The sequence below is a fragment of the Coregonus lavaretus genome (genome assembly GCF_964263955.1).
Source record: "Coregonus lavaretus genome assembly, chromosome: 36".
Lineage (NCBI taxonomy): Eukaryota > Metazoa > Chordata > Actinopteri > Salmoniformes > Salmonidae > Coregonus > Coregonus lavaretus.
Window position 1 is genome coordinate 23,678,515 of NC_140023.1, and position 72,089 is coordinate 23,750,603.

Genomic DNA, 72,089 nt, shown 5'->3' on the forward strand with positions numbered 1-72,089 from the left:
ATTCATCCGCCGCCATCGCCTCATGTTTCAGCATGATAATGCACGGCCCCATGTCGCAAGAATCTGTACACAATTCCTGGAGGCTGAAAATGCCCAGTTCTTCCATGGCCTCCATACTCACCAGACATGTCACCCATTGAGCATGAATGGGATGCTCTGGATTGACGTGTACGACAGCGTGTTCCAGTTCCCGCCATTAACCAACAACTTCCACAGCCATTGAAGAGGAGTGGGACAACATTCTACAGGCCACAATCAATAGCCTGATCAACTCTATGCGAAGGAGATGTGTCGCGCTGCAAATGGTGGTCACAACAGAAACTGACTGGTTTTCTGATCCACACCCCTACCCTTTTTTTAAGGTATCTCTGACCAACAGATGCATATCTGTATTCCCAGTCATATGACATCCATAGATTAAGGCTTAATGAATTTATTTCAATTGACTGATTTCCTTACATGAACTGTAACTCAGTAAAATCTTTGAAATTGTTGCATTTATTGTATATTTCTGTTCAGTATACATATTTCTCATATTTGCCTTTGATCTGTTTCTTTAAATTCTGAAATCTAACAGGATAAATCAAGGTTCTTGAGAACTCAAATGAATCTGTTAACGGTCTTAAAATAAACTATTGAATTGCTGAACTATGGAATGCTATGTAAATGCTGTTATTGTATTATTGTCAAAACAAGACAATGTCTGTATATCTCATTTGACTGTTACATTGTAAAAAGTAGGCTTTGTTAGTATTGTTAAGAGTCAGGAATGCAATAGTGTGTGATACCCGAGTTCTTCCCATTCTCCTTAACATGCCACTGTATGTATAATTACATAGATGAATGCCCATGCTAATATTCAGTGTCCTCACGCCACATGGCATGTTACACGATGTAGGAGGTCAAGGGTCATATCTTGAGGAGCTGCTCAGCAGCTGCCAAGTGGAACAGGAAGTTCTCCGTAGCAGGCGGGAAGTGATGCTGCTTTAAGGTCTCGAGGGTGATTTTAGAGTTCTCACATTCCTCGGCTAATGACGTCAAGTTAGCAAGGATCTCCCTCGTCTTTATGGAAATGTCCTGAAAACATCATAGCAAACAGACAGCTTTTTTAATGATTGTTATTATAAGTATCCAAGTATTTAGCACAATGTATTACTTTTAATTTTTTACTGTATAAACACTGTACATCTTGTTTTTTACACTGTAAATCTTGTTTTTTACACTGAAAATCTTTGAAAATACATACCGCACACCTTCTCTGATCACAGAATAATTAATGGTAAGGATGTGTGCTTTCAACTCTCACCTTGATAACCTGCCCATCTGTTCTATCAGGATCCTCTGCAGACTGGACAATGACGAGCCCAATGTCTTTGTGCAGCTTTCCCATAGCCATGGCCTCTTTGGTGTATAGAGATAGATAGATACAGTAGATAGATAGATAGATGTCATATTGTTTAAGAAATTGTGGATGCTTGCATTGGGATAATGAGGGAGGACTAGGTAGCAAGGTTTCTCTTCCTTCAGTTACATTTTTTAGATACAGAGCATTCTTCACTTTGAACAGACTGTCTTTTACAGTAATAGGAAGGAGATTCGAATTGAGACACCCACCTTTGGCACTCTGGGATACGGTAATCTCACTATCTGGGAGGTTTACATACACATCAAACAAGTCCGATCTGTTGCTCACTTCTGGATCAACAAATCCTGCGACATATCCTGCAGAGACAGTGAGCATATGGGTGAATCAAATATTCATTTCTTCACCATAAGGCTTTTCAGGGACAGTGCAGATGGGGGTACTCACTGAACTCTAGGTTGAGAATCTTAGAGGAACATATTTTCAAAACAACAGGCAAGTAAATACATTTACTGCAAGTCAATTATTGAATGAGTCTTCCTGTGTGTGTGTGTGTGTGTGTGTGTGTGTGTAGAACTGACTGTTGGGAGACAATGGGGATCCGTTCAATATCTGGGTTGTGTTCATTAGGACACGCAAAGGAAAACATTTAAAACATGTTGCAACAGAAAAGGAATGTATTCTATTGGACAGGTTAAGGAAGTCCCTCCCTGTTACAGTCCATGTTCTTCTCTTTGGTGTTTAATGAACACGACCCAAGTCTGAATCAGTTTGCTTTAATGTGGATCTAATGAACCAGACATCCTCACCAGTGCATGTCCTGAGATTCTCTAGCTCACTGTTAGTCAGGTGGACATAAGGGTACAGAATGGACCAGTCTTTCCGGTGCCATGTCAGAGCTGGGAGAGCTCTAGGAAGGAAAAATACAATCAAATCATACATTTGATATAATGATTATAATGTTCTCTCAAAAACATAAATTGTAATCCACTTCTACAATGAAGTCCATGAACAGTCAGAGGTCTGGGCCCAGTTTCCTAAAAGCATCTTAAGGAAAAGTTCATCGTTAGAACCTACGTAGGAGCATTGTTAAATCTCAGAGCTGTTTACCAAAACCACCGTTACTAAAGTTGCACTTGAAAAGGCTTGTTATTTAACGACTGCATCAGACCACTAGTAGAACAGCTAAGTGAGTCATTTGATGCTTTTTTGCCCTTCCGTGTCAAGATGTTTATCTGTCTTTCTGTAACCGCTGATTACTTCAGACCGATTGTGACTACAAATACAAAGTTGCCAATGTCTTTGCAACTGATACAAACAAGCGAAGGATATAAGATGCTTCAAATAAAAACCGAGATGACTGTACTAAGATACATTCAGTATAGGCACTATATATTTCAATGATATTGAAATACATTTCTTGTTAATTCAATTGAGTTTTATTTAGCTATTTGTACGCTACTGTCTGTTATTTTTGCCTCAATCTACATCATGAAGGTTGCCTACATGTGCGCAATGATGTGTCAAATCTTAATTTAGTGCATATAGGATAAGCATTAGAATAAGCCGCCTCAATATTTGTAGAGATAGGTGATAATATCTCATAGGAGCTGATCTGTCATCAGTATTGTGGAATAATTCTAATGTTAAGGTAAGATTTGAAAGGGAGAACGCTGATCCGAGAGCAGCGGTGTTTCTTTCGATCCCATCACTTAGCGAACTCTCTATCTCTGCGCGGTGGTTGTGTTTTGGGAAACGCATGTTACATCTTCAGCCGCATTTTCTTCGGTGCATTTTCTCTATTGCCATAGTCACCTTGTGAACTCCAACAGTGCTTCAACCCGAGGGTGATGGACCACAACCCTCTTCTTTAGCATAAGGGCTGTGTACAGGATGATGGTCTCCATCCCAAACTGGGACACCACATCTGAAACCGTAATCACAAGATAGTCTACCTAATCCTGTTAATCAAATGGGATCAGCTTCTTCATGGACATGCTTCTTTGCATGCCAATAAGGAAACTGGATAGTGTCAAGCACCTTGTATGAACAATCATGTCCTTATACTGTAATAAGTGTTGTATATTTGTACATGTGTAACCTTTCACTGAGCCTGCTAAATACGCCTTCCTGACATCGTAGTCCTTGATGAGAAAGGAGCCATTCTCATCACTCTGGCAGATGCCTTTGGTGAGGACTGCAATGTAACCCTCCATCATTTTCACTGGGCTCCCATGTTTAATGTACATCCTGAATGATAAAATACACATGAAGAAATGAATGAAGAAATACATTTTGGGGAAGTATTAAATAAGCAGACATTTAGCCATGGGGATGCATTAGTGTAGTATGCTGTACCTGCATAGTACTCGACTGAATGCTGCATACTTCTCAGGGTTGAAGTCCTTTGCTGTGACAACTATTGAAAAATGTGTGACCTAAAAGGAGAGAAATACGAGCAATATAATTTACCTTATCATTAGACCTACAAGTTACAATTATTTCAATGAATGGAGAATTTCAAAAGTACCTTCTTTAGGGCGGTGGGTTCCTGCACCTCTACAGTGGATATGTAGTACCAGGTACGGCAGAACTGGCCGAACACAAAAGTGTGCAAACCTTGGCTGTCCTGTCTGAGACAGCACTTACTGAGCAGGACCTCCCGAAACTCAGCACTGACTGAGGGATAGCACCACACCCACAAGGTGTCCGCATTCATGTCTTTCTCTGTGTGGGGAAGAACATGAGAATCCTGTGTCGTATTGCTTTCACAACTCATTATTATCAATATTACCAGATCTTTAACGAAATTGAACTGTTCTCATGCTTACAGGGAGTAAAATCAAAAGATGGTCAAATACTTCATCACATTGATATCACAGATAGAACAATGAGACATATTTCCCTGGATGTACAGTTGAAGTCGGAAGTTTACATACACCTTAGCCAAATACATTTTAACTCAGTTTTTCACAATTCCTGACATTTAATCCTAGTAAAAATTATCTGTCTTAGGTCAGTTAGGATCACCACTTTATATTAAGAATGTTAAATGTCAGAATAATAGTAAAGCGAATGATTTATTTCAGCTTGTATTTCTTTCATCACATTCCCAGTGGGTCAGAAGTGTACATACACTCAATTAGTATTTGGTAGCATTGCCTTTAAATTGTTTAACATGGGTCAAACGTTTTGGGTAGCCTTCCACAAGCTTCCCATAATAAGTTGGGTGAATTTTGGCCCATTCCTCCTGACAGAGCTGGTGTAACTGAGTCAGGTTTGTAGGCCTCCTTGCTCACACACGCTTTTTCAGTTCTGCCCACAAATGTTCTATAGGATTGAGGTGAGGGCTTTGTGATGGCCACTCCAATAGCTTGACTTTGTTGTCCTTAAGCCATTTTGCCACAACTTTGGAAGTATGCTTGGGGTCATTGTCCATTCCTCATGATGCCATCTATTCTGTGAAGTGCACCAGTCCCTCCTGCAGCAAAGCACCCCCACAGCATGATGCTGCCACCCCCGTGCTTCACAAAAAGTACGATCTTTGTCCCCATGTGCAGTTGCAAACCGTAGTCTGGCTTTTTTATGGCGGTTTTGGAGCAGTGGCTTCTTCCTTGCTGAGTGGCCTTTCAGGTTATGTCGATATAGGACTAATTTTACTGTGGATATAGATACTTTTGTACCTGTTTCCTCCATTGTTTCCTCCATCCTCTGGGATTGATTTGCACTTTTCGCACCAAAGTACGTTCATCTCTAGGAGACAGAACACGTCTCCTTCCTGAGCGGTATGACAGCTGCGTGGTCCCATGGTGTTTATACTTGCGTATTATTGTTTGTACAAATGAACATGGTACCTTCAGGCGTTTGGAAATTGCTCCCAAGGATGAACCAGACTTGTGGAGGTCTACAATTAGTTTTCTGAGGTCTTGGCTGATTTCTTTTGATTTCCCCATGATGTCAAGCAAAGAGGCACAGAGTTTGAAGGTAGGCCTTGAAATATATCCACAGGTACACCTCCAATTGACTCAAATGATGTAAATTAACCTATCAGAAGCTTCTAAAGCCATGACATCATTTTCTGGAATTTTCCAAGCTGTTTAAAAGCACAGTCAACTTAGTGTATGTAAACTTCTGACCCACTGGAATTGGGATACCGTGAATTATAAGTGAAATAATCTGTCCGTAAACAATTGTTGGAAAAATTGCTTATGTTATGCACAAAGTAGCTGTCATGCACAAAGTAGATGTCCTAACCGACTTGCCAAAACTATAGTTTGTTAACAAGAAATGTGTGGAGTGGTTGAAAAACGAGTTTTAAATGACTCCAACCTAAGTGTATGTAAACTTCCGACTTCAACTGTATAAATGTGAAGCATCTGGTTGGCGTTTCCTATCACTACCAAATATGGTGATGAGAGGAAGCCCAGTGGCCGGCATTGGGAGAAGATGGAGTGAGATGGATTTTGGCTAACATTTAGCAAATTTTTCCATCGGTGAAACATTTGATCTTAATACAGCTTTCTGTTTCCTAAATTAGAATCTGTTACGAACAGGGTGGACTACGTTTTGTAGACTTTACCCTTTGCCAAAGTTTCTAAAAATGTAGTTCTTTAGAAGGAATGCAAGGGCGAATTTAGTTATTGCGTTCCCTAACGGAAATATGCAAATACATGCTAGAACGCGCCAATAGAATCTCGCTAGCTCGGGCTTGGCTCTGCCCACCTTGTTTTGCCCTCTATGATTAATTTGCTCCCATTGGAAAAAACAGGCTGTGGACTATCTTGGGTTAGTTATAAAAAATCTTTGTTGATATCATGTGATGCCGGTTAAAGCCAAACAGGAGCAAACTTGGCATGCTCAACCAAAAAAGCAGGGTAAAAATAATTAGAAAAAGGGAACGGTATTTATTTTCTTACCGATTAATCCAACGCTTAACATGAGCTGAGTTTCTGGTGCCGCCATATCCCATCACAATTCTGTCGTACTGTCGGGAGTTGACAATTAGGGACTCATGAACAGCTAGCTGTTCCTGACTGTTTGGAGATGGGAGGAGCAAGAAAGATGAGCAAAAGCTATGATAAAACATGTTCATTAACTCTAGCAAGTTAGCGGTTATACCGATATCAACAAATTAGCCACAATGAATGATTAGCTACAAGTAGTTCTACTGATAACATTTGATTTGAGAAGTCATGCACAGTTTGCTGATAATGTTAGTCTTAGGCAACTAGCTAGCTACAGTATAGGACACGCTAACTTGATGAAAGTACAGTTACCGTGTGTCTGGCCCAGATCTGCGATTATTATCGTCTGGATTTAGCGAATCTATAAAATGTATAAATGATTAGCTAACATTGATGCTTTCAAAACACACAAGCATTGTGAACCTAGCGCCATTAAGGTCATGTGATCATACGGCAAATATTCAAAATAAAAGTCCCATGAAAAACTGTTACAGGACGTTTTACTGATTTTAAAATCACAAAACGTATAGTTTAAAGTTACTAAACATTTGAAAATACAAACAATATATTATTAAGATAAATTAACAAAGATCGATTTACTGTATTATTATTATTATTTTTAACTATAGCCTAATGATGATGCTTTCCATTATAGTCCCCTGTAAAAAAAAAAAAACACAATACCAACACTGTTGCTGGAAGTATTAGTGGTTTTTAACTACTGTCAACACGTAACAGAACAGGATTTAAACATGTTTTGAAGATAGCATTTTCACATTGGCCCGGTCCAGGGATAACTTTGGACGGGCCACAGTGTTTGCCCTGTACAAGGCCATAGAGGAAGCGGTGAACCACATGACAGTGTCTGCCTTCCAGCAGAGACCCCAGACTGTGTTTTTATGTGAGGAGGACGCGACCCTGGAACTGAGGGTTAAAAGTGTCACCTACTTCCAAGGTGAGCCCATGCTTACCAAATGGTCCATGCTATCTGGGATCCTTGGGACGTCCCTACCCCCCCATTGAAGTTGGTTAACATAAGGGTTAGGGTAGGGGTTAGGTTAGGGATGTCCCAAGAATGCTGGATAGCACTGAACCTTACCAAATGACTTAATCCCCACTGTTTATTTCATGATTGTGCCTTATGAACAAATGCTTCATCGATTCAGTGTTTCATGTTATTTTTGGCCTAGGATTTATTTATTTTATTTAACAAAAACTAAAATGTGAGTAAAATGAAAATCTAACTCACTTGAGCTATTGTTATTTCCCCTTTAGGACACATCTGGAAACCTGCAATGACAAAGATGCAGGACCTTCCTGGATAGGAGCAGGATGGAGGACAGTGCCATCGAGTGGAATGAAAATTTAACTATTATTACAGATATAATTTAAATGAACAATATTGAACTTTCAATCATTCATTCGTTTTCAACTCATGTATATTTAACATTGTAAAAGCATTGTGTTTAATACACATTTCGATGTCCCCTTATTCAAATAATTACATGTACTGATAGCATGTTTTATTTAAATGTAATTTACCCACCTTGGCAACATTCACAAGGCCGCAGGGCCAGACGGATTCCCAGGACGTGTACTCCGAGCATGTGCTGACCAACTGGCAAGTGTCTTCCACTGACATTTTCAACATGTCCCTGACTGAGTCTGTAATACCAACATGTTTCAAGCAGACCACCATAGTCTCTGTGCCCAAGGACACTAAGATAACCTGCCTAAATTACTACCGACCCGTAGCACTCACGTTTGTAGCCATGAAGTGCTTTGAAAGGCTGGTCATGGCTCACATCAACACTTTTATCCCAGAAACCCTAGACCCACTCCAATTTGCATACCGCCCCAACAGATCCACAGATGATGCAATCTCTATTGCACTCCACACTGCCCTTTCCCACCTGGACAAGAGGAACACCTACGTGAGAATGCTATTCATTGACTACAGCTCAGTGTTCAACACCATAGTGCCCTCAAAGCTCATCACTAAGCTAAGGATCCTGGGACTAAACACCTCCCTCTGCAACTGGATCCTGGACTTCCTGACGGGCCGCCAAGTCTAGGTCCAAAAGGCTTCTCAACAGCTTCTACCCCCAAGCCATAAGACTTCTGAACATCTAATCATGGCTACCCGGACTATTTGCACTGCCCCCCCCACCCCCACCCCATCCCCCTCTTTTATGCTGCTGCTACTCTGTTTATTATTTATGCATAGTCACTTTAACTCTACCCACATGTACATATTACCTCAATTACCTCGACTAGCCGGTGCTCCCGCACATTGACTCTGCACCGGTACCCCCCTGTATATAGCCTCCCTACTGTTATTTTACTGCTGCCGTTTAGTTATTTGCTTTTATTTTTTTACTTAACACTTTTTCTATTTTAATTGTTTTTAATTGTTTTAATGCATTGTTGGTTAAGGGCTTGTAAGTAAGCATTTCACTGTAATGTCTACACCTGTTGTATTCGGCGCATGTGGCAAATAAAATGTGATTTGATTTGATTTACAAATAACCACTAGCACTCAACAATAAGCCTTAATACCTCCTAAAATAGCATGAAAAGAGGTGGGTAGGAACAATGAAACAGAATAAGGCATCTTGATACAGCCTACATATACTACCATTTGTGAGTGTTCAAGTAAACTAAGGACTTTTATTTTGAAGGTTTTTGCGCGATTTGGACCCGTTAATGACGCTTATTGGCGCTGATTTTTTCATCGGTACCCAAGGACGACCCACGTGACCTTAGTGAAACGGTTGTCCTTAGCGTCTATATGCCGCGTTCAAAACAACTGGGAAATCGGAAATATCCGACTTCAGTTTGTCCAAGACAACTGGGAACTTGGAAAAAACAGTTTTGAACGATCATCCAACTCGGAATTCCAACTCGGGAACTCGGACCTCTTTCTAGACCTGAAGATCACTGACGTCATGATTTGACCTCGTATTTTTCCGAGCTCCCAGTTGTCTTCAACGCACCAATAGCCACAAAGTCATAAACAATATCAAACACAGAAACCGATGAAAAGCTCTTCGTGTACATACGGGAACTTATGTCGTCACTGATGTGGGCCGCTCACGAGCAAGGTTGCCATGTTCGTTTTATCCTGAATTTAGACTACATTTAAAACGATGTTGCGGGTGAAAATGTATATAAAATATAAATATATATATTTTTTTTCTTCCCATTGTGACCTGTTGCTGCTGACTATCAGGCAGTGAGGCAGGCTGTTGCTGAGTGAGTGGTGGAGAGGGCCGGTGGCGTGTGTGTGTGTGTTGAGAGAGACCGCTGCATGCGATAGTCCACTATTGGCTGGAGACAGAGCAGCAAACGCGCACGCCTTGACAACTTTATACCAGTTGTAGGTAGGCTATTTAACTTGTCATTATGCGGGAGTGGAACTTTTAAATAGATGTTATGGAACTCCCTCGCGTGCTTCTGTTATTGGGAAAAGTCTTCAATGAAACTGACATTAAATGTGGAGAATGATACATTTGCATCTGTTGGCCATCAAGTAGCCTATTGATTTAAATGTCATTGTAGGCTACCATTTGATACAATAAATATGTTGAAATGACTATCACTGGAGTCATTGCAAATCAATTTGTGCCACTTGTGTAGCCTACTAGGAACTGGCAAACGGATTTAATAAATAGCCTATAACTTCAGTGTATTGTTGTTGTAGCCTTGTTTTATTATGCAATTATTAAATGGGCCTGTTTAGTTAATTAAATTGGAAGTTATCAAAGCTATCGCAATTGCCGATCAGTTGTTAGAACGCATTTGATTGATGGTAAATCAGTCAGTCAGATTAGGCTACAGGTTAAAAATAAATAAAAAATAAACAGTGGCTGTTGTTGACAAGCATATTAAGTTCATATAAATATGATTAGTATTTAATTCAGTGATTGAAATGATGACCCAATCATCAGTAGCCTATTCCAGCAGCCTATAGGGAAACACACGCACGTCTTACCTCGAAATGGCCAAACTATTCATGTTGAACAGATTAGTCTGTTAATTTGAATTAAGCAAGCTGCTAAATCGTTCAGTTTAGATCTAGCCTACCTTTTGCCTAGACTACTGTAGACTATCTGAAATAAGATGTAGGCCTATCAGGGGCTATAGGCTACCTGCATCTATCTAAGCAAACCATGGCAAAGTTGAATTATAACCATTAACCCGGATTTTAGTCTGTAGCCATTTATAACTTTTTGTAGTGTTAATAAATAATAAAGGCACAATTGCCAGAAAATAGCCTAACATTCGTTTTTTAAAGTTCATCCAAGTGTTTCTTGCTCAAAGATTTCGAGATCCTCTGTCCAACTTTCATCACTCACACTCTCCTGTTTAATTTATCTATAGTTATGTACATGGGCAAAAGGGATTTATATACAATTATAAACAGGTTCCAGCCATGAATGCTGATTGGCTGACAGACATGGTATATCACACCACATACCATGGGTATGACAAAAAAGTACTTTTATGTTGGTAATCAGTTTATAATAGCAATATGGCACCCTGGGTTTTGTGGTATATGGCCAATATACCACAGCTATATCCAGGCACTCCATGTTGGTCATGCTTAAGAACAGCCCTTAGATGTGGTATATTTGCCATATACCATACCCCCTCATGCGTTATTGCTTAATCATAGCAGTCAAACGAGTTAAATCGACATCCATTTATGGAAAATTATCTGGCAAGTTTAATAAGTGCAAATTATATATATGTTATCTTGCAACATATTCAAATTAGTTTATTACATGTCATGGTTTGCAATTATTATTATTTTGATGAAAACCGAATTTAGCGTTACAAGTTATGTCGATATTCCGTGTTAATTGGCTCGATAATATTATGGAAAAACAGTTTCTTCTATAAATGTGTCAACTCATCTCTTGCTGTTGGGAAAAAAAAGTAGTAGTTTTCAGGGCTTTTGTGCGGGTTTTGAGTAGTCGTTGGTACATACATTTTTGCTACACCTGGCAACCCTGCTCACGAGGTTAACTCCTTTCCCAGGAGCTTGTTGGAGTGGGTGAATGCGTCGCGCCGATGGACCGGTGAAATTAGTAAAATTCACCTAAACCAACCTTCTCTTCATTCCGCGAGTAAGCTATAAAAATGCCGGCATATTTCCAACGTCCGGAGAATGCTCTCAAACGAGCAAATGGTGAGTCGTAGAGGGTAATTTGCTAGCTAGGTATTCATTGTTGGTTTGCCATGGTTAACGTAGCTAACTACGCATGGCGGGGAAGCCATGTTTCAAGTATACACTCGTTCAGGCCACCCGTGTCACCAGGCCTTAGTTAGGGTTCCACCACCCAATGACGTGAAATGTGTCATGGCCCTGCCAATTCAGCAAGATTAGCCACTTGAAATCGAAAATCACACTAACTATCAGATTGTCTCACTGACATCAAAAAGTACCTGCCATCTTTGCTCACACTGACACTGATTACAGTAGCATTTAAACGTCAGCACATCCTAGCCCTGAAGAGGGGCTAACGTATTAACAATACCCCGTCATCATCAAGCTAAGATAGTAAGTGGCTAACTAGTGGCACAGTGAGCAACTTGTCCAACTCGCTTTGATGTCCGTTACTAATCAGTTTAGCCACATGTAACGTTAACTATCAACTGAAAGGTAACAAGTTCTGCTGGTTAATGTTTTTAGAATTGTCTTGGATATATAACTAGCAAACTAGATTGCATCACCAAAACAAGGCCCTACTAAGATTGTCTATCAATTGCAGTAGCTAAATGTGGTAGTTAGCTAGTTAGGCACCGTTAATTAGGATGAATGAGTCAGTTGTCACAGCTAACATTCTCTGTACTCACTCATCTTGCAGTTATATTGTCGCTTAGTAGTACCAATAGTCGTAATTCGTCAAGATATGTCTGGTTTGAGGAGGAGCTACCCCATTCATAGACGCTAACTGCTCTTTAGTGCCTCTGATGATAGTTTGTTCTGGTCGGGGATCTTTTGTTAAGAGCGCCTTCGCTCGTTTTGAACGTTAAAACGCATCGCATACGGTACAGTTTTGGAAACATAAAGAAAGTGTCTTTAATATGAGCGAGAAACAATACATAAAAAAAAAAAAAAAAAGGTTATTCTTCGATTAGTTTTAACGGTGGTTGGCATCCATGTTGCATTACCGCCACCTACTAGACTGGAGTATAACTCCCTTATACTTTGCTTTAAAAAAATAAAAAATAATACAAATTATAATACTCTACCATCTAAACATAAAAAACAATAATAATAACCATACTCCACTATTTAAAACTATTTAGTCCTACTTCAGGCCAACAGCCTGAAAGGATGGGACACCGCCACTTAACACACCCTGGAACTCTTCTGATGTCAAGTCTTGCACACCCAAATACCTCTCTGCAGCTGCCACCACAACCTCTATTTTCTGCGACTTACGTTCCATCCCTGCAGTACAGTTGATAACCATTGCTATAAATGCCAAAAATCCAATCTTACTGAAACATATATCACTTGTTGGCCTATCCCTCTGTACTGGTACAGATCTACTACTCACACCACTCCTCTCAGGATCCCTCCCCCTTGACCCATCTTCCTCTACTTTCTTCACTGCCTCAGCATATGACAACTTCTGCACTATAACCCTGGAAACCTCAACCTGCCTCTCTAGCACGGGACATTTCTGATCCCCAGCCCCATGGGCACCCCTACAATTAACACATACCACGACTTTCCCCAATGCTACACATTCCTTAGTCTCATGCCCTTCTGCACACTTCTCACACCTAGGAACCGCCCTCCTACACACTGCTGCCACATGCCCATAAACTTGACACCTGTAACAATGTAATGTATTTGGCACAAATGCTTGTACAGGATAACTTGTATATCCTAACATCACTTTGTCGTGCAAATACATATAACTCAAAAGAACAGACAATGACTCTTCTGTTTCTCCACTCACGCCACCCTGTTTGCGTCGCACCAAATGACGAGCATCACAAACCCCGGGAATCTTCCCCTTCAGTTGGTCAGCTTTCACATTTACCGCTATCCCAGTAATCACTCCTGTCAATGGCGCCCTTTTCTTAAGATCAAAACAATTCACATCTCTTGCCCCTATTCATTAAACACGGAGCGCCTGCTCCCTCTGACGAGCAGAAACACAAATAATTATCACTAGACCACTTCTGGTTACCCTAACCGATTCCACAGCACCCAACTCTGTTTACACCCACCCTGAAACCGCAAATGGATCAGCCATAAGGCAAGGGTCCATTTTTTCCAAAACCTTCACTCCTATTGTCACAGACTTATCTTTATCCTGAACTTCGGTGCAAGCCTCGGGCTCCAAGAAGTTCACCACACCTACCACCTCCGCCCTCATTCACTTCCATTTCTCCTCCTGTCTTCAGCTCACTCTGCTTATACTTTTTACCATTCTTCTTTAACAAACTATCTCCCTTTTTCCCACAATTTTTAACCGACTCAATCTCACCCTCTTCCCCCCTCTCTCTCTTAGACCTCCTCTGCCTCTCTTTTTCCCTCCATTCCTCCTCCATATTCCAAGTAAAACTCTCCTTATGATAATACTGCACTTCTCCTGACATCTTGTTCTTGCCTTGTCAAGGAACGCCATTTAATCGGCTGTCACAATCTCCGTACAATCAGCACGAACCCCTCGGGATGTAGCGCTCAACAGCGCATCCCACTTGTAAATCAGCTGCTTCGTCTTGATGTTCTTCTTTATCATTATCTTTTCCATTTCAAACAAGCGCGCTCTCTTTCTCCTGGATTCCGACGCGCTCCTTCAACCTCAAAACAAAAGGTTAAATGACTACACACCTTTTTGTAGGGTTACTTCTTGCGCTTCCCAGAGCAGAGCTGTTGTCAAGGAAGTGAGTTTTTGTGTTTATACAGGAGCTCCCGCCCACACCTACCGTCAACCAATCATGTCAATGCGGAGCTATACAGAGCCCTCCACATTATTAAATCATTTGGGAGGCGCACGGCATCGCCTTACTGAGCTCGATTTGGCCTCCGGAGGCTCTGCAATTGCATCACACCCTCCGTACAGCATTGTCGGATCAAGCATAAATCAGCTGTTAGTGTTCCCACACGGCCATATCTCCATGTTACAGCGCTTGTTTACGGAAGACAGATGGAAGATATACAGTAGGGAGAACAAGTATTTGATACACTACCGATTTTGCAGGTTTTCCTACTTACAAAGCATTTAGAGGTCTGTAATTTTTATCATAGGTACACTTCAACTGTGAGAGACGGAATCTAAAACAAAAATCCAGAAAATCACATTGTATGATTTTTAAGTAAATAATTAGCATTTTATTGCATGACATAAGTATTTGATACATCAGAAAAGCAGAACTTAATATTTGGTACAGAAACCTTTGTTTGCAATTACAGAGATCATACGTTTCCTGTAGGTCTTGACCAGGTTTGCACACACTGCAGCAGGGATTTTGGGCCACTCCTCCATACAGACCTTCTCCAGATCCTTCAGGTTTCGGGGCTGTCGCTGGGCAATACGGACTTTCAGCTCCCTCCAAAGATTTTCGATTGGGTTCAGGTCTGGAGACTGGCTAGGCCACTCCAGGACCTTGAGATGCTTCTTACGGAGCCACTCCTTAGTTGCCCTGGCTGTGTGTTTCGGGTCGTTGTCATGCTGGAAGACCCAGCCACGACCCATCTTCAATGCTCCTACTGAGGGAAGGAGGTTGTTGGCCAAGATCTCGCGATACATGGCCCCATCCATCCTCCCCTCAATACGGTGCAGTCGTCCTGTCCCCTTTGCAGAAAAGCATCCCCAAAGAATGATGTTTCCACCTCCATGCTTCATGGTTGGGATGGTGTTCTTGGGGTTGTACTCATCCTTCTTCTTCCTCCAAACACAGCAAGTGGAGTTTAGACCAAAAAGCTCTATTTTTGTCTCATCAGACCACATGACCTTCTCCCATTCCTCCTCTGGATCATCCAGATCGTCATTGGCAAACTACAGACGGGCCTGGACATGCGCTGGCTTGAGCAGGGGGACCTTGTGTGTGCTGCAGGATTTTAATCCATGACGGCGTAGTGTGTTACTAATGGTTTTCTTTGAGACTGTGGTCCCAGCTCTCTTCAGGTCATTGACCAGGTCCTGCCGTGTAGTTCTGGGCTGATCCCTCACCTTCCTCATGATCATTGATGCCCCACGAGGTGAGATCTTGCATGGAGCCCCAGACCGAGGGTGATTGACCGTCATCTTGAACTTCTTCCATTTTCTAATAATTGCGCCAACAGTTATTGCCTTCTCACCAAGCTGCTTGCCTATTGTCCTGTAGCCCATCCCAGCCTTGTGCAGGTCTACAATTTTATCCCTGATGTCCTTACACAGCTCTCTGGTCTTGGCCATTGTGGAGAGGTTGGAGTCTGTTTGATTGAGTGTGTGGACAGGTGTCTTTTATACAGGTAACAAGTTCAAACAGGTGCAGTTAATACAGGTAATGAGTGGAGAACAGGAGGGCTTCTTAAAGAAAAACTAACAGGTCTGTGAGAGCTGGAATTCTTACTGGTTGGTAGGTGATCAAATACTTATGTCATGCAATAAAATGCAAATTAATTACTTAAAAATCATACAATGTGATTTTCTGGATTTTTGTTTTAGATTCCGTCTCTCACAGTTGAAGTGTACCTATGATAAAAATTACAGACCTCTACATGCTTTGTAAGTAGGAAAACCTGCAAAATCGGCAGTGTATCAAATACTTGTTCGCCCCACTGTAGGTGGTCACCAGTGCCAATTCGCTATCTAGTGCGGTCCTAACACGTGTGTATGCGTAACTGGGGAAGAAGTGTAGTTCGTCAACTGGAGGCACATAGCGTTTAGATCTGTACAAAACTGGTACAGTAAGTGTAAAACATTTATTCTCGCTGATATGAAAGATAAGGGGCATATCTGCATATGTTTCAAAAGCTGTTTTGCAATCAATGATTATTGACGTTTCTAAACTTTAAAACACAGCGTCGAAATTGTAGTTTGCATGCAGCCAACCGTGGGGGAAGCTAACTGCTGAAAACCCTATGTATAATAAGACAGGTTTTCAAGGGCTAGGGAGTAGCTATCTAAATGGTTAGGTTGATAGCTCTACTTTCAACTATCAGATCTTTTTCATCCATTTGGTGTCCCATGAATATAAATGTTATATTATAGCAAGTAGCAACTGATTCACCATCAAAACTATTATGCTGTTTGCATCCATTTTCATGTAATTTGCTGTGTTTGTACAGAGTTCTTGGAGGTTGGCAAAAAGCAGCCAGCTTTGGATGTTTTGTACGATGTCATCAAGAGCAAAAAGCATCGAACATGGCAGAAGATCCACGAGCCCATCATGGTCAAGTACCTGGAGCTCTGTGTCGACCTGCGCAAGAGCCACCTGGCAAAGGAGGGTCTCTACCAGTACAAGAACATCTGCCAGCAGGTCAGAAGAAGCACACTCTTTGATAACCCTAAATGTTGGATACTATTGATACTATTGAGTCACTCACCTGCTGTAGTTAAAAGTCCAATGCAGCCGTTTTTATCTCAATGTCAAATAATTTCTGGGTAACAATTAAGTACCTTACTGTGATTGTTTTCAATTAAAATGATCAAAAAGAAACAAATAGCTTCTTAGCAAAGAGCAATTTCTCAAGCAATAATTTTGATAGGACTGTCAGGCAGTGGTCTGAGTGCGGAGGGGAAAAGTGAAAACTACCAGTTATTGGCAGAGAGATTTGTAGCTCTTTTTTATTGGTCTGCTAACTAATTTACCTCCTGGTGATGCCACCTGCCAGGCCAAAACTCCACCCCACCAAAACAGGCAGACATTTCAGGCGGTCTTTTCAAACAGCCCTTACACTAAAAAGGAATTATAATTTTCACAGTATTATTCCAACCTCATTTTATATATACAGTACAAGTCAAAAGTTTGGACACACCTACTCATTCAAGGTTTTTTCTTTATTTGTACTCTTTTCTACATTGTAGAATAATAGTGAAGACATCAAAACTATGAAATAACACATATGGAATCATGTAGTAACCAAAAAAGTGTTAAACAAATCAAAATAAATGTGAGATTCTGCAGAATGCTGTGGTAGCCATGCTGGTTAAGTGTGCCTTGAATTCTAAATAAATCACAGACAGTCACAAGCAAAGCACCCACACATAAACACCATAACACCTCCTCCTGTGTGTATATTAAATATACACTGGGCCTTTAAGCATGAGCCTCTATTTCGTGTTGTAGGTGAACATCAAATCCCTGGAGGATGTGGTTCGAGCCTACCTGAAGTTGGCCGAGGAGAAGACTGAGACCGCCAAGGGGGAGTCGCAGCAGATGGTTCTGGACATTGAGGACCTTGATAACATCCAGACTCCTGAGAGGTATTTATTTCACCTTGAATTAAACTAGGAAGTTAAATGGGGCCATTAAACATTTATTGTGATGGGCTGATACTATAATTCAGAGATATTGGACTATCCGCACACTTATTGTTACTACCTTTAATAGTGGTAACCATGCTAACAGTCGTGCTTCACCTCTGCTGTAAACCATTCAAGTGGTGGTGTGCACAGTGATGGGAAAGGGGGATACCTAGTCAGTTGCACAACTGAATGCATTCAACTGAAATGTGTCTTCCGCGTTTAACCCAACCCCTCTGAATCAGAGAGGTGCGGAGGGCTGCCTTAATTGACATCCACATCTTCGGCGCCCGGGGAACAGTCGGTTAACTGCCTTGCTCAGGGGCAGAACCTACAGCTCGGGGATTCGATCCAGCAACTTTTCGGTTACTGGCCCAACGCTCCTACCCGCAAGGCTACCTTCCACCCCGCAATGTTGACGGTGTAGTTCTGTGAGCTCAAGTATTGATGTATGACTTTCTGTGTGATCCTAGTGTACTTCTAAGTGCTGTGAGTGGTGAAGACACCCAGGATCGTACAGACCGTCTGCTGCTCACTCCTTGGGTGAAATTTCTGTGGGAATCCTACCGCCAATGCCTGGACCTGCTGCGTAACAACTCCAAGGTGGAGCGCCTCTACCATGACATTGCCCAACAAGGTGAGAGAAAGAATCCCGCCTAATTACACCAAAAATAACAAATAACGGTTGAGCATGCTTTGTAATGTTTCTAAAGCAAGAAATGTATTACTAGTAAGAAATAATGTGGTATATTGCTCAATTTAATTTTTGTGACCGGAGACTTTTAACCAATCATTTAGATACAATAGTAAAACAGACAAACAGTTCTACAACTGAACATCACAAATCAACAGTGCCTGCCCTGCCACAAATGAGTGATAAGTCTTATTTATTATTATTATTAGTTCAAGGCTCTAACGCTGACATTTTTTTACAATGAGTACATTGGTCTATTTAGGAGCACACAAATACATTTAGGAGCACAATGCAATTATTTGGATGTTTTAATGATAAGGAATTACTAAAAGTTCATGAATAAGCGTTTTTGGAGTGTTCCATGCTCAGTCAAGCACAATGTACCCCCAAATATTTGAGTAATTTAGGTGAGACAGAAATGTTCAGATGCTCCTTTAAACTTGTACAATTGGGCTTTGGATGGATTCTTTCCCCCTCCCAAATGCTGTGTGACCACCCGCCAACGTGGCTAGTGAAATGGACATTCTTACCCGCCAATGCCAAAATCTACCCACATGTTAATTTCCCACCCTGAAGATGTACATGAGGGTCGGAAAATATTAGTATCTCCAGAAAGATTGTATTTGAAAATAACATAATCATTTCGTATCCGTGCCTGGTCTGAGTTTAGGTTTGACATTATCTAACAATCTTGTTATTAGAAATATATATTAGTCTGAGATGGGTAAGTGTAGTATGCTGTGACTTAGTTTTTTTCCTAACGTTAGGTTTACTCACACTGTCACCATATCACAGTATGAAGTGTAATTATGGTTCATAATTCAAGCTAAAGTCAACAGTTGTCTGTGTTGTAAACGTTGATGTAAATGTAAAATAATATATATCGCTCCGCATCCTAACCATATCCTGATGTGCTCCACAGCTTTCAAGTTCTGCCTTCAGTACACCCGTAAGGCAGAGTTCCGGAAGCTGTGCGACAATCTACGCATGCATCTGGGTCAGATCCAGCGCCACCACAACCAGAGCACGGCCATCAACCTGAACAACCCTGAGAGCCAGTCTATGCACCTGGAGACACGGCTGGTGCAGCTGGACAGTGCCATCGCCATGGAGCTCTGGCAGGTATGATGTCATAGATGCAGGGATGGAAATGAAGCTTGCCTGCTCGCCTGGGGCGAGTGTTTTTCAGAATGGCTGCAGCTGACTAGCCAAGAGAGCGAGGGAAATGCATTTTAAGGTGTTTTATGAACCGCTGTGATTTGCACATGTATTAAAATGCTCTATATCAACAACTCCACCTTAAAAGTCTAATTACTGCTCTGGGGTGGGCTGGCTAGCTGTGGGCTACTTAGCTGGCCATTGGCGAGTGTTCATGTTGACGTAGCTAGCTACAGTGTAGTTGATTGATTGACATGCGAGTAGACCGCTAGCCTCGATCCTCTGCCTTAGAGGCGGCGGGTAAACGGATACGCACAAGCTTAGTTTGGTTGCCAAGGGAAAATTGTTTCGTTTGACAGCTGTGTGTGAAGTGTTGTCGTCGGTAGCTAGCAACAAAGAAAAAAAAATGTATTTTTTGCAAAGTAACGCCCCCAACACCAAATAAAAACTGACACAAACAAATAGTTGTTACAACCTAATTTAAACTTTGTAAAATGTTCTGGGAACGAGAGGTTTGCCAATATGTTTTTATGCCTGACTCTGACTTGATCTCAATATGTTTCCCATTTCAAAGCAAATACATACAGTGCTATGAAAAAGTATTTTCCCCCTTTCTACTTTTGCATATTTGTGATACTGAATGTTATCAGATCTTCAACCAAAACCTAATATTAGATAAAGGGAACATAAGTGAACAAATAACACAACAATTACATATTTATTTCATAAACAAAGTTATGCAACACCCAATTCCCCTGTGTGAAAAAGTAATTGCCCCCTTACACTCAATAACTGGTTGTGCCACCTTTAGCTGCAATGACTCCAACCAAATGCTTCCTGTAGTTGTTGATCAGTCTCTCACGTCGCTGTGGAGGAATTTTGGCCCACTCTTCCATGCAGAACTGCTTTAACTCAGTGACGTGTGGGTTTTCAAGCATGAACTGCACGTTTCAAGTCCTGCCACAACATCTCAATTGGGATTAGGTCTGGACTTTGACTAGGCCATTCCAAAACTTCCAATTTGTTGCTTTTTAGCAATTTTCATGTAGACTTGATTTGGATCATTGTCTTGCTGCATGACCCAGCTGCACTTCAGCTTCAGCTCACAGACGGATGGTCTGACATTCTCCTGTAGAATTCTCTGATACAGAGCAGAGTTCATGGTTCCTTCTATTAAGGCAAGTCGTCCAGGTCCTGAGGCAGGAAGCATTTGGTTGGAGTCATTGCAGCTAAAGGTGGCACAACCAGTTATTGAGTGTAAGGGGGCAATTACTTTTTCACACAGGGGAATTGGGTGTTGCATAACTTTGTTTATGAAATAAATATGTAATTGTGTTATTTGTTCACTTATGTTCCCTTTATCTAATATTAGGTTTTGGTTGAAGATCTGATAACATTCAGTATCACAAATATGCAAAAATAGAGAAAATTAGAAAGGGGGCAAATACTTTTTCATAGCACTGTATGTCTATATCTGCTGGGCGCTCACCTCACATATATACGACTATATAAACTGGGCTAGTAACATCTTAGCCGGGCTAGTAGCAATTCCAGTCTACTAGCCCGTCTGGCCAGTGCCCAAAAGCCTTGAGTTCCATCACTGCATATATGATTAGCTTGCAATATTGTAACTGTTGCATCTAGAAGAAGAATACTTTATTGTCCATATTTTCTTTTTTCAACAAGCAATTTTTTGATCTACATTTTATTATGAACATTGATTTTATGTGTTCTGAATGGTGACATTAGAATTGTGATTTTTACAGGAAGCTTTCAAAGCTGTGGAAGACATCCATGGCCTCTTTGCCCTTTCCAAGAAGCCCCCCAAGCCTCAACTTATGGCCAACTACTACAACAAGGTGTCCACTGTGTTTTGGAAGTCTGGGAACGCCCTGTTCCACGCCTGCACCCTCCACCGCCTCTACCACCTCTCCAGGGAGATGCGCAAGAACCTCACCCAGGAGGAGATGCAGAGGTATGCTAGCCCAGTTCTTACCAGTCTCTGCTGGAATGTGTGGCACGTAGAAATATATAATTACTAGAACGGCCATTCTCAAGCCAATGTTTGATAGGCAGATCCGAGGTTACAGGTCAGGCAGGTGCTCACGGCTCTCTTTTCTCTCTCTTCCTCAGGATGTCCACAAGGGTCCTCCTGGCCACCCTGTCCATTCCCATCACCCCGGAGCGCACGGACATCGCCCGCCTGTTGGACATGGACGGCATCATCGTGGAGAAACACCGCAGGCTGGCCACACTACTGGGCCTGCAGTCCCCACCAACCCGCCAGAGCCTCATCAATGACATGGTATATACACACACACATACATGGAACAGACTATAAAAAGAACCATAGGGATTTGTGTTTGTGAGCAGGCTGGGTATAAGAGGCTGGTGACAGAATGTCTCATATGTCAGACAGTGTTAGGAGTTTGCATTCTAGTGCTAGACTTGTTTTAGTCCTGTGAACAACCCATACAGATACATTTGTTTATTACATCACCTTAACTAACTGCTGTTGCTTTTGTCAGGGGTTGTTCACTGAGTGCATGTTATGTTTCCCTTTAGGTGAGGTTCAATCTGCTGCAGTACATTGTACCTGAAGTGAAGGAGCTGTACAATTGGCTGGAGATGGACTTCCACCCACTGAAGCTGAGTGGAAGAGTAGCAAAGGTAACATTTGAATTCAGATTCAGAAAAGCTATAGTGTCGCAACATTGGGCAATTTGACTTGCAACTGTACAAAAACAATACACAATGTACAATGCATGCATACAATTCCTCTAAAATGACAGCTATTTGTTACATGGCTGATTTGTTTACCATTTGTTTTCTTCATCTGTGGTATTGACCTGCCCCCCTCTTCTGCTTAGGTGTTGAACTGGGTGAGAGACCAGTCTGAGAAGGAGGCAGACCTCCAGCAGTATGTTCCCCACCTGCAGAGTAACACCATCCTTAGGCTGCTGCAGCAGGTGACTTATTGCTCATTTTGGATTGTTTGCTTACTTATACTTTGATGGTCTGTTAATCTCACTCGTAGTTAAATGTCAGGAATATGTGTCAAACAATAACTAATCAAATACAATACAATAGAACTTTATTATTAACCATGTCTGTTGTACTTGTTGTAACTCTATAGTGCAGGGATGGGCACCAGGAGGCCCGCGAGATGATTAAATGCCGTCCACAATAGATTTAGTTAATAAAAAAATAAAAAAATTGGGATTAAAAAACTACTCCAGGCTACATTTGAACGTCTAAAACCTTATAGAAAGTATGTAGAAGTTATAATGTACTTATGTTTTTTAAAATAACTGCCCTTTTTCCAGCCCACAAATAGATTTTGACGCACAAAATGGTCAACAACAAAAAAAACGCAGCCTCAAGATGTTGCCCATCCCTCCTATAGTGTGTAATGCATGTTGTCATTGCAACAAAATGCTTTGTAACTCATGTCATGTATTGTATGTAAATTGTGGTCCTATGAGCTAATCACTGAAAACTGTTTATTTTAATGGGATATTAGGTGGCTCAAATCTATCAGAGCATTGAGTTCAACCGTCTGGCCTCCCTGGTTCCATTTGTGGATGCCTTCCAGTTGGAGCGCTCCATTGTGGATGCTTCCCGACACTGTGATCTGCAGGTAGAGTACTAGACATGGATTTTGCCTGGAACAATGAGATTCTCTGTGCAAAATCCTAGAAAGTGGACTTTTCAACTAAATACATTTTTGTGTTTTCATACCTATACACTTTGAATTCAGTCAGTATTTCCAGGACTAAAATATGAACACTTCTGTTTATATTACACAGAATGGTCACAGGAGGTTGGTGGCACCTTAATTGGGGAGAACGGGCTCGTGGTAATGACTGGAGCGGAATTGTATCATACACATGGCTTCCAGGTGTTTGATGCCATTCCATTGGCTCCGTTCCGGCCATTATTATGAGCCGTTCTCCCCTTAGCAGCCTCCGCTGAGAATGGTACACGTGAAAATATTTTCGAAATGTCTGTTCTAGGTTCGAATTGACCACACCACTCGAAACCTGAGCTTTGGTTCAGACCTGAACTACTCGACCAAAGAGGACTCTCCTGTGGGACCGTTCCTGCAGAACATGCCCTCTGCGCAGATCAGGAACCAGCTGAGAGCCATGTCGTCATCCTTGGCCAAGGCGATCCAGGTCATAAAGCCTGCATCCATGCTGGTGAGCACAGCCCCCCGTCGAGATAGCATTTTGATATGGACAGCTAGCCCTAAAAACGTCAAGTCGACGATGTCGCTGTCCTCCCTGATCAAATATCAAAACTTGCTTTCTTATCTATCATCCCCGATGCACATTCCATAAATTATTCTATGGTATTTAGGGCCAATACTGTATGTATTGTTCCATGCATATACATACAAACACACCACCAATTCACATTGATACTGCATTCATGCAAAATCTCTGTTACTCCTTTTCATTCTCGCTCTAACAAACCTGTCCCTATCTCTCACTCTTCTACCCTCTTGTCTGCCATGTCCAGCAAGAGCGCGAGGAGCAGAGCCAGCTGGCCATCACCGCCTACCTGAAGAACGGCCGCAAGGAGCACCAGCGCATCCTGGCCCGCCGGCAGACCATCGAGGAGCGCAAGGAGCGCCTGGAGAACCTGAACATCCAGCGGGAGAAGGAGGAGCTGGAACAACGCGAGGCGGAGCTGCAGAAGGTGCGCAAAGCGGAAGAGGAGCGCCTGCGCCAGGAGGCCAAGGAGCGCGAGAAGGAGCGCATCATGCAGGAGCACGAGCAGATCAAGAAGAAGACGGTGCGCGAGCGGCTGGAGCAGATCAAGAAGACAGAGCTGGGAGCCAAGGCTTTCAAATACTTCGATATAGAGGTAAGCTACACAAACTCAACAAAGCTGTACATTCTGCCACTCATCAAACATATTAACCTTAGAGATCCTATTAAAGCTGCAATATATACGTTTTTGAGTGACCGGACCAAATTCACATAGAAATGTGCATTATAGATCTGTCATTCTCATTGAAAGCAAGTCTAAGAAGCGGTAGATCTGTTATTTGTGCGCTATTTCTATGCTTCCCATTAAGTTTTGTTTTTGCGTCTTTTACTTTCGGCTTCAAACAGCTGAAAATACAATATTCTGGTTTATGGAAAATATATTTCACAGCGGTTTAGACGGTACAATGATTCTCTACACTATACTTGCTTGTTTTGTCACAAAAACTGAAATTAGGTTAACTGTTAGAATTTTAGCAACTAGGGAATGGCGGAGCGATTTCTGCATAGTGCATCTTTAAATTACTAGACGGGCTATGTCATAAACCCTCAAAGTTCCAGAATGGGGTGATAATGGCAGCAATATTGGTCGGAGAAATCCAAACCAGTCTAATTGGAATGAATGGCATTAAATAAAAGTAAGGCATGTTATGTAATAGAATTGTCAACCTAAAATATTGTCATATAATTATAAATACACTGAGTGTACAGAACATTAGGAACACCTGCTCTTTCCATGACATAGACTGACCAGGTGAATCCAGGTGAAAGCTATGATCCCTTAATCACTTGTTAAATCCACTTCAATCAGTGTAGATGAAGGGGAGGAGACTGGGTAAAGAAAGATTTTTTAAGCCTTGAGACAGTTGAGACATGGATTGTGTATGTGTGCCATTCAGAGGATGAATGGGAAAGACAAAAGATTGACGTCTCTTTGAATGGGGTATGGTAGTAGGTGCCAGGCGCACCGGTTTGTGTCATGAACTGCAACGCTGCTGGGTTTTTCACCCTCAACAGTTTCCCGTGTGTATCAAGAATGGTCCACCACCCAAAGGACATCCAGCCAACTTGACACAGCTGTGGGAATCATTGGAGTCAACATGGGCCAGCATCCCTGTGGAACGCTTTCGACACGTTGTAGAGTCCATGCCCTGATTAATTGAGGCTGTTCTGAGGGCAAAAAAGGGGGGGTGCAACTCAATATTAGGAAGGTACAATACTGGTTCTATACGAATTTTCTGTATAAATAGCCTCTAAAATATATGTAAACAGACCATAAATGTCTCAGATTTTGTTTTCTTGGAAAGCTGTGAGTGCTATTATACAGAACAAAAATATAAACGCAACATGCAACAATTTCAAAGATTTTATGGAGTTACAGTTCATATAAGGAAATCAGTAAATTGAAATAAATTCCTGAGGCCCTAATCTGCATCCATGCTGATGAGCACAGCCACCCATGACTGGGAATACACATACTATATGCATCTGTTGGTCACAGATACCTTAAAAAAAAAGTAGGGGTGTGGATCAGAAAGCCAGTCAGTATCTGGTGTTACCACCATTTTCCTCATGCAGAGCGACACATCTTCACATAGAGTTGATCAGGCTGTTGATTGTGGCCTGTGGAATGTTGTCCCACTGATCTTCAATGGCTGTGCGTAGTTGCTGGATATTGGCAGGGACTTGAACACGTTGATCCAGAGTATCCCAAACATGCTCAATGGGTAATGTCTGGTGAGTATGCAGGCCATGGAAGAACTGGGACATTTTCAGCATCCAGGAATTGTGTACAGATCCTTGCGACATGGGGCTGTGCATTATCATGCTGAAACATGAGGTGATGGCAGCGGATGAATGGCACGACAATGGGCCTCAAGATCTCGTCACGGTATCTCTTTGCATTCAAATTGCCATCGATAAAATGCAATTGTGTTTGTTGTCCGGAGCTTATGCTTGCCCTCACCATAACCCCACCTTCACCATGGGGCATTCTGTTAACAAGGTTGACATCAGCAAACTGATCGCCCACACAACGCCGTACACGTGGTCTACGGTTGTGAGGCCGGTTGGACGTACTGCCAAAATTATCTAAAACAATGTTGGAGGAGGCTTATGGTAGAGAAATTAACATTTCATTCTCTGGTAACAGCTCTGGTGGACATTCCTGCAGTCAGCATGCCAATTGCACGCTCCCTCAACTTGAGACATCTGTGGCATTGTGTCGTGTGACAAAACTGCACATTTTAGAGTGGCCTTTTATTGACCCCAGCACAAGGTGCACCTGTGTAATTATCATGCTGTTTAATCAGCCACTTGATATGCCACACCTGTCAGGTGGATGGATTATCTTGGCAAGGTGAAATGCTCACCAACAGAGGTGTAAACAAATTGGTGTGCAATTTTTGATCGAAATAAGCTTTTTGTGCATATGGAAAATTTCGGGGATCTTTTATTTCAGCTCATGAAACATGGGACCAACACTTTACACGTTTCGTTTAATATTTTTGTTCTGTATATATGATACAATGTCAGCACTAGTTGCATTTACAATTCGTCTAAGTCCTATCATCAACTGACTGATTTCAGCCAGTGTATGGCTGAGGGTTGACAGCATTGTTTGAATGGAATGTTGGCTTATTGGCAGTTAATTTGACAAATTAATGGAATTGTTCCTCTCAAACTGGCTGGCTATCTAACAAACATACAGTGCAGGTACATTCTTAAAATGCATTATTTTACACTGTCTTATCACAGCTCTGGCAAACCATCGTTGCCCAACTCCCTGACCAAAATGGCTGACCTTTATACCATCATAAGAAGGTTAATGACCATTCTAGTATTCTAATTCTATGTCAATGATGTTAAGACAAGTTTTTTCCCAATGGGTCATACCTGTATCAGTACCGTAAGTGTTAACCTGGAATGTAGATGCAATCTAGAATGGGTTTTGGAAAAGAAGTGTGGATGTACAATGATGAAATTAACTCTTAACCACCCCTTTCACAGAACCTTGAGGACCTGGACCCTGACTTCATCATGTCCAAGCAGGTGGAGCAGCTGGAGAAGGAGAAGAGAGAACTTCAGGACCGCCTGAAGAACCAGGAGAAAAAGGTGAAGACATTGAATTTTCAACAAATTAGGCGATTCCATGTTTTCTGTATTGCCTGTTACACAAACAGGTGATACGTAAAGACCTCTACTAGGGGAAAAAATGACTCTCTCAACATTGTTTCATGTGTGGACTGGTCCTTGCAGATTGACTACTTTGAGCGGGCCAAACGTCTGGAGGAGATCCCCTTGATCAAGAAGGCCTATGAGGAGCAGCGTGTAAAAGACATGGAGTTATGGGAGCTCCAAGAGGAGGAGAGGGTATGGCAATATATTTCTTCAGTGTCTATGCCTTTGTAAATCCTAGACAAAAAACAATCTTGGTCGAACAAGAGTCGTCTGTTCTTAAAACGTGTATTTTTCCATATATTGACACATCCTATGTGTTTTAATCAAATCAACTATATTCACTGAGCTTGTCTGATGCTTTAATCACACTGTTTGATTAAATAATTAAGAAACACAAATGACTAGAGGGAGTCCGACCAGCAATTGATTTAATTGTGCTGGGCCAGGCTCAGACTTGCTGCGCTGTGTTTAAAAAAATAAAATTAAAAAAAGACAGCGAGTGACTGTGTGACTAGCACCCGTTGTCTCGTTCTCCTCTCTGCTGCAGCGTCCACCACAGAACATCAACAGTGTTAATCGCGCTGTCCGTGTTGCTGAAGCTGCAACATAATTACAGCCATTTCTGACTGAAAAGTTCTGTTACAGAAATCCCGCATTTGTTTAGGAAAATAATTCCCTATTCCCTCAACCTTTGCTCTCTTTACGTGACAAATGTATGAATCACATGCATGTGACCAAAGACCTATTCGCATTGGACTAGTATTACTAGAGAATGTTGGTTATGTAATTATTACTCCAGAATGTCTGTTATTCCAGAGGACGATTAGAACAGGATTATTTTTTGCCAAACTGCCCCCTGTAATTATTATTATTTTTTAAATAAATTGACAGTTATGACTAAAGCCTGGAGGTTTTTATTCTAGGCTTGAAGATAGGGCCACACTGATAACTCGAGCTTGCTTCCCAAGTTTCTAAACCATATCAAACTATCTTTGGTATAGTGTCGCCATAATATTTGAATTGAGGAAGTGTGATCATAATTATTAGGATATTTTAGCCATCCACAGTACGTCCTAAATGCCCCCTAGCCTTCAGATGTGAGCTAAACAGTGCAATTGCACTTGAGATTTTAATGCTATCGATGAGAAAGTTAACTTATCATTTCCAAACTTTTAGGTCAGTTGTATGCTGCTTTGCGATCTATTAACAGAAAGGGTTGCATTACATAGGCTCAATATTTTTTACTGATGCATTTGTCAATATTCAATTCATATGCACAAAACATATAAACAAAAGCATTCACTGTGAAAGTTGATCGGCTACATGTAGGCCATTCATATATAGCTTATGCGCAGCACTTAGTTCAATTTATCGAATCAGTTATTGCTTTCTTGTGCAAACCGCCGTCAAACTCAGCCATTTCTCTCAAAACACAGGGATGTCAATTCGCACGGGACTAGTATTATCAGAGGACCTTGGAGTTCTACAAAAAACTGTAGGTTATTCTGGCTGGAATTGTTACTCTCCTGCCATGTAAAAATTACTGACATGGCAGATTTGGACGGGACTAAAATTACATATGTAAAACTAATCCTGCCTGAATAGGCCAAAATAGGGCCTGACCTATAGTATATCATAACCACATTAATAAATTGGTTATAACAAACTCTGAACACTGAAACACATGTGACAGCAAAATGGATGCAGAGGACGTGACAAATAAACTCAAAATGGGGGAATGTTTACTGGTTGCTCAGGAGGTAAAGGGAAAGTCAGATGTGTGGAATAAATTTGACTAGTTGTGGAAAATACTGGAGATCAAGAAAAAGAAGGTAAGGAGCAAGCGCTGCGTGTGCCAATCAGGTGCTGTATAAATTACAATATAATTTTCTGACCGTTTGGAACAATGTAAACAACACTAAATAAATTATAAGCGTATCTAGAGAGTCTGTAAGTTTTTTTGCTTAGCCTTTATTACAGCAAAGACTAAAAACAGTTGCATTCATTAATGTAATTTCTGAAATGGAACGGTTTATTTATTGTTTAAGCTAATTATTCAAGGCTTGCTTAATTTTTTATTTTAAAACTAAAATGGTTGATTGCATTTCAAATCATGAATGACTCCTATGCTGTGTGATGACATGAACCACTTATGACTTATTGATTGATACAGTAGCCTATATAAGTATTGAAATGTAGGCTTAAGTAAGTTACGGTATTAAGACTAAATAGGATGCACTCTTAGGCCTGCAGCTCAATGGTGGTTATACAAGGCTGCTATACTAAGCCTACTACTAATAATGACATTACTTATGATCATAATAATAATAACAATAAGAAGTAGATGAAGAAAAAGGACCGCTATTATTATTATTATTATTATTATTATAAATATTATTTTTAGGATAATTTGGAACTGTGTAAACTACACTAAATCAATTATAGATAATACCAGAGAGACTAAGGAAAAAAAGTGTAAAGCCTTTATTACAGCAAAGATTAAAAACAGCCACATTTGTGAAATTGTTTACTTGAAATGTTGTTGCGAGAGGTTTGGTGTTCACGGAATCAATAGGCTATTAAACAAACAGGCAACAGAAGCAGGATCTGTCTTATTTCTGTAGATATATTGATGATTTATAAAGCCAGGCACATTTAACAATTAGGCTATTGATTATAGACCTAATTCAGTTGTGGTTTCCTCTCCTCACTTTTCTTAGTCAATAAGGCAAGGGCTGTTTTCTCATCTCCTCATTCTGCTGCTGCCTCCGCCGCATTGTTCTCAACACCAATATGCTGGTTAACTTTGCTATTATGCACATAGCAACATGGTCTAGGAAAAGGTGCCATTTCAACAGTGCACTGATGTGTTTCTGAACCGCGGACAGTGACCACTATCCAACGCGGGAGAGCGCATTTTGTTATAATATTTTTTTAATTAGTGTTGCACCATTGTTCTTATGTAATATAACCATATACAATTTCAGTAGCACGTCTTAGACTGATGGACTGTGCCATCCCCACGGTCTCCACAATGGATCAGTCCACTCAGACAGGAGCCAATCAGACAGGGTTCTTGTACACCATTATATTTTTAATTGTGCTACTGCTCGACTAAAGAAATCTCGGTCGACCAACAGCCTATCGACCAAACAATCGACCAGTCGACTAAATGGTGTCAGCCCGAAAGCCATCATAGATAGGATGCATGAACTGAGCGCTCTAGTGATGGCAGACTGTCAGGCTGACTGGTCCATGTTTTTTGTGTAATAATAAATAAAACAATTGTGGTTACACAATGGTCAATGATTATGGTCCATGTGTTTTGTGTTGTAGATCAGCAACATGAAGGTGGAGCGTGAGAAGGCCTTGGAGCACAAACAGAGGATGTCCAGAATGATGGAGGACAAGGAGAACTTTGTGGGCAAAATAACCGACGCTCGCAGCTTCATCTACGAGGTAAACGCCATTTGAACGTGCATGAAACCACAGATTCTAGAAGCCCATTGGCAATGGCATTAAAGAGCTATTATCAATTGCTACAAAGAAAGCAGGAGTAACCAAACAAATTATTACCAGTGTCAATGGTGTTCTACCATGAGTTATTTTGCCAGAGTTCTTTTTCATTTATTAAGAACACGCCTCAGTAAGAATGTAATGAGTTGAAAGAGTTGGCCTAAAATGTCTTTGTTCTTCTTACCTTCCAAGGAAAAACTGAAACAGTTCCAGGAGCGCCTGGTGGAGGAGAGGAAGAAGCGTCTAGAGGAGAGGAAGATCCACCGTATGGAAGATCGCCGCAACACCTTCTACCGCAATAAAGAGGAGGAGGCCCAACGCATCCACGAGGAGCAGCTCAAGAAAGGTACCTCATAGTTACCTCTCAGGCCCAGAGATGACTAGATATATAGTATGGATGTCAAATTAACTTAGATCTAGTCCTCTGAGTTTCTCTTAAAGGGTGGAATACAGGGCATAAAATGTAACTTTTTGATCCACCAGCCACTTTGGCAGGTAGATTTACAAGTCTACCAGCCAGCCAGATTTGTTACCAGCCAAAATATTATTTTTCTGCTAAAATTACACCGCAACAAAACACACATGAGCATGTTTTGTAATGTTTCTAACACAATAAACGTATTACTAGTAAGAAGTAATGTGGTATATTGTAACAAAAAAAATTGGGGGACCTGGCTTTTAACCAAAATATCACAGATGACAGAAAGTAGAAGCGTTGTATTTTCTTCCCTAGCAGTTGAAACTCAAATATAGAAAAACAACCTAGCTTGTGAACAAAACAATGGAAATAACCAAGAAACACAAGGACAAAGTCTAACTTCAGTAGACTTTTGATTCAAGTAAATTAGACCAACTTTTATGCCTGTGCGCAGCGCTTCTAAAAATGAATCTTTCACTCAGCTCTTCACGTTCGCACAGCCCCCGCCCAGGCAGTGTTGTAGCACGAGGTGGAATAGGCTATATAGGATTCGTAGTTCTTTGACTTTGTGTGATTCATTTTCCAGCTATGAAACAAAATGGCGGAAATACTTTGAAAACAGCTACTGCAGCATTTCTTTTACTATAAATGTGATCATACTTTACTATTTTTATTTACAAATGCGAGTGAAATGCTCGCAATGTGGAGGCCTGACCTGCCACCAACGTGGCTGGTGAAATAAACATCTTACCCGCCAATGCCAAAATCTACCCGCAGGTGTTAATTTTAGGCCTTGGTGGAATAGTTGAATTGATGTCAATTGAAGATGTGTGAAAAAACTTGAGTTATGCGCACGGATTTAGGTAGGTTAGATTTTGGGTCCAATGTGGTTTTTGGTTGGCGCTTGTTCATCTGGGTGTCCCATGTGATGCTTGCCCCATAGTCTTCAGTGGTCCTGTGTTCTGAATCGACGTATTATCCATGTGTTGTTGCAGAGCGCGAGGAGCGTGAGCGCATCGAGCAGGAGGCACGCGAGGCGGAGGAGGCGGTGTACCAGGAGCGCCTTGCCAAATTGGAGGAGCAGGAGAGGAAGCAGCGCGCCCGGCAGCAGGAGATCGAGGAGCGTGAGCGCCGCAGGGAGGAGGAGATGAGGGCCCCTGCTAGGTCCGAGGAGAAACCCAGAGGAGAAACCAAGGTAGCCTACTACACATCCTGGCCAACATCTCCTCCCAGAGCAGTTTCACACAGCCTCACTTTGTCTGTTGAGTCAAAGGTGACTCGCTTTAAAGCAGTGTTAAGATCAATATATAATATTAATAAATGGGTTTTATGTAGCGCTTTTAATGGACACAAAGTCGCTTAAAAGTTTTGTTCGCTCAGTGATGATTCTCCTCCATTGATCGCTCAAAGAGCGACATGAAATTAAATGCACTTCTATTTCACCGGCGAACTGAGAGCGACAAGCACAGGCACCCGTCTGAAAGTAAAATATAGCTGTTTTTCCTCTTCACAATGTGAAGTGTCTTGACACTTTGGGTATAAAATGCGACATGAATGTAGTCCTTTACCCTGTCAACTTAGTACCCTATTAACTTAAAAATGAGCTTAGATAAAGGTTTATTGAGTAGGATAAAATGATCATAATTATCCAAATATTTGTATTATATTTTGTATATATGTTGTAAAGGTAATGAAACCCGTCACTCAGTGTTGGACACTCTTTTCCTCTCCAGGACTGGGGTGCTGAGAAGGAGGAGGGAGGAGGAGGAGGATGGAGGAGGCGTACCGAGGTTGAATCAGAGAGGCGTCGCCCCGTGCCTGATAAGTGAGTGTGATTTCATTCAGACTGTATTTTTGAAGCACTTAATCTGGTTAAAAATACTTTGTGTTCACTGGTCAAAATATTGTTTATTATTCTCTATAGTGTCGCCGTACCAGCTAAGTGAGTGGGATTTCATTCAGATTGCACATTTTAAGTATTTTACATGGTTTAAAATACTTGGTATGTTTGTGTTCACTGGTCAAAGTGACATGTCCCTATCTGTCCTATAACGGTGCTGTCCGCTCGCTCTCTCTAGGGACTGGAGAGCCGAGGGCCGCGAGGAGGGCGGCGAGGACAGAGACAGAGAGCCATCCTTCAGGAGAGGAGGAGACGGCCCTCGCCGTGGCGGAGCCGATGACCGTGGACCCCCACGCAGGGGCTTCGGGGATGACGACCGCCCCCTGCGCAGAGGCATGGACGAGGACCGTCCACCAAGGAGAGCCTTTGGGGATGATGACCGCGGTCCCAGAAGGGGAGGGGATGAGGACCGCGCTCCCCGCAGAGGCTTTGATGATGGCCCCAGGCGTGGTTTTGATGACGGCCCCCGCAGAGGCATGGATGAGTCCAGGGGCTCCAGACGCGGGGCTGATGATGACACCTGGGGCCCCAGGAGAGGAGGAGATGACGAGAGGGGCGGGCCCCTTGACGACAAGCCATGGAAGCCCGCTGTCCGACCCGGTATGGATGCGTTTTTCGTTTCATCTGTTCCAAATATGGATTATTGAATTAATGTGGTTGCATGTTTGTCTTGTGTAGTAAGTGTGTTGTCGTTGAAAGAGCCCTTGTACTTGTTCTCCTGTTATTCTGTTCATTATTTATTGAACTTTATTGAACCAGTTCTTCTCACACGTTGTGCTGGATCATGGGCAGTTGCTCTGGTGTCTGCTTCAGGTGGTGGCTGGCGTGAGAGGGAAAAGGCCCGCGAGGAGAGCTGGGGTCCACCCCGCGAAGGTGGCGGCCGCAAGGAGGGCGAAGAGGGCGAGAGGGAGGAGAGAGAGGAAAAACAGGAGAGCGACCGCTTCCCAGAGCGCCGCCCACCCAGGTCAGACACACAGTATGTGGACTACAAATGACACTACTGTGATATGGAGGCTCATATAGCATATGATCAGGAGTGGCCCTAAACGGGTGGATGGTTTTACTGATACTGTGAAAATAAGGTAGTCATACATGTGTGTTATGGCGAGGTGTAGCTCAGTTGGTAGAGCATGGCGTTTGCAAAAATGTGTGCACTCACTAACTGTAAGTTGCTCTGGATAAGAGCGTCTGCTAAATGACTAAAATGTAAATGTGTAGGTTTTTTTTATGGAGTAATTCGGGGACCTCTGTTTTCAGGGAGGAGGGTGGTGGTGCCTGGAGAAGGCCAGGTGCTGATGAGGCGCCCAAGAAAAGCTGGAGAGACTCTGTTCGTCAGGAAGAGCCTGACCGCGAGGACCGCCCTACTATCCGTCGAGAGCGACCTGATCGCAGGGACGACCATCCCCCGCCCAGCAGAGAGCCTGAAGAAGGTAAGACGAGCCTGCTCAGTCCTCTGCAGACACGTTTAAAGTTTTGCAAAAAGCTTTTATTTTAAACCATTTAGCCAGCAGGTGTCCCCACTTGCTCTGTATTCATTGCAAGCGTCAACCGGTATCAAGCATCAACCTGTTAATGCAGCAATACTCTATCATTCATTGCCATACCATGAAAATCGAGTCTACTGTAACCCCTGTCCTGTGGCAGTATTTCCAATCTGGAGGAGGTCTTTTTAAACAACACTTAGTTAAGATGCCATCCCCTAACGAGACGGGGTTCTGTGCACACAGGAGGAGGCTCTTGGCGCCGTGCCGGTGACGACAAGCGTGAGGAGCGTAAAGAGGAACGTCCGACTCCCCCCAGACCCAGAGAGGGCGAGCATGACGAGGACGGAGAGAAGAGCTCCTGGCGCTCCGAGAAAGACAAAGAGAACGCTGGTCGTGCCAAGAAGACCACCGACGAGACCGACGATGACGGCTGGACCACTGTGGCCCGCCGCTGAGTCCACCCGCTCTCTAAGCATCTGCTTCAAAATAGCCCCACTGGCTAATGTACCCCTTATTGCCGCCAGCCTCTTAGTGGTTTAACCTTGGCATAAGTTTATTAAAACGTTGGCATAGCAAAGCTGTTTAATTGTTAAATCAAATGTGTCATCTTATCAACAACTATCTCTTGCCATTGAATATGTATTTTGTTAAAGTGGCTTCTTAACCTAAAAACGAGTTGATTCCCATGTTGATGTGCATTCTTAGAGTAACTACACTGAACCAAAATATAAACACAACATGTAAAGTGTTGGTTTCATGAGCTGAAATAAAAAATCCCAGACATTTTCCATATGCACAAGAAGCTTATTTCTCAATTTTTTGGCACAAATTTGTTTATATCCCTGTTAGTGAGCATTTCTCCTTTGCAAAGATAATCCATCCACCTGAGAGGTGTGGCATATCAAGAAGCTGATTAAACAGCATGATCATTACACAGGTGCATCTTGTGCTGGGGACGAAAGGCCACTTTAAAATGTGCAGTTTTGTCACAGAATACAATGCCACAGATGTCTCATGTTTTGAGGGAGCGTACAATTGGCATGCTGACTGCAGGAATTACCACCAGAGCTGTTGCCAGAGAATTGAATGTTCATTTCTCTACCATAAGCTGCTTCCAACGTTGTTTTAGAGAATTTGGCAGGATGTCCAACCGGCCTCACATCCACAGACCACGTGCAACCACGCCAGCACAGGACCTCCACATCCGTCTTCTTCACCTGCGGGCACCTGCGGGGGAGGGGGGTGTATGTCTGTAATAAAGCCTTTTTGTGGGTAAAAACTAATTCTGATTGGCTGGGACTGGCTCCCCAGTGGGTGAGCCTGGCTGCGAAGTGGGCCCTCCCAGGCCCACCCATGGCTTCACCCCTGCCCAGGCATGTGAAAGCCATAGTTTAAAGCCTAATGAATGTATTGCATTTGACTGATTTCCTTATATGAACTGTAACTCAGTAAAATCTTTGAAATTGTTGATGTTGCGTTTATATTTTTGTTCAGTATAATTGGTCTCACTCAATATCTAGTGTGTGGTTCTATCTTAAATCATTCAACCATATTGCATGTTTATAGATAAAGCCTTTCTTTATAAAGTACTTTGCGCAACAGTTTATTTCTCTGTGAAGGCTGAAGAGGTGGTTAGAGCATAGCTAGCAGCTGCTTTGTAGAGCTTTTCTTACACTTGGTCCTTTTTAAATGATGGGCAAGATTCATGATTTCCCTTCTAAGACACACATTTTAATAACTTTTGGGTATTTACTTGGCTGCATCAATAGTGGCTTTAAAGCCACACTGTACTGTGCATACCATCAAAAATTTTGAGACGCAACTGTCAGGTGATTTCCATATCTGTAATGTTCAAGGAGTGACATTCCATGAGTGCTTTCTACATGATTTGAAGCGTTGCTTCATTTGTTTATAAATCAATGGGGTAACAGGTCTTAAACAAATGTATATGGTAAGTCCGTTGCTCTATTAAATCCCATTAATATCCTTCAAAATGAAGGCGTAGGCAATGGATGCGTTCTGATTCTCCACCCTTCACCCACAAGTGTACACGTTCACGCACCCTCGTGCATTTAACCCAATGAGTCCCACCATAAAGCTGGCAGGTTTTAGACTTCTAACCCCTTTTAAGCATTGTTTGAGCTACAGACTTCTGGGTTGTACAATTGGATTTCTCTATTTTTTCTGCATCCGTAGATAAACCATTTGTCTGTAATGGGGGCTGAGCTAGAGCAGTGTTTGTGAGGTGAGAGCAGGGCCCGGGGCCGTGTCTTTCATACAAAAACCTCTGTAGAGTCAGAATGGTTCGAGCTACAAACTATTAAAAGCTATATATGAAAAGCTGAGACTCTCACTAACTTGCATGTGACATGTTTTGCTCTATGACGCTCACAAGTTACAGAAGTTAGAAGGTAAGCGGGTCTTCTATATAGATAATAGGAAATCCCAGGACAGAGTGTCTATAATACTGTAATAAGCTCACATAGTTGCTGTCACAAACTCCACACAGTTGTCATTGACTAGTTGGATATTCATTTCTCAGTGAGCAAATAATTTATGTACTTACAGCATTCATATAACTTCATTTTGATCAGGCTTTTCCTTTGGCGGACCTTAATCTTTTATTGACGTTTGTCAATAAAAGTCATGAATGCAACTATCAAATTGTTTTGTGTTCTACTTGTAGCCCTGGTTGTCTTGAAATTAAAATGGTAAAACACTTAATTGTGAGGCTAAATATAAGGGCTGGATAAATTAAAGACAGATAAATGAAAAGCCGATTTTTGCTGGAATCTCGGTACTGATAGGGTTACACCCTTGGATTCGTGTGTGCATGGCTGGAAGGAGTTTCCACCATATTTCTTACAGCAGTCCATTCCTTTTAAATCCATAAGGGGGAGTGAAGGCTAGAGAATCGCATTTCATCTTATATCTCAATTGAAATAGCTGAAAATCTTAAATCCAGAGTTTAGTTCATTTGTTAAAAAGTTGTTCCCTGTTAGTTTTAATTCTCTGTAGGGGAAATACATGTTTCTACTTGAGAATGTAAAAAATTAGTAACAAAGCTCTTTGTGGGTTTATGTAGCCTAGGCTGGCTATACAATTATGTAGGCATAGGCTATGTAACAAACGGTTCAATCATCTCCCAGTCCCATCCCCCTTGAGTGTAGGCCTACTCGTTTGACCTTTGGATTCTATCTATAAGCATGTGTAAAGAAGCTACGATTGGTTTCACTTCGAATCTTACATTTTCATGCAACCAGTCATTGCCCCTTCTTTAGGTGTCCTATTAACTTAACTACCCAAAACACAACAATCACCCTCATTAGTTCGATAGACCTTATTGCAAATGTTTGTGTGATTTTGGATCTTAGGCCTATTTGATATATTATTGGTGGGCCAACCGTGATGAGTCTGAAATGCGTGTAGATTATGCCCCAAAGGGATAACCAAAATATGTTATATTATTTTGCCACCATGGAAGGAAGCTATTTGCAGTGATCTCTGCAAGGAATGGGCTAAAACTATTTCCTCTCCTCTTGAGGTATTGAAATGCAGTTGTGTTTGAAGTAAAGCCATGTAAAGTAGCTACATAGCCTATATCAGAAAGGCCTCGGTGAGGTATAAATACAATACGAAAAAGCTACAAATACAATTAATAAAATATAGGCCTAATGTAGTTTTCAAGATTGTTTGAGATATGCTGCAGCATTCAAAGGGCTGTCAAATGCAGAAAGATTATTCAGTTGCGTACCCATCTGTTGTTGTTTTTTTCTTTTAAAAGAATGTTAACTTTATGGGAACTGGGGAAACTGTTTTTCATGTCAATTTAAAAGGAGTCGGTTAACACGGTAGTCTGAAAAATCAGGTGGGATATGTCGACACACAGTCACACACTCACATATAGACTTACACCTTCAGTTTCGTAAGCCACGGCCGATTAAAATGTACAATATTAGGGCTATGATTATGAAAATTTGTTTTGTTGTTGTTGCCAGAATTAGTTCGCGAAAGTGTAACAGAGTGCAAATGATATGATATAGCGTATTAGTTTTACATGTAGCCTGTAGAAAAATGTATAATTCATAGGCTATAGGCATACTAGTCCTACTTTACACAGCTTATCATTCGACAATATTTTACGCGTAGTTATTTTTTCAATAGTCATTATGCAAAAATATTGGATCTATAATAGTTTGTAGGAATTATTCTGCCTCAACAGCTATTTTCATCCGTTTCAATTTGATGAACATGGAAAAATATTATATTACTATATTAGCTTACTATATTAGATATGTCAATGCATCGTAGCCTATGTTGTGACTTAACAATCGATAACTTTATTATTTTAGGGGAATAGTTTGAAGGCTAGCCTAGGCCTACTATGTGAAATTCTTCATCTTTACACATAATTATGGGAATTAAATGGGCTTATATCAGAAATGTACAGTGCCTTCAGAAGATATTCACACCCCTTAACTTTTTCCACATTTTCTGTGTTACAGCCTGAATTTAAAATGGATTCAATTGTAATTTTTTACATTATTTTTTTTAATGACTATTTCGTCTCTGTACCCCACACATACAATAATCTGTAAGGTCCCTCAGCCAAGCAGTGAATTTCAAACAAAGAGTCAACCAAAAAGACTAGGGAGGTTTTCGAATGCTTCGCAAAGAAGGGCACCTATTGGTAGATGGGTAAAACATACTTTTTTTTAAATAAGCAGATATTGAATATCCCTTTGCGCATGGTGAAGTTATTAATTAGACTTCGGATGGCGTATCAATACACCCAGTCACTACAAAGATGCAGGCACCCTTCCAAGAACTAAACCACTCAGGGATTTCACCATGAGGCCAATGTTGACTTTAAAACAGTTACAGAGTTTAATGGCTGTGATAGAAGAAAACTGAGGATGGATCAACAACATTGTAGTTACTCCACAATACTAACCTAACTGACAGAGTGAAAAGAAGGAATCTTGTACAGAATATTCCAAAACATGCATCTTGTTTGCAACAAGGCACTAAAGTAATACTGCAAAAAATGTGGCAAAGCAATTAACTTTTTGTCCGGAATACAAAGTGTTAAGTTTGGGGTAAATCCAATACAACACATTACTGAGTACCACTCTCCATAGTTTCAAGCATAGTGGTGGCTGCATCATGTTATGGGTATGCTTGTAATTGGTAAGGACTGGGGAGTTTTTCCAGATAAAAAAGAAACGGAATGGAGCTAAGCACAGGCAAAATCCTAGAGGAAAACCTGGTTCAGTCTGCTTTCCACCAGACACTGAGAGATGAATTCACCTTTCAGCAGGACAATAACCTAAAACACAAGGCCAAATCTACACTAGGGTTGCTTACCAAGAAGACAATGAATGTTTCCGAGTGGCCAAGTTACAGTTTTGACTTAAATCTACTTGAAAATCTATGGCAAGACCTGAAAATGGTTGTCTAGCAATGTTCAATAACCAATTTGATAGAGCTTGAAGAATGTTGAAAATAATAATGGGCAAATATTGCACAATCCAGGTGTGGAAAGCTCTTAGAGAATTACCTAGAAAGAGTCACAGCTGTAATCGCTGCCAAAGGTGATTCTAACATGTATTGTCTCAGTGGGTTGAATACTTATCTAATGAAGATATATTCGTGTTTTATTTTTCTTCATTTTTTTAAAATACAGATGTTAGAATTTTTCTTCCACTTTGACATTACAGAGTATTTTGTGCAGAATGTTGACAAATAAATGACAATTAAATCAATTTGAATCCCACTTTGTAACACAACAAAATGTGGAAAAAGTCAAAGGGTGTGAATACTTTCTGAAAGCACTATACAAAGCGATGACAGGATATGTTTCTCGATGAGGACAATTCCGAAGACATAGTTCAATTTTTCTCACTTTCTTGTTGTTTCCTGTAACTGAAATGAACACATTTAAAGCGTTAGCAAAGAATAGTTAGGCTACAACATTTTAATAACGGATGTAAAAGCCTACTAATAATTCCACCACACTTTCACAAGATGTCCACCGGAGGCCGGCAGCGCACCATGGCTGAATATTGGTCAAAACCATAGAGAATGATAGAGGACTCTTGTTTGTATCTGTCCGATTAATGGCATCTGTGAGAGTACCTGCAGCACCTTTGAGGCCATCTCCATTTTTTAAGTAGTCAATTTGTTTATTCTACTACTTCTATGAGTTGGTAAAGAAACTGCCTCCTGCAGTGTGTTGTTTGAACAGGTATAAAGCCAAGGTTGGCGATTTCTCATCGACACGGCTGTAGTCGAGCGGGTCGAGAGCTTCAAGTTCCTCGGTGTCCACATCACTAAGGATCTATCATGGTCTGCACACACCAACACAGTCGTGAAGAGGGCACGACAATGCCTCTTCCCCCTCAGGAGGCTGAAAAGATTTGGCATGGGTCCTCAGATCCTCAAAAAGTTATACAGCTGCACCATTGAGAGCATCTTGACTGGCTGCATCACCGCTTGGTATGGCAACTGCTTGGCTCCGACCACAAGGCGCTACAGAGGGTAGTGCGTACAGCCCAGTATATCACTGGGGCCGAGCTCCCTGCCATCCAGGACCTCTATAGCAGGTGGTGTCAGAGGAAGGCACAAAAAAACAGTCAAAGACTCCAGCCACCCAAGTCATAGACTTTTCTGTCTGCTACCGCACAGCAAGCAGTACCGATGCACCAAGTCTGGAACCAACCGGACCCTGAACAGATTCAACTCCCAAGCCATAAGACTGTAAATAGTTAGCTCGGGTAGCTATTTGGATAACTATTTAACTATCTGCATTGACCCTTTTTGCACTAACTTTTATTGACTCATCACATACGCTGCTGCTACTGTTTATTATAGGTCACTTCATTCCTAGTTATTTGTACATATCTACCTCAATTACCTCATACCCATGCACATGCACATCGTCTCGGTACTGGTATCCTTGTATATAGCCAAGTTATCATTACTCATTGTGTATTTATTATTACTTTTATTATGACGTGTTTTACTTTTCTATTATTTCTCTATTTTCTTTCTCTCTGCATTGCTGGGAAGGGCCCATAAATAAGCATTTCACGGTTAGTCTACTCCTATTGTTCACAAAGCATGTGATTAATAAAATGTTATTTGATTTACTGCCACCTGTCCTTATGGAATGTTTGCTCACAAGTATAAATCATTGGATGATCCCCCCTTGATGACCCGGATGGAATTATGTGATCCTTCCTTAACGCTTAGGAAGTCCCACCCACTTGACTACTTGAAAATGGCGAAAGTAGTCAATGGCGCTGCTCATGCTATAAAACAAGCTTTTGGGTACTAGAGTCCTCTATCTATCTCTATGGCTTCGAACCATCCGTCATGGATGCTTGAAAAAAATAAAAGGTGAGTTTTTCATAATAATCTAGGACTATACAAACAGATATGCAACGGGAAAAAAACTGCAACTAAAAAAAATCTATGATAAACAAACGATTTTCCGCATAAGTACATACTTTGCATTGACAAGGCTACCAGTAGGTGACGCAGTTTTGAACAGCTAGCCTACTAAACCTACACCCATGAGAAACTCTCTTTCATCCCTGATTCATTGAATGGATTCCAATAATAAACAATGCAAAGAATGAGACCAGTGTAATATAAGGTGAACTTGCTAGCTATATTGTTAACAATGTTTTGATTTATTTACATCTCAGCATCAATTCACTAAAGTAGGTCTAACTGAGTAGACCTACATTTATTCGTTACTACATAAATAAGGGCATGTGGCCTATTGATAATATTAGGCTATTAATGTTATCATTTCTGTAACAATAATCCTGATGAACTGATAATAATAATAATAATAATAATAATAGTAATATTTTTTGTTATTTTATTATCACTAAATAACCCCAATATTCTGCCTTAGTGCTGTAGGAGATGCATTAGCCTACTGTTTATCAGTCTGTAACTGCAAAACGCCAGTTTCCTCATTGAGTAATGCAGCCCAATATGATATATAGGCTATCTGATGCCTGGAGTATGCCAGACAGTGTGTTGCTGTTGGGCTGCACAAAGAAGCAGCAAGCTGCACTGGGTACAGAAAAGGGCAAGCAAGATAATAACAAAAAACTGAGACATCCCACTGACCCTTCCACCACTACAGTCACGGAGAGAGCAAGCAGCAGTAAGATTGGTCACTGCCATGCACCAACCTGACCACCCTCCACATGATCTCCTACCACAGAGAAGGGGAGACGGTATTGGCAGAGTCCTCTGAAACCAGAACCGACTGTCCAAAATCAACGCAAGGACAAAAAGGCTGGACAATTTTACAATAGCCACTGCCATCAGACTTTTTAAACTGTCATTTTTTAATTCAATGTAATATCTTATATATATATTTTTTATATTGTCTAAATGCCACTGTGCATTCTGCAAAATTTAGTACTGTGGACTGCGAGCATTAATTAAATACATCAAATCAGGGCTACAGCAGATAAAATGTAAATCATAAGCACAGGACGTTTTCAAAGACATATGGGACCTTTTTAATTGAATGCAATATCTTGTGTTTTTTTTAGTATTGTCTAAATGTAACTGTGCATTCTGCAAAATTCAGTTTTGTGGACTGCGAGCATTAATTAAATAAATCAAATCAGGGCTACAGCAGATCAAATGTAAATCATATGCACAGGACGTTTTCAAATTACTACGCAAGGAGACAATGGCCTACAATGGTGCAATGTTGTAAGATCAATGTGCAACACAAACGCTTATTGGGGTTATAATTGATTAAAATAACACAATGCTTGCTGACTTCAGTTAAGTTTTCATCATCCCAGTTTTCAGGTACAAGTCATGGCTAGCTAACATGCTATCATTAGCCCGACTTGGCAATATAGCCTACAAGAGGTGTCCCGATGTAAAATTTGTTCAACTGAAGTCAACCTTCGATATCTTTCTTATATATTTTTAAGTAAATCTTAGATTTAATTTACAAAAGTGTAACCTTGTCATAATATGAATAGGCCTAATTAATAATCGTAATCATATATATTTTTTAATGGATTTGTTGTCCATTCATAATAATTGTACCATCAATGACATGGGCTTGTAGTAATGCAGGAGGGATTGGCCTCGTAGATCTAAACAGCAGAACATCGCAAATTAAGTTAAACTACAGAGACTCATAGCCAAGGGCAGATTTGGACTCATACCCCGATAGCATTTTCTTATAGCCTACTTGTGGTTGAATCATAGATCCCCGAAGATGGGCATCATAATAATGACAATGAGTAAAAACCTACAGTTAAATGAAAGAAAAACAGAGTTATCTTATCCCAACAGAGCTCATTTATTGGATTAAGAAAACCCTCATGCGCATTTTCATGGAATTCAGCAATAGCGAAATAATGAAGATATCACTAAGACATGTAGGCCTATTGCGGTAGTAGGCTATAGATTACGGGTGGTTTTATTATGACGGTACAGACATTTGTGCTAAATTAATGATAAAATGAAAGGCATACCAAATATATTTCTAAACTCGTGCGTGTGTATAGGCCTATATCTTCCTATGCACTTTGTAAACCTCAAATTACAAATTATAAACCTTTCATCAGTGAATGCTTGACTTGCATGGAGCAGGAATTAGCCTACACAAAAAGTTGTATGTAGGGTAATTTCGGAAGGCCTAAATGAATGGGTCGTTTATATGTCAATACAACAATACAACAAACCAACTGCACTGAACATCCTGTGGATCCAATATTCTGGCCAATAGAAAGTGGGGAGCCTTCAACCCCTAACTAATCACAAACTGATCGGAGAAAATGAAAACACGGAGAGAGGAGGCCAGGGTATGTAATGGGGTATGCTGTAATTATCATAATAATGGAAAATATACATTAAATATAAGGTAGGCCTAAATGTAAAATACATTTTATACTAAGAACGTATCACACTTATGTCAAAGAATGTTAAACCGACTCCTAGCCCTATACTTCAACATAAAAATCAACACTGATAAACATAAAGGCCCCTTTAAGACCAACTGTCCTCAGGCCTTATCGGTAGACATAAATGCAAACGTAAGTACCTTGAGCTTTTCTACTGGTTCAGCTGAGTAGCCTATGTAAAAATGTTCTGAAGATCTGGTTCTGAACGAATCCGTTCCGTTTTGCTCGAGTCCGCCTCTCCGTGCCTGTTCCCATTGACGCACGTAAAGACTCTTCCCTCAACCTTAAGGCGAGTAGCAGCGACCAATCACCATGCCATTACAGGCTTCAGAGGAAGCTGTTTATGTGACTCCAGCGCTAATTAGGCTCATGAACTAACAAATCGCTTGCACAACTGGTGAGGAACCGATCACATCCATGGATTGTCTGGCGCAGTTGACCACCTTTATGGCTATTTGTTGATTTGTTGTTACTTTGGCTTCTATTCTTGCTGCACTCTTCGTTCCAAAGTTATTTATGCTGACAAACTTTCTCGGTGTGGAGTAGTAACCTATTTTTACGAAGAACGCCTGCACCTCTTAAACTCTAAACTGGGGAATATTGACTATCAAACCATGTTTCAACCTACACCGAAGAGGTGTTTTACTATAGAATCGTTGGTAGCGAAGGATAATCCTCTACCAGTGTCTAGGTCTGAGGAGCCCATACGACCAGCGGCTCTGAGCTATGCAAACTCCAGCCAGATGAATCCATTTCTGAACGGGTTTCATTCCAGCGGCAGGGGCGTCTACTCTAATCCGGACTTTGTGTTCGCTGAGGCGGTCTCACATCAGAACAACTCCGGTGTCCCAGTTCATTCGGTGCCACCTCCACATGCTTTGGCTCACCCACTTTCATCCTCACACAGTCCGCACCATCTTTTTGCCAGCCAGCAAAGGGACCCCTCAACTTTTTACCCATGGTTAATACATAGATATAGGTACTTGGGTCACAGATTCCAAGGTAGGTTGAAGTTAAATTAGTCTCTAACGCATTTATTACGTATTTATGCTGTTTAGCCCTTTTGGATGTTCCATAGCATTTCTGTAGACCAATATAAAATGTAATTATGAGAATAAAGAAACGAATGCTAAATATCAGTGAGCTATCGAATTTTGGAAATATATGGGCTATCGCCATGTCTGGAACAGTTTTAGAAACAGTTTTTGTCTGTTATAATTAGAACACTGTTCAACTGGAATAGACTAGCGTACTTTTAGTAGCCTAATGTAGGGCATAGTATTTCTCAATGTGGCGACACGGGTTCACATTTATTTTGCTGGTAGCCTATAGCCTATAATTTTACATTTTGTTAAAATAGGAATTGCAAAGAGTGTACTTTTAAAAAGTCCGTTTGCATCTAAAACAGTTAAATGAAACAAAAAGAAGCATAAAACCTTACAACTGGAATTTGTAGGCCTATATAATTAATTGGCTTGTTATTTTGAACAAAATGGTTGAAAAATAATGATTTAATTAGACCTAGTTATTTACTTCATTTTCACTTCAATCTTCTTATATTTAAACTGAATGTAAATCAACTTAACTACATTGATAGATGCCCGTGTAATTTATTGCAATCATCTGTGCCAAGGAATAGGCTATGGGTCGTATTTGTGGGCTATGCTTTTATAGCCCAAACTGCTGTTTAAGAAATTGTACACAATGCACTTTTAAAAATCGCACTATTCATTTATCTGCCCCCAAATTGGACTGCCATTTTAAAACGTTATATTTTTTTGCTGATGGATGCACATAATCTTTTCCTGAAAACAGTGACATGCAAATGGTATAATAACTGAACGATCTGTTTTCGTTTGGAACGAATAATAGTTATTTTAATTGTAAGGGTCTTGATAATAATTATGACAAAATTGTAGGCTAATGTAGCCTATTTTATTCTCCACCATATACTTACATTGTACCAGTGACTGTAGGCTAATGTAACAAATATAAGTTCGAAAAGGGTTAGCCTATAGAGGCTTCTAGGCCACTTTGCGATTGTAGACCATTGTGTTGCTATTTTTGTAGGCCTAGTGTTTTTAGTATTACCAAAGACTGTATCAAAACGGCACTTAATTTAGCCACTGCATAGCCCTGTTGTTGCCATTTGAAGAATATAAACTGTATCAATTTGCTATTGTTACAATTATTGCAAAAAAATTGTCAAGGTGTTGCTTATGACTAAATTGGTCTCAATGTTCAATTGAGTGTTGCCGTAGACTTTAGTTAAAAGTTAAAGGCCCAAGTCTGCGGTATAGCCAAAATATGAGCATAGCATCATCTTCTCTTTAGCCTCAGTTTCCAACATAAGAGTGGTCATAATTAATATCCCTCCCATTGTCGTTTTCAGGTAACGAAACAAGCCCGGAGAGCTTCCTTTTGCACAATGCACTGGCCAGAAAGCCCAAAAGAATTCGGACAGCTTTTTCCCCTTCGCAACTTCTGCGGCTTGAGCACGCGTTTGAAAAAAACCATTACGTCGTAGGTGCCGAACGAAAACAGCTTGCGCACACCCTTAGCCTCACAGAAACTCAGGTAAGAAAATGAATTGAATATTCACAAGTTTATCGTTAAATCCGCATTAGGCCTACTTTGAATAGGGAATGGATTTAAAAGACGATCATGTCAAGTTGCATCAGACCTGACATGACGCACAGGTTTGTGGGGTGTTTTTCAAGGGGTGTTTATAGCCTGTAGGCCTACCTATTTTAGGCTATAGGACAACAATAGCCTACTTGTGTTGGTGTTGGATACGGAATCTGTGAATATGCTACATTTTCTTTGAATAGGCTAATTACTTATTGGGAATTCATATGCTTGCCTATAAGTGACATTACGGGAATTATTAAACATTTCTTGAAAACACGACAGTGTGTTGTCTATTGGGGGAAACTGCACACATGCTATGGTTAATCCGTATAGCAAGTCAAATTTATGAATTTCACATGCAGGCCTAAATGCTATTCTAGTTTAAGAATTGAAATGAAGGGGGGAAACCGACAGAAATGAAAACACAAGTTTATTCATTTTTCAAAGTTAGGCCTACTATTGGATTGACCTGTAAACCCACAGTTTCAGAGAGACAAAATAATAAATGTATACACCACCATCGGCCTTGAGGCTTTTAGTTGGATCAAATCCATGATCATTGTACAACCTCGTTGGGTTGAATTACTTTGTTTTGGGAGAAAAAGGTTTCCATTCAACATGGAGGTTATTTAACCAGTTAACCATTTCATAGGATCTATGGCACGCTAAAAAGAATGAGCAGGACTCAATGAATTTCCCTGGCCACATTTAAGATCGTATTTGTGCCTGTCAGCTTGTGGAACGGTCGGTGTCTTTTGTCCCAGTGTCACCACCGGCTCTTCTCTAAACGGAGGTTTTCAGAGGGGAATGAGGGAGAAATTAACCATCACCCACTTCAATTAGCTGACTGAAAGCACATTAAATGCACCTCACTTGCCAAGCTGTCAGACGGATGGCTTGTATATATTAATATTGCCCACTAGCCTATTGATACGCATTTACAAAAGGCTTAAAATTAACAAGCAATGTGGCTTTTAAATTTTTTTGGGAAATTATTAGAAATTAAATTAAACTTATTTAGAATGCGTTGCATATTCATGAGCCTATTTGCACCAGTTTTTTTTTGTTCGACCAAGGGGACGTCCATTTCTGGTAATTGGCTTATGTTTGTAATACAAAAATAGAGGAGGCACTACATGCAGTTTTTGACCAAGGCTATATCCCATCTTAAAATAACCGTACTTCTAGCCTAACTTGTAAGACCTTTTGGGCCTATAGCATTGGGCAGATTTTCACACGGCGATCTATGAGAGCCTATGCAAAAATGTAAGGCCTTTGCACTCCTAGTATAGCCTATGCTTTTATCTCTTTTGCTGTTCTGCTATTTGAATTCTCACTTTACGCACATGAATGGATTTTGTTTAGTATTTTGGTATTTATTGTGGCCTTTATTTATTTCCCTTAGGTAAAAGTGTGGTTTCAGAACCGAAGAACCAAGTTCAAGCGGCAAAAGTTGGAGGAGGAGGGTTCAGATTCGCAACAGAAGAAGAAGGGGACCCATCACATAAACCGATGGAGACTCGCAACTAAACAAGGATCGGGAAGCCCGGATGAAATTGATGTAACTTCAGACGATTAAAATACTAAATTGTTTGAACCTGGGACATCCGTGTGCCGTGAAGGATGACATGGCTAAGGATGCTGTGTACAGAGAGACAGAGAGAGGGTAAAGCCAATGTCACATTTCGATTCTTCGGAGATCGGCAGCTGAGGGTGAGAGATCCGATTGTTGGCACTGCTGTCACTACCATGGGTCTGTCAAACCATATCAAATTGCCCAGGCAAAAGTGATTGACAGTATCGCAGTCCAACTACCTGACCCCCTTCCACGCACCAACCCACCACTACAATCTCCCACGAACCACCCAAAAATTAATCTCCAATTCACATTGGACATTTGCACTTCTGAAAGTTTCTAAATATGAACGTTTCCACTCAAGATACCAAAATCCACAACTGTTTTTGTAAAACTTAAATTGCATGGTAGACTTTCTGGTAGTTGTTTTAATTTGATAATTTTCTCAAAAACAACTTTGTTTTAACTCTATTTTCAATCTCAGAGATGTTGTGCTTCTTCCTTTTTACAAAGTGTGCAGTCTTTTAATTAATGATTATCGTGTTAAAGTGATTGTGAAAACAGTATGAAGTAGCAGTGCTGCGTTATAGTGTTTTTAAAGAAAATGCATTTCGAAAACTTTATAAAAGTTTATCAAACCACAGATAAAGTACTTAAAGGGAAAGTATCCAGGACATTCCTTAAACCTAAAGCTTTACCATGTCTCCGTTATTCTGTCCCGAGCATATTGTCAGGACTTGACCCTCCGGTGAGAGTTGCCACAAAGGACTAATGCAAGAATTGACTGCCGTAGAGGCGAGAAAACGTCAAGCACTGAGCGTATCCATGTACAGAGATACTAAAAGTTAATGTTTCTGTTAAACCCTCTTTTACCAGAATGTAAATAATTTTGTGTTTGTGTTAAGTTTGCTACAATTTTAACACAAAGTATACTTCCAAGAAGTATGTAATTGTCAATATTTTGTCAATAAAGTTTTATCAATATGTTGCGCGCGGAGTAAAAGTAGGGTTTGATTTAAGATCAGCTTTCATTTCTTGACATTTTATAAAGAGACCTGTTACGCCCTTCAATTCAAGCCTGTATTATTTCACACTTTTTATAGGCTATTGGCTGCCACCAATCACCCGCTTCGTATATCTTGATTTTGGTCAAACCAGTCTCACAATTAGCCTACACTTGAGGTAGGCCTATGACTCATTTTAGAAGGAATCCAGACAATGTGGGTTGTTAAAAGTAACATAAATCATGCTATTACGAGAAAATGCAAGATTATTTTTCTGTGGCAAGTGCATGGTTGTTTTTCCGGTGGTTCATTTGCTCCTCAGTCTGATAGACTGCATTAATCCGTTTTTATTTAGAGGGGCAGCGTCTGGTCTGCTCAGGCTACAAAGAGTCCTACGAGCTTTTGTGAAAGTGCAAATCAGTTTAGGCAATTATCATGCGAGTAATATGAGGGGGAAAGGGGATGCATTGCCCAGTGGTCCACTTTAATCTCTTAATCCGTGGATCCAAGGGGGCTTGGTTGGACATAATTTAGTACAATCTGACTACCCCTCACGAAGCGATAAGGGAAGGTTGCAATGTGCAGCGAAATGAGATCTTTGTTTAAAATCTTGTCTCTCCGACAGCCACGAGTAGGATATGCCTACACGCGCGCTTCCCACAAATTGATCATAAACAAAACAGCATCAACCCATGCATACTCTTTTCCCATTTCATGTGTAGCCTATTACGCTTGTACGGGCAAAAAGAAAAGTATATTATTATTATTATTATTATTTTATTTTTTACATCTAAGAACTTTATAGACCAACATCTTTCTTTATAAGTGACTCAAACATAACATTTTATTCTGTATTTGTTCAGGGAAGACCCATTGACACCAAGGTCTCATTCACAAGGGTGCCCTGATCACAGTAACACAATCAAATACAATATAGAAACAAAACAGCCATCGATACAATGTAAAATTAAATAAAAAAATACAGCACAACACAATTTAAGAAAAACTGTTACATTCCACAGCTACTTGTCCTCAATACTTTAAATTGCCAGAGCGGCACCAGAACATCCAATTGTAATGAGTTTTGTAAATGGTTTGAGTAGTGAGGTGCATTAAAACTAAGAAAGGATTTACCTAATTCGGTGGAGACCCGAGGAACCTCAAGAATTAACCAACTCTGTGAAAGGGTTTGGTATCTCATGTTTTTATACTTCAACAACGAAGTTAGGTAAGTCGGAAGCTTGTGTAGTATTGCTTTGTAAACAAAAAGGGAATATTGAAGTGACCTACAGGACTTTAATGAGGACCAGCCAACCTTTTGAAACAGGATGCAGTGATGAGTATTAAAACTGTCCCCTGTGATAAAGCGAAGGGCGCTATGGTAGACAGCATCCAAAGGTTTAAGAGCAGTGGCTGCTGCATTCTGGTAACTGGTGTCACCATAGTCAAGAACTCGCTGGAAAGTTGACTGTACAATCTGCTTCCTGCTGTTTAGAGAGAGGCAAGATCTTTAAATCTTAGCTTTTCAACTAGCTCATCAGTATGTTTTTTAAAACATTAAATCCTTGCCAATCCAAGTGCCCATGTATTTATAGGCGGGAACCCGATCAGTGGGAAAACCATTCAATAAAAAAAAATGTGGTCCAATGCACATGGGAAAAATGCACATAAAATTGTTTTAAATGTTGCAAAATTAAACTGTATTATATTTACACTATGTATCTCCTAAACATGTGAAGTCCCACCATGCACATTGTATGATGTGAGGTGTAGTGTTTATTTCTATAATTGTTTCACATCTTGAAAAGGAGCTTTTCAGAGGGGGTGGTGTGGGGGGCTATAGGCCTACATACAAACTATAGTCCCCATATATGGATGGGGAATTTTAATCGGCACATGGACTATAACAGCAATAAAAATCTTCAGAGAATACCATTAGCTTTGAAAAAACCTTAAAAGCTTTATTACAAACCCAGCTTTGAAATAGGGGGATTAGAGGGCTGAAAGGGTCCCACAATAGTTAGAAGAAAAGGTTTCATGCTAATGAGGTTAATGCCCTTTGTATCTCCGGACTCCACAACTTCATTACTCCTATCTCGGGCAACACCGAGCGGCTCCAGAGCGCGCAATCCACTCGAGCTTTCCCCTACCCTGCCTAAAGAAGGATTTGATAGCAGTCCTGTTCAAACTAGATAATTATATATTTTCAAGTTGGAATTAAGATAAAGAAAGTGAAGGCGGTGAGCCTTGATCCGCTGCAAACAAATTTGGCGCACTTTCTCCCTCCGCGGTGCCTCAATAGGCAGGACAGCCCCCTCATTATGACTGGGTCTCGTTTTATTAATTGTACACTCTTTTGATTTAAACGAGCCAGTATTTTGAATTTAATGGCAGATTATTGTATACAACGAAATTAAATAAATGTTATAATGATGAACCGGATCTGTTCAAATGTACGGGTTCCCATGAATAGCCTCTACATTAGCACTTCTGCACAAGTAGGCCTATACAGGCTATTCACAGAGCTAATTTGGAGCTAGGGGAGGACATTTCTATTCAAACTTGCATTGCAGGCCTTTATGGGACATGCTGAAATGTATTTTATTTTATAGTGGATATATTCGTCAAATAGGCTATTGGATTAACACTGCACACTAGTTTTTTTTATTTTTCTGCAACATAAATCGGTGTTTTTTGTGATAAAGACTATGATAGGCCTATATTTTGCATATAATTCTGTGTGCATAGACCTATGACTGTGCCTGTGCGTAAAGCCACGACCTTCTCATTTTTATAAGGCCTACAATTGCAAGGATTTACAGATATTGTTTTTTGACAATTTACCATTTTCACTGAGGTAACAGAGTAAAGCAGCAGCGCGAGGGATAAAATACTAATGTGCGCAGGAAAGCGCACCTGTCTTCTTGAACAAGGCAGGTGAAGACGTTGTTTGGCATTGTCAATCTTTAGTGGTTCCGGTAGGCCTACTGTTTCCTCCACTCAAACTTGCTCTGAGTCAGTGAATGTTAAATTATGAGATACTAGACCCCATATACTGTATCAATCGATTCCTTTCCCAAACAATAAAGCTGTGTGTATGGGGACTGCTGGCGACCTTGTGACCCGCTTATCTAACCTTGCGCTGCTAGGCTGTACAGGCTAAAGTTTTTTTTGGCCTCGCTTAATAAGGACTGGGAAACGATCAATCATCAAAGCCCCATGGCTTGGGTTTCTTATTAAGTTACTATAGCCAGATCATTGCTGGCTGCTAAATACTCGATGAGGAATATGGATTCTGACACCATCTGAAAGGATAGCGAGTAAGCCAAAGGTCTAGGATACTTACCTGATGTGAAATAATTATCCGCTATTTAAAAAACCGTCCTATCAAATGATCCCAGTGACCCAAAACCCCTAATCTGCAATTAGTAGGTATAATTATGTCCGCTGATGTTGCTAATGTGAATGGTATTTGGATGGCGACCATTACACATCAATAACGCCTCTTCCCTGATATAGCCTAAATGCTGAAAACAAGTATATCTGCAAAAACAAACACACATGAGATAAAGCCCACTATATAAAACATGCAATGAGACTAATCCGCTCTTGTTGGAGTAGCACAGGCCCTATAGCCTACTTATAACTCGCACTTACAAATATAGGCTACCTTTCATCACCATTATGCACAGATGAGCGACTGTAAGCATGGTTTAGCCTTATTGATATGTGAAATGTGTGATTTATGATCCTGTTTTTGACGACTTTAAAGACATTTTTGCATTCACTGCTAGGCCTAGGCTATAGCGCTGCATGCCAACTTCCGCCCTAATTCACGTTGTTTGAAACTAGGTAATGCCAACTTCTGTCCTCTCATTCACGTTGCTTGACACTAGGTACACTGTAAAAAGTCATTAGTTCTGCTTACTCAATTATTTTGAGGAAGCCCATTGCCTAGAACCATTCGAGTAACCCAACTCAAAGTATTTCAGTGTTCAATACTTAAAGTAATAAAGTGACATCACCACCCATATCTTTTTGAAGTTGTAAATTGCATGATGTATTCTGAACTATAATGATTGAAGTTACTTGAACATTAACATTTGTTGTAGTGAACATAAAAATGTAGGGTCCCTCCTATTTAAATTATGAAGCTTCATGACCATTTTTTTCCCCCAAGTGTAAATAGTAGGCCTAAGTAGTTCTGATTAGTAGGCTGATTGTCAGTGGTCGTGTCTTCATGTTTAACAATGTTTTATGTATTTGACCATTTGTAATTTTAGCAGGCATTGTTGAGCACAGTGCTTATTCCTCTTGCAGTAACTGGAGGTAGAGCTGTAAGCATTACAGGATGCTGCAGTAGCCTCTGTTATTAAGGGCTCTATTCAATCTGTAAATCTGAAGCGTTACAGATTCCGCGATAGAAATGTAAAGGTAATTTCCTATTGGCATATGCAACATTTACCATGAACCCAGTCTCCACTAAAGCAGGAACATTGCCTTTAAATTTCAAGCACGCTGTAAAACAGAACTTCCGCAATGCGGATTGAATAGAGCCCTAAGATTAGTAGGTACACATGACCTTGTTGATAGTGGGACTGGTTTGTCTCATTATTGAACGTCAATTTGTCTGATGGTTTTGATATCAGTTCATCATGATCAATTACACCTCATAGCACAACAAACTGCTTAATACTATTTTAGAAATATACTTTTCACTGTATACACTGACCGTTGGAGATGTTTTCGTAGCCACTACTTAATTTCTGTAATGAGTTAGGCAGTTACTTTTGACAGTGTATACAGCACAGTCTACACAGTGTCAGCGACTGCCATTTCACATTCTCATCTCAAATAGTAGGATAAAGTCGTGTCAGAGAAGAAAATGTTTTTGAGCTGATATTTATAGCTTGCCGTTGCATTGTCAGAATCTGACGTCATGACAAACTTGATCTGTCCTGTTTCACAAATTGCTTCTGAAATTGATCCTTGAAACGAGAGAATGAACCCTACACTATTCCCTTGGCCTTGACATAAGGTACAGCGATAAATATACAAGACTAATGAGCAATTACCATATAATCACCCCCCAAATAGCTTACATAATAATAAATTAAACATTCTAGTTTCTCGGATACAGTTTCTACTTTTATTATTAACGAGGAGGCTTGCATGGTGCATAGATAGGCCCGTTGAGATGATTATGTTTTCCAAACACAACAATTTTCATTTTTCCATGCGTAAGGCAGAGTAAATTGTTATTCAGATTGGCGGGCTGCATAGTTCACTGACTTTTTAAAATGATATTGATCGGGTGGTTTTGACGCTTATACTGGAAACATGGCAAAATAACTACAAAAACAGAGATTTTGAATCAACTTTAAGTGCCCTTTTCAAAATAATATTTTTGAAATATATGTGTCAAAGGTTTCATGTTGTTATGTAGTTGATATAACTGAGGAAACGTACGCACACACACAATCTATCATTTTTTGATTATTACTTTTTATGTTGGATAGTGCTGCATATGACCTATAGGCCATAAAATCAGCCGAGGTAAACAATTTTCATTATCACGGATTACCATTGATTACTATTAGGCCCTATATAGTTTATTCATACTGCCACGGTTTCTGTAGCCTTATAGTAACACCTTATTTGTAATATTCACATTTTAATGTATAACACTTTCTTCAACTGCCTTCTGATGAAGTAAGAAACACATTTACATTTAAGTCATTTAGCAGACGCTCTTATCCAGAGCGACTTACAGGAGCAATTAGAGTTAAGTGCCTTGCTTAAGGGCACATCAACAGATTTTTTCACCTAGTCGGCTCGGGGATTAGAACCAGCGACCTTTCGGTTACTGGCACAACGCTCTTACCCACTAAGCCACCTGCCGCCCCCAACACATAGTCCTGGTTACTTTAATTGCCTATTTCCCAGAGGGATATTGTGCCTATTTTACCAATCATTTACACCTATCATTGGCTACAGTTACATTTTAGCTTCAGGATAGCATTCACCTGCAAATATTGTGGGGTTTAGTTTAGCATCCCATCCAAATTAGCCTATCATGATTTTGTTGCTTATTTTTCACTAATGTTTTAATAGGGCCTACTTTTATTTGGGTGCAAGACTGTAGCCTACACTGTAAAACCATGAAACATGTGACATGTTTATAACCTAAACGTCAGTGTTTAAAACTTAAACATAAGCATTTGGATTTTCAAAGAAGTGTTCTCATCTTAAACACAGGCGTTTAGAATGCAATATTACACATAATGGTCAGCTTTTTCCAGTCAGTTTCCAACTAGAAGAACACCTATATCTCCTAAGTGTTCAGATTTTAAACACTCGTGTTTACTTTCCCATAGTCCTGTTTAAAATGCATTTCATCATTAGAAGTTGATGTGACTTTACATGCCTTTTATTCAGATCTGTGTTAGGAATGTCTGTCACCTCACCTACAGTGCATTCGGAAAGTATTCAGACCCCTTTACTTTTTCCACATTTTGTTACGTTACAGCCTTATTCTAAAATTGATTAAATTGTTCCCCCCCCCTCCCTCATCAATCTACACACAATACCCCATAATGACAAAGCAAAAACAGATTTGTAGAAATGTTTGCAAATGTAAAAAAAAAAAACATTTACACAAGTATTCAGACCCTTCACTCAGTACTTTGTTGATTCTCCTTTGGCAGCGATTACAGCCTCGAGTCTTCTTGCGTATGACGCTACAAGCTTGGCACACCTGTATTTGGGGAGTTTCTCCCATTCTTCTCTGCAGATCCTCTCAAGCTCTGTCAGGTTGGATGGGGAGCGTCGCTGCGCAGCTATTTTCAGGTCTCTCCAGAAATGTTAGATCGGGTTCAAGTCCGGGCTCTGGCTGGGCCACGCAAGGACATTCAGAGACTTGTCCAGAAGCCACTCCTGTGTTGTCTTGGCTGTTTGCTTAGGGTCGTTGTCCTTTTGGAATGTAAACCTTCGCCCCAGTCTGAGGTCCTGAGTGCTCTGGAGCAGGTTTTCATCAAGGATCTCTCTGTACTTTGCTCCGTTCATCTTTCCCTCGATCCTGACTAGTCTCCCAGTCCCTGCCGCTGAAAAACATCCCCACAGCATGATGCTGCCACCACCATGCCTCACCGTAGAGATGGTGCCAGGTTTCCTCCTGGTTTCATCAGACCAGAGAATCTTGTTTCTCATGGTCTGAGAGTCTTTAGGTGCCATTTGGCAACCTCCAAGCGGGCTGTCATGGGCCTTTTACTGAGGAGTGGCTTCCGTCTGGCCACTCTACCATAAAGGCCTGATTGGTGGAGTGCTGCAGAGACGGTTGTCCTTCTGGAAGGTTCTCCCATCTCCACAGAGGAAATGGCGGAGTGATGGCGGAGTGAAATGGCGGAGTGATTTTTGCATAGTGCATCTTTAACTCTCTCAAAGTGAAAAGATGTGGGAGGGGCCTCATTATCATATTTCCCATCATGCTTTGTTGCAGTTTGCTTTTTAGAATAGTTTGTTTGAATATCTATGTTTCCTCATGCACATTGATTGATTAATTGATCTTATACTATACAAAGATAAATACATTTTTCTAAACTAATCCAATCTGTAAGGGGTTGGACTTATTGCACCCGTTACTGAGACGGTTGTTCCAGTTTAGATGGTTTAGGTATTCTTATTTGTTAAGTACTTCACCATAGCAGTAATTCTGATTGCAGGTTGTGGGTGATAAAATATTGAAATTATTGTATATTCTCCCTCTAGCTGGATTCTGATAGGAACTACTAATTACTTCACAAGCCAGGGTTTTGTGACTTGCGTGTTTGATGTGCCCCATGAGCCAGGATTTTCAGACCACAATGATGAGGATAACTAGGCCATAATTAAAGACCTTATGAAATGTATAATATGTGGTCATAAAGGGTTTGGTTTTACTGAAACACAGTCACTTAGGTAGTCACTTGGTGAAACCTTCAGGAATGAAAGTTGTTGAATGAAACAACCATATCTCTGTCACTAACACACAGTCATGGGTGGGTATCTCTCACATTCACTCGAAAGGCATGCTGGGAAATATGCAAATACGGCTTTACACCCTACAGTGTTAAAACAACACCCCCATTGTTTAGTGTTTAAAACCTAAATGCCTTGTGCTGAATACACGTGTTCATGTGTTTAAAAAGTGTTACAGTGAATAAACATGTTCTGGTGTTTACAATCTAAACACTGTGACGCGTTTTCATTGAAATTCTAAATGCCTTGAGGCGTTTAAAAAGTGTTATAGAAAAGTGTTTAGTTATGTGTTCAGATCCTAAACATTTGGTTTTACAGTGTATATGCATGGGCGCGCGCACACATGGTTATGGATTGCATGAAATATTCAGTGCGGACCCTTATGTTGTTATTGATGCTCAAAAAGTTTTGTTAAAATATTCTCCATGCAGTATTTATTAAGATTGTATATTGCAAGCTATTAACTACCAACATATTTTTGAGAAATTCCTTTTATTACAGAATAGTTCTAGACTTGTGATGCTCCTTGTGTTCGCACCAGTTGTTTGTGAGTGTTGCCAAATACTTGAATCATGATGTAATGTAGGGTCCCTGACTGTTACTGTTTTATGGGCATATTATGTCTAATGGCAAATTTGGGTATTCAGGAATCCCCTGTCCCCACCCCTTTCCTCTCCTTGATGTTATAGGCTACAGAGTGAGAGAGAGATAGAGAGAATGAGTGAGAGAGAGAAAAAGAGAGTGAGCACAGGAGCACATAGCAATGATGGGAGCTTTATCAACATAAAACATTTTTAAATGAACAAACATCTGAATATTATTCTATGAAACAAGTCTGCACATTGCAAAAAAGCCATGTTTGACATTAGGAACACGTACCTCTTCAAATAAATTACTCTGGCCGTTGTGTAAATCAGCTCACCATTGGAATCAACTATAAAAATGTATATATTCTCCGTAGGCATAAATATTAATGACACAGCAAAATCATAGCCTACACACAAGGTCAAAGCCGGGTTCGTTATTTGGTCAAGAGACGTCTAGAGTGCAGCAGAGACAAATGGCCCATTTTATAAGTAAACATTTATATAGTGTTTCGGCAAGCTTGGACTCAGAAACAATTCAACTTTTTCAACCTGTAGACATCTCTTTCGCCATCCAGCTAACATATATGGTTCCGTGGAAGTTGTGGAAACGTATGTTTTTGGTTTTACATTGGCTGTGGGAACGAAGCCATACATTTCCGGAACATTTTTTTGGGGTTGCATGGAGGTTCTGAGAACGTTTTACTCTGGTTCCTGGAAAGTTTTCCTGGGAGGTTTTATTAACGGTCTGAGAATGGAAATTATAGGTTATTTTGAGGTTTTTGAATAACTTCCTTAAAACTGAATGTTTCAGTAACACTGCTAGTTTATTGTCTGTAAACTTTGAAAAAACTCCAAGCACAAATGGAAATGTGTTTCCTTAGGGATTAATCATGCAAACATTTCTTTTTTATTGTGATTCAGCATCAGTGAGATTCAAACCTATAATCTTCTGTTCTCGAACCATGGAATTAGCCCACTGCACCACTAGGATGGAGCTAGCTTGCCATGTTTTCTACGCATACAAAGCTGTTCATTTCAGTCTATTCAAACAGACCCCATTTCAAAGGAAACAAGCAATCATTAAGATCAAGTGTGCCCTCTTTAGTGGGCACGGCCAACACACCTGAACACACTTAACAAGCTAGAGGATAGAGAGAGTTTTGTTGATGCTGAGAACGCAATGTATGTTTTTAAATAATATTCATGTTCTCTGAATGTTACTAAAGTTTTCTTGTGGTTTTTATGGAAAGTTTTCTTAACGTTCTTGGAACAATTTGAGAACATTACTTTAAATAAAACCATGAGGAAACCTGTAGGAAACTTTAGGCTGAAGTACTGAAATTCCCACAGAAGAACATTGTTTCTGAACGTTCTCTGAACTATTTGAGAACATTCCCAATTTCAAACCAGTTGGAGATCATTCCTAGAACATTAACAAAACTGAAATTAATAAGAGTCTATTGACGCAACCGTGCATCAATCTAAGTAACATAATAAAAAAATCCCCATCAAAATCTGTCAATTTAAGCTAGAGATATCTGTCGGCCTTCCACATCTGCGGTGGAAGGTGGCAGAGCTACAGCAGTGTTTGTCAGACCATGAGACATCCCGAAAATCGGTCTTCTCACAAAATCGTCTGTAGCGTGCATACGGTTGGCCTACAAACAAATATTCTCACGAACACAATGGTGTTCTTCGTTTTGCTCTATGACCCCCACAAGTGTCACGGGACTCGTCTGAAGGTAACCCGTTACCGACTTAAAAAATGAATGGAAGTATGGAGGTAGTTTTGTGCCAACAAAAAAAGGCGTTAATGTAACCATGGTTGAATTTGATTTAAATACCAAGAAAATGAAGTTTTTTTGGTCCAATTCCTTATACACTATATATACAAAGTGTGTGGACACCCCTTCAAATTAGTGGATTCGGCTATTTCAGCCACACCCGTTGCTGACAGGTATATAAAATCGAGCATACAGCCATACAATCTCCATAGACAAACATTGGCAAACATGGCCTTACTGAAGAGCTCAGTGACTTTCAACGTGGCACTGTCATAGGGTGCCACCTTTCCAACAAGTCAGTTCGTCAAATGTCTGCCCTGCTAGAGCTGCCCTGGTCAACTGTAAGTGCTGTTATTGTGAAGTGGAAACGTCTAGGAGCGACAACGGCTCAGCCGCGAAGTGGTAGGCCACACAAGCTCACAGAACGAGACCGCCGAGTGCTGCAGCGTGTAACGCGTACAAATCGTCTGTCCTCGGTTGCATCACTCACTACCGAGTTCCAAACTGCCTATGGAAGCAACGTCAGCACAATAACTGTTCTTTGGGAGCTTCATAAACTGGGTTTCCATGGCTGAGCAGCCGCACACAAGCCTAAGATCACCATGCGCTATGCCAAGAGTTGGCTGGAATGGTGTAAAGTTCGCCGCCATTGGACTCTGAGGCAGTGGAAACGCATTCTCTGGAGTTTGTGGCATCAATTTGGGGAAGGCCCTTTCCTGTTTCAGCATGACAATGCCCCCGTGCACAAAGCGAGGTCCATACAGAAATTGTTTATCGAAATTGGTGTGGAAGAACTTGACTGGCCTGCACAGAGCCCTGACCTCAACCTCATCGAACACCTTTGGGATGAGTTGGAACACCGACTGCGAGCCAGGCCTAATCGCCCAACATCAGTGCCCAACCTCACTAATGCTCTTGTGGCTGAATGGAAGCAAGTCCCCGCAGCAATGTTCCAACATCTAGTGGAAAGCCTTCCCAGAAGAGTGAAGGCTGTTATAGCAGCAAATGGGGGACCAACTCCATATTAATGCCTCTGATTTTAGAATGAGATGTCGACGAGCAGGTGACCACATACTTTTGGTCATGTAGTGTATGTGCTGAGAATGTTCCAAAGCCAAGCAACTATCCTGCACCATTCCCAGAAAGTTGTGGAAAGGTTGTATGAAGAATAACCATAGGACAGCCATGCTCTCACCAAGCACTAAGAAACATATGGTTTTCAGAATGTTAGGGAGGCTACACAGCTCCTTGACTAGAGGCCTGTGACAAGCCTTGTGCGGACAATTTCAGCATCTGCTTGACCTTGACTAGCAGAGTGCAATCACCTTGCTGACCAGGAGCACAGCGGGCAGTGTTTTAAAGGCATTTAACACAACCTACAGTCACCCACACAACGTTACAGGGCCTCGTTTCCCAGATTCTTCGTAGCATTAAGGTTAGAACCTTTTTACAATGTATCTTTAGTAGCCTTCGTTAGCAACATGGCCCTTAAAAACCTTCGCACATCTACAGGTAATCCAGCGGTCTACTAAGCTAACATATGGAATTGTTTTAAGATGGTCATTCCATGGATCATTTAGCTATTTGATTTTGAATTTTTTGGGATAAAATATTAAATGTTGCCTTTACTGCTATAGCCCATAGAAACACATTGAATAACACATTAATAACTGGCAAAACAGAGAGTCAAAAAATAAAAAATAAGGAATACGATTTTTAAGTGTCCGTCCTATATCTAGGAGATATAAGAAAGCTCAGGAATTCTATAAAACAAATGTGGACACATATTTAACCCCTTTTTTTGGGGCACCAAACTACTTCCATACTTCCATAATATTTTAAAACCGGTACCGGGTTACCTTCAGACGAGTCCCATGACATTTGTGGGGGTCGTAGAACAACACGGAGAACATCATCGTGTTCGTGAGAGTCTCCCTTTTCAAATGAGTGTGTAGCCCAAACGGTTTGGATGCTACAGACAGAAGATGTCACATCGGCGGTACCAACTTCAGACGAGTCCCGTGGGGCTTGTGGGGGTCATAGAGCAAAACAAAGAACTCCACCATGTTTGTGAGAGGCTCATTGTTCCATAGATTTTCGGGATGTCTCCTGGTCTGACAAACAACGCTGTAGCTCTGCCACTTTCCACCACAGATGAGGAAGGCCGACATAGGTGGATGTAGCCCCTACAAAAAAACAGATACAGTATCTCTATCTTAAACAGACAGATTTTGATGGGGATTTTTTAAATTATGTTAATTTATTGATGCAGGGTGAGTCAATCGACTCAAGGGGGTTTAAAGGTAAGATTTGAAGGGAGAATGCTGATCCGAGAGCAGCGCTGCTTTTCCTTCAATCCTATCAGTATCGACACATGGTCTAATGATGCATTTAGCGAACGTTCTCTCTACGTGCTAGTTTGGGGAACACGTAAAAAGTTTTACTCGTAAATAACGATGCATCTGGTACGATCATCGTAATGCTTAAGTTACATCCAAGTAAGTAGGTTTTAATTTAAAGGTCAAATGCAGCCATTTTTAATTTTATCCCAATATCAAATCATTTCTGGGTAACAATTAAGTACCTTACTGTGATTGTTTTCAGTCAAAAATAAACAAAAATAGCTTCTTAGCAAAGAGCAATTTCTCAAGCAAGAATTTTGCATGGATTGTCTGGGAGAGGTTTGAGTGGGGAAGGGAAAACTGAAACATAGGTTTTATTGGTAGAGAGGTTTGGAACTATCTTTGTTATTGGTCTGTTAACTAATTTACCGCATGGTGATGTCACCATGGAAAGCCAAAACCCCATCCCACCAAAACAGGCAGAAATTTCAGGCAGTCTTTTTAAACAGCTCTTATACTAAAAGGGCATTATCATAATTTTCTCAATTTCACAGTGTTATTACAGCCTCATAGTGTGGAAATACTGTGAGCTCCAAAAGTATTGGGGCAGTGAACATTTTTGTTGTTGTTTTAGCTCTATACTCCAGCACTTTGAATTTGATACATGAGGTTACAGTGCAGACTGTCAGCTTTAATTTGAGGGTATTGTCATCCATATCGGGTGAACTGTTTAAAATTTACAGCACGTTTTGTACAAGTCCCCCCATTTTATACAGTATATACTGAGTGAACAAAACATTAATGACACCTGCTCTTTCCATGACATAGACTAACCAGGTGAATCCAGGTGAAAGTTATAATCCCTTATTGATGTCACTTGTTAAATCCACCAATCAGTGTAGATAAAGGGGAGGAGATAGGTTAAAGAAGGATTTTTAAGCCTTGAGACAATTGAGACATGGATTGTGTATGTGTGCCATTCAGAGGGTAAATGTGCAAGACAAAAGATTTAAGTGCCTTTGAATGGGGTGTAGGTGCCAGGCGCACCGGTTTGTGTCAAGAACTGCAATGCTGCTGGGTTTTTCACGCTCAAACCTTTCCCGTGTGTATCAAGAATGGTCCACCACCCAAAGGACATCCAGCCAACTTGACACAAGTGTGGGAAGCATTGGAGTCAAGCATCCCTGTGGAACGCGTTTGACAACTTGTAGAGTCCATGCCCTGATGAATTGAGGCTGTTCTGAGGGCAAAAGGGTAGTGGTGGTGTGTGTGTGTGTGTGTGTGGGGGGGGTGTATAAACATAGCCAAGTCATGTTAGTAGGCTAATGGCTCAGCTATAAAACAAACATTTAGATTTATTTAAACTTTTGCATTAGGCCTAGTGACCTCGGAACTAATACATTTGACTGAGGTTGATGAATTTGAAAGGTTTCACTAAACAGCCTCCCTTTAGCCTACCTTGCTCCCTTTTATGTATCATGCTACCCTATAGGGCTAATAATATATTCTCACATTCTCATATAGTCCACAAACCCTTTTGTCAGAGAACAAATCATTCCCCTGTCTTCTGAAGTACTAAATACAACAACATTTTACAGCATATATCGGCAACCAACATTCACCTCAGAGCTCTAATGTGTAACATATGGCCGGACTGTACACCTGATAAAATACCTTAGGGGCCTTGCAGTTTGGAAAATCCTCAATTCGTTCTCTAAATAAAACAAACAATGGCTTCACTAAATATATCACATGTGCAGCCGAACTATTTCGTCTCTCAACCTGGAGTTTATTCCTCTCACATCAGGACTAATAAATGTTTCTGTTTGCTGACAGTGGACTGTCTTTCAGATGTTTTGGGTTTGTTTTATATGGCATATTAGCAGACACTCTTCTGCAGTAGCCTATAGACTGCCACACAATAAAAAAAATCTAACAATTGCTTGTTGTTGTTGTATCAGGACCCAATAGGTAACGAAGGGGGGAAAATATACCTTGTAACATAACACTAAATCAATAGGTTTAACCCACAGAGGCTGTAGGCCTACTCTTACCAATGGCAATGTCGCTACTGGAAGTGTTTCCCCGTACTGTGATCATTGGGTAGAGATCTGATGGCTTAAATGTAGTCTCTCTGGGCGTGGTAGGTGAATTTGTTAATGTTACTCTTCTTTTGTGCACACAATTTAGGTTTGGCAGTGTCTCCTTCTTTAAGTGGTTTGGGTGTTAGCTTGGGCAGAGACAAGTCTCTCCCTTACTGGTGTGGAATAAGATCTGGTTCAACGAGACGGGCTAGACTGAGCTTCCTGGTTGCTCTGGGGATATGGCTGGACAGGCGTTGGCATTGCCTGGTGAAGCTGGATGGTGTTGGCTGCCTATGGTTGGGATCATCACATTATTGCCGATGTGGGCTGGTGGAAATCTGGATAGAGTGGTCTATTCAAGTGAGTAAGTGGTTTTGGCTGGAGGATACTATGTTGGGAGGGCTGGATGCATCCACCACAATTCTGTGCAGCATGAGAGAATCGTCCCAGTGCAGATGTGGAAACAATCAGAATTCTGGTGTTCTGGAGCAACTATGAGAGGGCAAAGTGATTGAGATGAGTGGCCTGGCTGCCCTGGGATGCCATATGTACCCAATGTAACCACTTGTGTAATATTTTAGCGTTACGAATGCAGGTATTTGGTTGACTTTGTTTTTATAGTTTTACATTTTAGTCATTTAGCAGACGCTCTTATCCAGAGCGACTTACAGTTAGTGAGTGCATACATTTTACATACTGGCCCCCCGTGGGAATCAAACCCACAACCCTGGCGTTGCAAGCGCCATGCTCTACCAACTGAGCTACAAGAGGGCCATATAATAATCAAGCTTTAGGTATGCTAATTGCTTAATACATGTATTAGTTGAATAACTGATTAGTTTAATGATTGACTCGGATGAATACAAACAACTTGTTTCTTGTCAGCTGCCAAGGTCAGGAGTAATGTAATTTCAGAAATGAGTCTTCATTATTAAGAGGTAGACCTAATTATTCTATGCATATTACATTTAAGGTGCAGTCTACTGCTCTACTGTGCATTCTGAAATGCCAAATATGGGTATGTTTTTTGTAGATTCTATTATGTACAGCATTCATATTATAACAAATATAACATTTCTATACATCACAAAAATAGTAGAAACTCAGTCATTGTCACCAATGGAAATGTTATGTCATCACTCCCCTGAAGGTTGTGTTTAGTGAATGACTTGCACATATTGTCCATTAATACGTGACTGGAGAGCAAGAACAGACTGTGATCTGTCTGTTAAACTATTATGTGTTCATAAGCGAGACGTCTTGACAGTTGAACGATGCATTGAAGCAGCTATAATGACAGTCTCCTGCAAGGTGCAGCAGGTCAACACAAGGTCAGGGCGCAGATTCACAAAGCGTCTCAGAGTAGGAGTGCTGATCTAGGATCAGTTTGGACTTTTAGATCATGATGAATCAGATTACAACATGGAGAGGAGGGACAGGATCCTAGATCATCACTCCTACTCTGAGACACTATGTGAATATGGGCCCAGGTTTTTTCCTGGCATGCAGAATGAAATGTTTTCCAATGTTAGTATAGTGAGGTAAAAAAGTATTTGATCCCCTGCTGATTTTGTATGTTTGCCCACTGACAAAGACATGATCAGTCTATAATTTTAATGGTAGGTTTATTTGAACAGTGAGCGACAGAATAACAACAACAAAAATCCAGAAAAACGCATGTCAAAAATGTTATAAATTGATTAGCATTTTAATGAGGGAAATAAGTATTTGACCCCTCTGAAAAACATGACTTAATACTTGGTGGCAAAACCCTTGTTGGCAATCACAGAGGTCAGACGTTTCTTGTAGTTGGCCACCAGGTTTGCAGACATCTCAGGAGGGATTTTGTCCCACTCCTCTTTGCAGATCTTCTCCAAGTTATTAAGGTTTCGAGGCTGACTTTTGGCAACTCGAACCTTCAGCTCCCTCCACAGATTTTCTATGGGATTAAGGTCTGGAGACTGGCTAGGCCACTCCAGGACCTTAATGTGCTTCTTCTTGAGCCACTCCTTTGTTGCCTTGGCCGTGAGTTTTGGGTCATTGTCATGCTGGAATACCCATCCACGACCCATTTTCAATGCACTGGCTGAGGGAAGGAGGTTCTCACCCAAGATTTGACGGTACATGGCCCCGTCCATCGTCCCTTTGATGCGGTGAAGTTGTCCTGTCCCCTTAGCAGAAAAACACCCCCAAAGCATAATGTTTCCACCTCCATGTTTGACGGTGGGGATGGTGTTCTTGGGGTCAAAGGCAGCATTCCTCCTCCAAACACGGCGAGTTGAGTTGATGCCAAAGAGCTCGATTTTGGTCTCATCTGACCACAACACTATCACCCAGTTCTCCACTGAATCATTCAGATGTTCATTGGCAAACTTCAGACGGGCCTGTATATGTGCTTTCTTGAGCAGGGGGACCTTGCGGGCGCTGCAGGATTTCAGTCCTTGACGGCGTAGTGTGTTACCAATTGTTTTCTTGGTAACTATGGTCCCAGCTGCCTTGAAATCATTGACAAGATCCTCCCGTGTAGTTCTGGGCTGATTCCTCACCGTTCTCATGATCATTGCAACTCCACGAGGTGAGATCTTGCATGGAGCCCCAGGCCGAGGGAGATTGACAGTTATTTTGTGTTTCTTCCATTTACGAATAATCGCACCAACTGTTGTCACCTTCTCACCAAGCTGCTTGGCGATGGTCTTGTAGCCCATTCCAGCCTTGTGTAGGTCTACAATCTTGTCCCTGACATCCTTGGAGAGCTCTTTGGTCTTGGCCATGGTGGAGAGTTTGGAATCTGATTGATTGATTGCTTCTGTGGACAGGTGTCTTTTATACAGGTAACAAACTGAGATTAGGAGCACTCCCTTTAAGAGTGTGCTCCTAATCTCAGCTCGTTACCTGTATAAAAGACACCTGGGAGCCAGAAATCTTTCTGATTGAGAGGGGGGTCAAATACTTATTTCCCTCATTAAAATGCAAATCAATTTATAACATTTTTGCCATGCGTTTTTCTGGATTTTTTTGTTGTTATTCTGTCTCTCACTGTTCAAATAAACCTACCATTAAAATTATAGACAGATAATTTCTTTGTCAGTGGGCAAACGTACAAAATCAGCAGGGGATCAAATACTTTTTTCCCTCACTGTACATGACACTGTTCTGTATGATTACTGTAATCCAATGGAGAGTATTCATAAAACTACATCTCTACAGTAAATTCACAAGTATATGTGTTGAGTATAACACAACCCACATGGAAAATATCCCATTAAATCAAGACTAGATGATTGTTGATTATTCTGATTCTGATTTATTTGTCGACGTCCAATTTCTCAATAGTTCCAGTGGCGGGAAGGTATAATTGAGCAATCGGTTGGGGGAATCTGTAATAATTACCAGCAAACAGCACCAACACTATCTCTGGCCTCTCAATCAAATCAATTTGGAAGATAATGGAAATCATATTTATACCTTGACAGATCATTGGGATTTTTTTGCAAGAATGACATCCCACATGTCTGTGGCAAATGAATGCACATGTATTTATAATATCTTGAATAGAGTTGTGGTAACATGTTTGTCTGTGATCTACCTCAAGCTAATGGCCGCACTGCACGATTAGGAATTACACTTAATTAGACTATCCATAATATGTGGAACACATGTTCTATGAAATATAACCTTGAATTGGAATATATCCAAAGGATCACTCAACTAAAATCCAGGATTTAGCATCCACTGAAGTTTGAACTCTGCTACCTTAAAGGAAAAATCCAATAAAAAACGATATTTTGGTATTTTTTTCATTAGTCCACTGTTGATACAGTCCCAAAATGTTTTACATGTCAGCATAAACACTGCCCAAAGTTTCACTTGCCACATCATCATGATGTTGCATTTTTTAAGTTTGTATTTGTAAACAGCCACAGGAAACCCCTCTCTTCCCAATCTAGGTCACTGTGAGAAGAACACAGCTCCTAACACAAGTGGGACCAATATCTGCCTTGTAGCTCAGCAAGGACACAGAACGAGCCAATAGAGTAAGGATTCTTATGAGTAGGGGTGCCTCTACTATATACATTGAGCTCCAAAAGTATTGGGACAGTGACAATTTGTTGTTGGCTCTGAACTCCAGCACTTTGGATCTGAAATGATGCAATAACTATGAGGTTAAAGTGCAGATGGTCAGCTTTAATATGAGGGTATTTTCACTTTTTGTACATAGTCCCCCCATTTCAAGGGACCAAAAGTTTAGGGAAAAATTCACTTATTTGTGTATTAAAGTAGTCAAATGTTTAGTATTTGGTCCCATATTCCAAGCACGCAATGATTACATCAAGCTTGTGACTCTCCACACTTGTTGGATGCATTTTCTGTTTGTTTTGGATGTGTTTCAGATTATTTTGTGCCCAATAGAAATGAATGGTAAATAATGTATTGTGTCATTGTGGAGTCACTTTTATTGTAAATAATGTTTCTAAACAATTCTACATTAATGTGGATGTTACCATGATTATGGATAATCCTGGATGAATTGTGAATAATGATGAGTGAGAAAGTTACAGACGCACAAATATCATACCCCGAAGACCATTACAATAACAGGGGAGGTTAGCATTTTTTTTGGGGGGGGGGGGGGTATGATATTTATGCTTCTAACTTTCTCACTCATCATTATTCACGATTGATTCACATCTCGCATCTCGCATATCCGGCGGTAATAAAATACATTATAGATACATTATTCTGGCGAAACTTTCATTATGTAATATAGGCTTGCAGTCACAATAACACAATTTTGCATTACGTGGCTTAGCCACTGAAGGAGAGGGACACGGACATGGCTAATGATCTCAAGTGGAGTTTCCGAGAGGAGCCTCTAATTATGAACAAACATAACTAATTTCAAGGGTTTATATAAACTTAATAAATAACTAAAAGTATTACTCTTTGTTGCTGCACTGTTCTTATGACGTCTGAGAGCAAGGACTTTGAAGCTTAGTTGACATTGGCTTAAATAGAGAGCATCTGTTCATTGCTATCTGAGCCAAAGTGCTGTAGCAGTTGTCTTGAAAGGTTGTGAAAGTTACATTTCCCAGCAGAAAGTGGAAAGTAATTCTACTTTAACAGGTTATATCTGTGCCTATCATCTGATCGTTATGCCATTATCCCAAATGATAGACCTTAAAAACGGATATAATCAAATAATGTATGGGAATCCTATTAAAAATGACAAGCAGCAATCTATATCTGTCTTCTGCTTGGATCTTTCAAATGTGTGGTTTTTAAAATCAGTTAACCGAGAAACAGGTTTAATATGAACACTTGATTTATTTGTGTTTTTTCATATCAGGGAAAGGAAAGTGTGATTATTTATTGAAATTGAGTAAGGAATGCTCTTATTCAAGGCTTTCTGACAGGCCTCCCTAGGTTTCTGAGTTTATAGGAGTGGTATATAATGACTATAGGGTCTATGTGCTTGAGGTTGTTTTGTATTTGAAGGTGAGGACAGAGCAAATCAGACCACTTCACACATGAAAGTCAGTGGCTATGTTTGATTCTCTGCGCCTCTCTTACCCTGGCTCTTGCTGTCCTTTTAGGGGACTCCAGAGGCTAGTTAAAATGTGTCTGATTCTCACCATGAATCTAATTAGATCTCTGAATGAGGTCTTAACATTTCCTTAGAAAAAAGAACTGCACAGTGGGAAAAAAGGTGCTAAAACACCAACCCTTTTATTCCCCTCCATTGCACTTTGGCTCAACCCGCTCAACCCATCCCCTGCCCCCCTCCCTTTTCTGGAGAAAAACAAAGTCCTGTAAGCTAATGAAGGTTGTAATTAAGGAGATTCCGTCAGGCTGAATGGGTAATTAGAACATGGTTCTTGGGGGTGTTAGTGGTCCAATTTCATCAGAGCAGAGGCTGTATGTATGACCAGGAAGAGCACCCTTTCAGACCTCTCCATGGGGCCAGAAAAAGGAAGAAGAGGGTTATTTTTCACCTGCAGTGACATCAGCTCTAGGCGGTTCATTCTGGGAAAAAGGCTGCTTGTTCAGAGTTTACACTAGAATGTATACTCGTAAATGTCACCAGAAAGGCCATTAAAGTGTCTATGATGAAGTATTTTTGTTTTGAGCCACTTTAACAGATTGGATGTACAATATAACATAGCTTGAAAAGCAGAGATGAATTGTTCACTAGAATTGTTGCTGCACTGTCTTCTTTAGCAGGTCACCAGAATTTCAACTTTTCTATTTACATTACATCCTTGCCTTACCTTTGGATGGTCGCTTGGTAACACAAAATTTTTGCTGGGAGGTTCACATTTACCGTTAATATCACAGTAGCCCATATATACATTTGACATTTTAGTCATTTAGCAGACGCTCTTATCCAGAGCGACTTACAGTTAGTGAGTGCATACATTTTCATATACATTCTCAACAAACCGTCTGTAGACTATCATCAGCATTTCAACAGCATATCTGTAGCCTGTCAGTGATATTCTAACAGTATATCCCCTCACTTGCACAAACGCCAAGCCCATCTATAGATGACCAACAAACAATCAGAAGACTATCAGCAGCATCTCAACTGTATGTCAGTTACAACCAGTGCTTGACTTGGGCAGGAACTCACCGGAGCTGAGTAACAGCACCTCAAATGTTCTACTGCTTGAGCTCCTGTTCCTCTTACAGAATCTTAGCTAAAAACTATTGTGGAGCTCCTGCACCTAAATATAAACAGTACCAGCACCCAAAATGAGTACCGGCACCTATTTCAGTCCATGTCGCGGTACTCTAAGGACATATAATTAAGCAATAAGGCTTGAGGGGTGTGGTATATGGCCAATATACCATGGCTAAGGGCTGTTCTTACGCAAGACGCAACGTGGAGTGCCTGGATACAGCCCTTAGCCATGGTATATTGGCCATATACCACAACCCCCCCACGAGGTGCCTTATTGCTATTATAAACTGGTTACCAACGTAATTAGAGCAGTAAAAATACATGTTTTTTCATACCTGTGGTATACAGTCTGATATACCACGGCTGTCAGCCAATCAGTATTCAGGGCTTGAATCACCCAGTTTATAATAAATAATTTATAACATGTGTTATTGTCTAATGAAAAAACTAAGCTATTTTTTTTTACTTTTCTTTACACACATTTACCTCTCA

At 40.8% G+C, this 72,089-nt stretch overlaps 3 protein-coding genes across 9 annotated transcripts; 2 read left to right on the forward strand and 1 right to left on the reverse strand.

Annotated features, from left to right (window-relative positions):
* Positions 1 to 419: 419 nt before the first annotated feature.
* Positions 420 to 6,771, reverse strand: LOC311110677 (DENN domain-containing protein 10-like). The gene is made up of 10 exons (XM_084153213.1): positions 6,640 to 6,771; positions 6,280 to 6,396; positions 3,894 to 4,090; positions 3,722 to 3,801; positions 3,465 to 3,613; positions 3,179 to 3,290; positions 2,173 to 2,273; positions 1,615 to 1,722; positions 1,307 to 1,401; positions 420 to 1,077 (listed from the first exon to the last, which is right to left on the reverse strand). The coding sequence occupies exons 2-10, from the start codon at positions 6,323 to 6,325 to the stop codon at positions 910 to 912; spliced, it is 1,056 nt and encodes a 351-aa protein (XP_084009339.1). The 5' UTR covers positions 6,326 to 6,396; positions 6,640 to 6,771; the 3' UTR covers positions 420 to 909.
* Positions 6,772 to 11,360: 4,589 nt separating this feature from the next.
* LOC311110637 (eukaryotic translation initiation factor 3 subunit A-like) lies at positions 11,361 to 35,720 on the forward strand. 7 transcript variants are annotated; one of them, XM_084153172.1, is made up of 23 exons: positions 11,361 to 11,521; positions 16,631 to 16,821; positions 17,632 to 17,768; positions 18,281 to 18,444; positions 19,424 to 19,623; positions 21,426 to 21,634; positions 21,793 to 21,964; positions 22,225 to 22,329; positions 22,530 to 22,628; positions 23,183 to 23,299; positions 23,676 to 23,861; positions 24,184 to 24,531; positions 27,444 to 27,548; positions 27,693 to 27,806; positions 30,951 to 31,073; positions 31,323 to 31,476; positions 32,544 to 32,743; positions 33,282 to 33,373; positions 33,473 to 33,490; positions 33,627 to 34,048; positions 34,241 to 34,424; positions 34,706 to 34,878; positions 35,176 to 35,720. In XM_084153172.1, the coding sequence occupies exons 1-23, from the start codon at positions 11,473 to 11,475 to the stop codon at positions 35,385 to 35,387; spliced, it is 3,774 nt and encodes a 1,257-aa protein (XP_084009298.1). In that variant the 5' UTR covers positions 11,361 to 11,472; the 3' UTR covers positions 35,388 to 35,720. The 7 variants fall into 7 exon arrangements, with proteins under 7 accessions (XP_084009298.1, XP_084009299.1, XP_084009301.1 ...); XM_084153173.1 differs by having other exon boundaries at positions 34,241 to 34,412; XM_084153175.1 differs by having other exon boundaries at positions 34,262 to 34,424.
* Positions 35,721 to 45,505: 9,785 nt separating this feature from the next.
* LOC311111038 (homeobox protein EMX2-like) lies at positions 45,506 to 50,167 on the forward strand (the record flags this gene model as incomplete). The annotated part of the gene is made up of 3 exons (XM_084153734.1): positions 45,506 to 45,893; positions 47,284 to 47,468; positions 48,928 to 50,167. The coding sequence occupies 3 exons, from the start codon at positions 45,506 to 45,508 to the stop codon at positions 49,099 to 49,101; spliced, it is 747 nt and encodes a 248-aa protein (XP_084009860.1). The 3' UTR covers positions 49,102 to 50,167.
* Between the last annotated feature and the right edge of the window lie 21,922 nt (positions 50,168 to 72,089).

Bases quoted from the DNA above. Each gene is read 5' to 3' on its own strand.
- LOC311110677 (XM_084153213.1), bottom strand. From the start codon at position 6,325: ATGGCGGCACCAGAAACTCAGCTCATGTTAAGCGTTGGATTAATCG. The intron at 1,723-2,172 runs GTGAGGATGTCT...CTGTCTCTGCAG, and splicing joins GAATCTCAGGACATGCACTG to GATATGTCGCAGGATTTGTT. The intron at 1,078-1,306 runs GTGAGAGTTGAA...TGATGTTTTCAG, and splicing joins CAGATGGGCAGGTTATCAAG to GACATTTCCATAAAGACGAG.
- LOC311110637 (XM_084153172.1), top strand. From the start codon at position 11,473: ATGCCGGCATATTTCCAACGTCCGGAGAATGCTCTCAAACGAGCAAAT. The intron at 31,074-31,322 runs GTAAACGCCATT...TTACCTTCCAAG, and splicing joins CTCGCAGCTTCATCTACGAG to GAAAAACTGAAACAGTTCCA. The intron at 34,425-34,705 runs GTATGTGGACTA...CTCTGTTTTCAG, and splicing joins CCACCCAGGTCAGACACACA to GGAGGAGGGTGGTGGTGCCT.